This window comes from Lotus japonicus, chromosome 6 (assembly GCF_012489685.1).
Source record: "Lotus japonicus ecotype B-129 chromosome 6, LjGifu_v1.2".
Lineage (NCBI taxonomy): Eukaryota > Viridiplantae > Streptophyta > Magnoliopsida > Fabales > Fabaceae > Lotus > Lotus japonicus.
The window spans coordinates 27,356,976-27,429,064 of record NC_080046.1 but is presented as its reverse complement, the minus strand read 5'-3'; the positions used below and the strand labels follow the sequence as shown (position 1 = coordinate 27,429,064).

At 37.7% G+C, this 72,089-nt stretch overlaps 2 protein-coding genes across 2 annotated transcripts; one reads left to right on the top strand and one right to left on the bottom strand.

The window, feature by feature from the left end:
- The first annotated feature begins 24,735 nt into the window (after nt 1-24,735).
- On the top strand, nt 24,736-34,067 carry LOC130723648 (ABC transporter G family member 31-like). The gene is made up of 21 exons (XM_057574756.1): nt 24,736-25,423; nt 25,527-25,647; nt 25,778-25,866; nt 25,962-26,046; nt 26,249-26,405; nt 26,484-26,560; nt 26,655-26,799; nt 26,955-27,256; nt 27,435-27,716; nt 27,816-28,132; nt 28,220-28,380; nt 28,501-28,604; nt 28,706-28,862; nt 30,993-31,519; nt 31,596-31,886; nt 31,965-32,048; nt 32,154-32,515; nt 32,614-32,785; nt 32,876-32,963; nt 33,127-33,293; nt 33,389-34,067. Exons 1-21 carry the CDS (start codon nt 25,095-25,097, stop codon nt 33,668-33,670), a joined length of 4,299 nt encoding a protein of 1,432 aa, XP_057430739.1. The 5' UTR covers nt 24,736-25,094; the 3' UTR covers nt 33,671-34,067.
- Nucleotides 34,068-54,619: 20,552 nt separating this feature from the next.
- LOC130726739 (3-oxo-Delta(4,5)-steroid 5-beta-reductase) lies at nt 54,620-56,079 on the bottom strand. The gene has a single exon (XM_057578041.1). The coding sequence runs from the start codon at nt 56,030-56,032 to the stop codon at nt 54,914-54,916; it is 1,119 nt and encodes a 372-aa protein (XP_057434024.1). The 5' UTR covers nt 56,033-56,079; the 3' UTR covers nt 54,620-54,913.
- Nucleotides 56,080-72,089: the final 16,010 nt, after the last annotated feature.

The window sequence follows — 72,089 nt, the reverse complement described above, 5'->3', positions numbered from 1 at the left end:
CTGCTAAACCTTCTCTTAAGAAAGGAACTTTCTCTATGTCAAAATATCATGCTCAAATTCCTTTCCATTATCCTGCTGAAAGACCCAAAGTTGTCAGAACTTCTAGGCTAACTAACAAGAAAGGACCCAGAAAGTGGGTACCTAGGGATAAGATTATATATGTTGCAGATATCTTCAATAGGTCCATCGAAACTCCAACCATGGAACCTGGACAGTGGATGCAGGCAACACATGACGAGAGAAAGGCATATGTCCCAAGATCCAAAACTTGAACCTGAAGGTGAAGTTAATCTTGGAGGCATCAGTAGAGTAAGATTTGGTCAAGTCAAAGCCAGCTGAAAAAGCTTGCAGAGATGAGCATGACCGTTTCAGAAAGAAACAAAGACTCAGAACTTGTCAAACCAGAAGCAACAACATCAGAAGATGCTACTACAACTTCTGACTTGCGTCATCAGAAGAAGAGTAGTTTCATAGCTTGTCATTCTGAAGCATCTGAAGATGGAATTTTTTCAGAATGGAGATGTCACCAGAACCTCTGGACTTTGACACTTCTGCTCTCATAAGAAGATATACTAATCAGCAGCCAAGTATCCCTTGGTATTCCTTCTGAGGGGGAGTATTTCGTCTTATGCTCTTACTATTTTTTCCCACCTTCATTCTTTTTGCTTATGACAAAAAGGGGGAGAACTTATAGTATCTTGACAACTTCTATATTATTTAGCTCAGAATCTAGATATTACTAACATTGATATTAAGTATTAGATTCAGGGGGAGCTTAGCTCAGAATCAAGCACGAGTCTTGGATTCAGAAGGAGCAAGATAAACTATACACATCAGGATAAGTTTTAACTCTGATACCTTATACTCTGAGTGTATTCAGTTTATTTGTTTAGAGTTGTTCATCAAAATACATGGTTTTGTCATCATCAAAAAGGGGGAGATTGTAAGATCAAGATTTGGTCATGTGGTACAACTCTATGTTTTGATGATAACAAGTATTTATTTGTGGATGAACAACTATGATACTCTAATGTTTGTCTTGAGTGTTTTGACAAACAGGTTCTGATTCTGACACCAGAAGATATATTCGTCAGAAGTTCTGAAGATCAGAGGATCTGAAGATCAGAGGATCAGAAGATCAGAAGATCAGAGGATCAGAGGATCTGAGGATCAGAGGATCAGAGGATCTGAAGATCAGAGGATCTGAAGACCAGAAGCTCTGAGGGACCAGAGGCTCTGAAGGTCCAGAAGCTCTGAAGGTCCAGAAGCAGAAGTTACGAAGGTCAGAGGATCCAAGCATCCCTCTGACTCTGATCACCAAGCTTCACAAGTTCCAACACGAAGCATAACTCTGATCATAAGTCATTGGTTAAAGGCAAATGTCTCTATCAAGAAGTACAAGAGCAGTGTACTATTCTGAAAAGCCTACCTACCAAGGTTCAGCCACAGCAGGTTCTGGAAGTTCCAGAAATGCCCTCCAACGGTCATATTCTCTCAACAGAAATATCCTTTGCACCTTGGACTATAAAAGGCTGAAGAAAAGAAGAAAGCTAAGAGTGACAGAAATCAAGAGCTGCAATACAAGAAAAGATTCAAGCCTCTACTTTCTTCATCTATTCTTATTTGGTTTACACTCAGCTTATTTAGAAGCAAACCTTTGTAAACACCAACCTCAAACAGTTGTTTGATTTTCCTTAAGGGACCGGGTAGGTCAGTATCCTTAAGAAGACTAAGAGAGTGAATCTTAGTGGTGATTCCTTTAGGAGATCAAGGTTGATCGGATCCTAGAGAAGACTAAGAGAGTGAATCTTAGTGATAGCTAAGTCAGTGTATTGTTAGTCACTTGTAGGTTTCAAGTGCAGTTGTAACAATTATCTGATTAGTGGATTGCCTTCATTCTAAGAAGGAAGAAATCACCTTAACGGGTGGACTGGATTAGCTTGAGGGATTTATCAAGTGAACCAGGATAAAATACTTGTGTGCTTCTCTCTTCTCTCTATCTTTATCCGCTGCACCATCTATCTTAGAGAAACCGAAAAGATTTACTTTAAATCTTAAGGGGAAAGTTTTTATATTAAAAACGCTATTCAACCCCCCCTTCTAGTCGTTTTTCACACCTTCAGCAATCCTGCCATGGCTTGCAAATCACCTCATAAGAACATTCATCCTTGAAATCAAACATTGGGAAGAAGCTATTCCCCTCAATGAGATCTTTCTTCATCACTCCAGCCTCCACTAGGTTCTGGACTTGCTTTTCCTTCTCTACCATTGCTTTCTCAAGTACTTTCTCCTTGAACGTTGGCCGCCGGGTTGCCTCCGGCGGTGTGCCGGGGGGCTGGCCGCCGCTCCCAGTTTGAACTCCAGTATCGCTTTCAACCTCCATTCTCTAAACCCTAGCAGATAAACCTCTTGTTTATTTAAATCTTATTAGTTATTAATCATAAGTTTAGAAATTAAAAAAAATTAAAAAATAAAACTTATTACTATTTATTACTTATAAAAAAAAATTATTAATAATTAATATCGAAAAAATAGTTGAAAATTAAAAAGCAAATGTATCTATAAGATATTATTATTACTATATTGAATGTGTATATTATTTGAAAAAAAAATTTAATATGATTTTTGATCTATTATATAGATTATATAGAAGTAAAAATGACTTGAGGAAGCATAACAGAGAAAAATAATTATAACAAAAGTTGAATAAATTTAAATTTACTAAATAATATTTTACGATACTAAAATTATAACTTATTATAATTTTTAAGTTAAAATTATTTCAAGTTCAAAAAAAAGTTAAAATTATTTTATTTTATTATTTTTTTTTTTGAAAATAGAAAATTTTATTGAAGAAACAAAGAAATCCAAGAGAACAACCCTCTCAAGGTAAGGCTATATGTCCATCCTACTCCAACCAAGACCTCCTTGGAAAGCCTAGCCTAACCTACCTAAGAGAATGAGCCTCATTAAAACCTTACTAAGAAAAACTCATTGAGAAAAAACCTAGTAAGGAAAAAGAGTACTCAACCTCAAAGCAAGCTAATAACAAATTAACTTTAGTCCCAATACATGTCACATAAACCTCATACACACTCTACAGCGTCTACACCTCAATCAAGATTATCAAACAACCTCCCTGCATCTTTACCATGCATTGACTACAAATTTTGCAAAACAAAGCAAAAAGTTCTAGAGCTGCAAACTCCCTGCATGTGACATGAAATTAATACGCGCCCAAAGTAACCAGCAAACTTCAACCACCACCTGTACACACATCAAACAAATAATTAAGTATCAAAATATTCTGCAATCCCCTCAATACCAAAGCTCCATAATTAAGTATTACAGCTCCATGGCAATTGCTTCACAAATACTAAGTACCGCCCCTCCATTTATCAGGACAAAACAATCCTTCATCCTTCAAAATAACACTACAGGATTTTATTCACTGCATTCCAAAACCAACCTTCAAATTAACTTTACCAAGAATAACCATCACAAGCCCTCCACCTTCAAAACATGACGAAACCAGAACAAAATTGTCACCTCCTAGCCCACCAACCAATCACGTGCCCAGAAGAAAACCTACTAGAACAAACAGAACCATCAAAACCAGCACTCTGCACCAGATAACGCTCAATTTTCCAACACCTATTCACACCTAGCCATTAAACTAAATTCCTGCACTCTGCAATATGTCGTGCTATCCCTTGAATTGCCACCTCTTCTGGGCAATCAAAAAGCATCCCCGCTTGAAGGCTCCTGACATAAGCTCTTCTTGCACGCGTTTGCACTCCCTTGAAGGCTCCTATTTTTTTAAGTCTTCTTTACATATGTATATAGTTAAAATTATTTTATTGTTGATAAAAAAGTATAAAAAAATATGTTATTATAACTTATATTAAAACCTTATTACTTGATTTAAAATATTTTAAATTCACTTAAGGATTTTTCAAATTATTAAATTGGTTTTTAAAGATTAGTTATGATTGAAAAATAGAATAACATATGGGAACAATAATTGAGTATCAATGTTTACAACCGGATATATGATAAATCAGCACCTCTGCAATTGAAACCACAATAATAAACCTAAAAACAGAGAACCCAAATCAATAAAATATATTACAACCAAAGTTTTTAAAATTAATTTAATACTAATACAAAAGAAATTTAATTATACTGTAATAATTTTTATACTATATTAAAAAACATAGTGTAAATAAACCCGTACAACACACGGGTATTATTTCTAGTATATATATGTAAAGGAGACTTTAGTGTTTGCATGTATTAAATTCATTAAACCATAAAAGTTCACATACATTTATATTAAATACATTAAAAACTAACAAATAAATATTAAATAAATCAAAAACTGAAAAAATTTGTATTATAAAAAACTATTCAACTACTTATATTAAATAACAACAACCATAAACTTTTTTTTTGAAAAGAACAACATTCATAAACTTAAAATTGACTTTAGCTTTGCATTTGACAAATATTAAAAAATTAAATTAATAATAAAAAAAATTATTCATAAATAATTAAGATAAAATACTCTTAAAATAAAAAAATTTATCTATCTATCTATATACATATGTAAAGAAGACTTAAAAAAATAGCATTAAACACATAAATAAATAATAAATTTATTTTGTATTAAAATCATTAAATAAAAAAAATGAAAACTAAAATAAAAAACTATATCCACTTTATTATTCATTAAATATTAATTTTTAATTATAATTTTTTTTCAATTTCTCATATTGAAAATCAAATATTAAAATTTAAAAATTTTCAATTTCTCTTATTTAAAATTAAATAAAAAGATTATTTAAATTTTAATTATTCATCACAACTTGAGGTGAATTTTTAAAAAATAATAATAATTGAAATTGACTACCTTTACATGACAATAATAGATTGTTAATAATAATTTGTTTATATTATTTACTAATTATTAATCATAATTACAATTATGATTAAAAATTATTTTAATTTTAGTTATTAATCATAAGTTGAGATATTAAAAAAAAATAACAAATAGAACTTATTAATATTTTTTACTTATAAATTATTTTTTTTGAAATTGAAATAATTTATTAAATAATAATCTAAAAAGCAATACAAGAAGTCTCATGTGACAGTGCCAGACAAACAAACTCACCAAACCTGGCTAATAAACTAGCACAAAATTGGAAGACAAACGCTTAAGAGAGTGCCCCATTAAAACCCTGCAAGGCAAAATCCTGTTGGAAAACAACCAAGCAAGGAAAAAGAGTACATCTCTCTTAAGAACCAATTTTGTGCACCTAATACAATGCCTCAGCAACAAGCTTATATACAATCCCATATACAAATAAAGAAACACAATCAGCTCTGGCATTTCTAAACTTAATACACAAGTGATGGAGAGTAGCCACAACAATCTATCCAAACAGAACCATCGGCCAAAGGAGTACTTCACTTATAAAAAAACATTTATTAATAAATAATGTCGAAAAAATAGCTGAAAATTAACAAAAATGTCTTTGTAAGATATTTATTATTACTATATTGAATATGTATTATTTGAAAAATATACTTTAAATATGATTTTTGATCTATTATATAGAAGAAAAAATAATTTGAGGAAGCATAACAGAGAAAAATAATTATAACAAAAGTTGAATAAATTTAAATTTACTAAATAATATTTTATGATATTAAAATTATATTTAAAACTTATTATAATTTTTAAATTTAAAATTATTTCATTGTTGATAAAATAGTATAAAAAATATGTTATTATAACTTATATTAAACCTTATTACTTGATTTAAAATATTTCAAATTCACTTAAGGTTTTTTCAAATTATTTAAATAAATAAATTATTAAATTGGTTTTTAAGGATAAGTTATGATTAAAATGTAGAATAACGTCTGAGGGAATATTTCCCTTAACTGAGTATCAATGTTTACAACCGTATATATGATAAATCAGTCCCTCTGCAATTGAAACCTCACTAATAAACCCAAAAACAGAGAACCAAATCAATTGAATATTTCAAAACCGAAGTTTTTAAAATTAATTCAATGCTAATTATTAAATATCAATTACTAATTTTGAGTGATATTAATTATTTATACAAAGAGAACATTAGTACGAGTAAGTTAATACACCAAAACTATTATTTTGATGTTAACCCAGTTTTTATAATAAAAAACTATTTTTGATATTTGATCATTTAATTATACTATAATAAAAAAATAGTGTAAATAAACTCGTGCAACGCACGGGTATTATTTCTAGTACATATGTAAAGGAGATTTGAGTTTAGTTGCACTCCTTTACATTGAATGCATTAAATGATAAAACATTTCTTTTATATTAATAACATAAATATTAAAATTAAAAATTAAATAAAATTTCCTAAGTCATAATCTATTCAACTACCTATTAAAATGTAAAAGTCACTTTGAACATTTATATTAACATTTTCCTTTGTATTAAATAAATTAAATTAAAATATTAAAATTGAATAAAATTGTCTAAGTCATTAGCTATTCAACTATCTACTAAAATGTAAAAATTAATTTAAAATTTGTTATAAATACATCAAAAAATAGAAAAATAAATCTTTGTATTATATGCATTAAACTAAAAACTAATCAATAAGTTATTCAACTATCAACTTATTTTCATGTTTGTTGTATAAGCTAGAAGAGAATATGACAAAAGGCTCTAGGACATGATACTTAGTTCTATAAAAAAGAGTGAAACAAGACACTCTAATTAAAAAAAAAAAATTAGACTGATATTTATCAACTGATATTTATCAACCAAAAGTTACACTGATAAATAAAAGTACCCATAATTTACATGTGAGCAATTTTAGTTATATAATAATAAAAAATATTATAAATAGTTTATGTAAATAAACATCTTAATATAAAAGAATTATGGAAAATATATTTGTGGATGTTTTATTTCCCTTAAGCGATGTCTTGGGTTCGAATCATGTACATATATGTAAAGAAGATTTGATCCATAGCATTAAATACAATAGTAGAAATGAAGACCCACTTCTCATTTTTCATAGTATACTTACTAACTATCCTTCATGATAAAAAACCAAATTTTGCATACATAAACAAATTAAAATCAAGAACAAAAATTAAATAATAGGAAAATATGAATTATTAATAAATAATTTAGACAAAATAGTTTTAAAATTAAAATTTTCGCAATAAGGTATTTGTCTATTATTTAAAAAAAAAATATATATTTTCTATCTATTATATATTAGTGAAAATGAATTGAGAAAGCATAACAGAGGAAACTAATTACAAAAGAAACTAACTAAATTTAAATTTAGTGAATAATGTTTTACGCTTTTAAGTTTTTTTTGAACGAGCTATTAAATTTATAATTTATTATAATTTTAAATTTTAAAATTACTTTTTTTATATAAAAAATACACAAATTATTTTATTATTATAAATTATTTGATGATATTAAAATTTTAATATTTAATATAAAATATTTCAAACTTGCATAATTTTGTTTCATATAAATAAATAATTGAATTATTAAAAACAATTTAATGCTAATTATTAAACAAATCAAAAAAATTGAGTATGTACTTTTTTACACAAAGAAAACTCTAAGTTGTCTCAAGATAATTTTCCGATATATCAAAAAACAAATATTAGAAATAAAACCGTGCAACGCACGGGTGTTATATCTAGTGTTAAAGTATTATATGATGTAGTATATTATTAAAGTAGTTGGTAATATTAAATTTGTTTCAAATATATTAACTTTCTAAAATTACACATGTCTACTTTTCTTAATTTTTAATCATCATTAATGAGTTGCATAACGGAAAGAGAAAAAAGTCCAATTAAATGAAAGTATTATTGTCCAAAAATAATTAATGTACAATAAAGTTTAAGTTGGTTCCTAGCAAGCTTCACTTTTCATTTGGGTCTTATAAAAAAGAGTTGAGGGAGTACCAATTATTAAAAAATTTAAAAATAAATAATTAAATCATATTATTTAATTTATGTGTAAATTTTATTTGTCCTATCATTTTATAGTTATTGAAGCAAAGGAGGTTGGTTTGTGTCGGCTTTCAGGTTGGATGGACCTGGATTCTCTCTAGCCAACCCTCTCTCCAACACCCATCCTACATAATATTAGCCATGGATCTTGCAATCAAGGGATAAGATTGAAAAATCATTTGGTCATTTAAAAATTAAAATTTGTCAATGTGAGAGGCTGCACCGCTCTGGAGGAATGGAGAGGATCCCAATTGGGGTTGAATTGGGATGTCAGGAGAGTGGCTATATGTCATTTGTTATCATATATGGCGTGCCAAACTGGACTGGGCGAGCCCCTAGAGGGGCGACGCCCAGGGTTCGGCCCGCCTAAGGGCGAGAGCCTGGCCTTAAGTTGGGCCTCAACTTCAGAGGCCCAATTGGCCCAATAGGTAGTACCCAAGCTCTATAAATAGGAGGTGGATACCAATTGTAAAGAACTTTTGGCTCATTTGATAAAATAGCATATGAAATTCAGCACTCTCTCTCTCACTCTCTTTCTCTCTCTAGCACATTCTTCCACTCTCTAGGTACTATCCCTTCCCTTAATGTTCATTCCCAGAACATTTGGCGCCGTCTGTGGGGATCGAACCCACGACCATGTGGTAACCTCTGCAAAAATAGTCAACTTTTACTGGAAGCGTATTGTTTGCAGGTTCGGGATCCCAAGGGCGATCGTATCCGACAACGGGACCCAGTTTTCAAGCAACCAAACAAGGGAATTTTGCAAGGAAATGGGCATACAGATGAGGTTCGCATCTGTGGAGCATCCGCAAACGAACGGTCAAGTGGAATCTGCAAACAGGGTGATTCTGCGCGGATTAAGGTGACGGCTTGAGGAAGCTAAGGGAGCCTGGCTGGATGAACTCCCTATGGTACTCTGGTCGTACAACACCACTGAGTAATCTACTACAAGAGAAACTCCCTTTAGAATGACCTATGGGGTAGATGCTATGTTGCCGGTGGAAATTGACAATTTCACATGGCGGACTAAACCGGATTTTGAAAGGGAGAATAAAGCCAATATGGTGATGGAGCTGGATCTTTTGTCTGAAACGCGTGACGAGGCGCACATTCGAGAGACGGCGATGAAGCAGCGCGTGGCCGCCAAGTACAATAGCAGGGTTTGCCCCCGGGATATGCAAGTTGGCGATCTGGTCCTCAAGTGGAGATCAGGAACCTCAAGAAACAAGCTGACTCCGAACTGGGAAGGTCCCTACCGCATCGTCAAAGTTTTTTGTACAGGGGCCTATCACTTGGAAGAGCTTGATGGAAGGCGACTACCCAGGTCATTCAACGGGTTGAGCCTGCGCTATTATTACAGTTGATCGTGGACGAGAAAGCTGGAAAGGCCCTCCAAGGAAGAACTTCTGACGAACAAAGTGAATTCGCCAAAGTTAGATATCTTCAATTTTTCTAAAAATATCCCCAAACTCTCCAATGTATCGCCATGACAAAAGCGTGCTCTTTTTCTCCGAGAGGAGTTTTTTAACGAGGCGCTCCATCAATAAAACGAAAATTCATGAAATTCATGTCCAAAGATTCCAGGGATTCCCTGACGATCGGAATTGCCGATCGATATAAAGAATTACGGCGATCACTAGGTGGGACAAGCTTGATCCCCAAAGGGGCTTGCTGGAACCCTGAAAGTGGCGGCGATTCCACAAATGGCCTTTGACGCCTGGGAATCTCCCCCCGGAAAGTCTGATGTGATCGCCGGTCCCGTAAACGATGTGCTGGGTAAGTCTCGCCAGAATACGACGAGCGCCATTAACTAGGCAAAAGTCTTGGGACCCCCAAATGGCCATTGGGACCCAAGCATTGTAAGCCCCGAGCGGGCAAAGCCCCGGGCGAAGCCCTCAAGAATGGAGGCCATTTATCCCTTTGCGGAAAATGTTTAAAGTCTTGACGGAGAAATGCCAAGCAACAAGCCCTAGTTAAAATTAATGCACGAAATCGTTAGGCGTAATTCAATCACATGACGCGTGAAAAATAGCGTAAGATATAAGGTCGGCGAATGAATAAGGTGGAAGGCGAGTGCTTAGGCACTCAGGATGTTAAGTATTTTATTACTCCGGTGCGTCGGGGCGTTTAACTATGAAATTAATTCTTAAATTTTTTAACAATAAGAATGCGGTGATACGCGAAGTGGCGACCAAAAAGATTTACGGCGAGAGCAATCATTCAACAATCGCCTAAACCTAACAATCATTCAATGAGATTCACAAAGTATACGTAGGCGATGTGAAAACAATGGCGGTAAAGGTTAGGTAAAAATTAAAATTACATTATTCATTATTTCTTTCTTCTTCTCCTGTTTCTTCTTCTTCTTCAGTTGCGGTCCAGAGGTGTTGGTCAATCAAAGGAGGATCATCAGGACCAACCAGTCCTTCAGCAGTGATTTCTCTCATTATTCCCATGGCGCTAAAGTCAAAATTAGGGAACAAGTGTTGAGCCTGGTCCTTGGCGAGGTAAAAGCCACGCTCACGATTGTCATAGGCAATGTTAGCGGCTTGCTCCCTCGCTTCAACGGCTTTGGCTCTCTCCACCGCCAGCTCGCCCTCTAGCTCTTTGATCTTCGCAAGGTGGGAAGTAATTTCGACATCTTTCGCGGCGAGGGCCGCCCCATGAACCTCGTCCGCCTTCTTGATCTCTTCAGAAGTATTTCGCATCACCGCCTCCAGATCCGCCTTCGCCGAAGCCAAAGACTCAGCAGACTTTTCCTCCTGCTCCGCCAACGCCTTTTTCGCTGACTCTAGTTCAGCGCGCAACACTTCGAGCTTTGACTCCTTAGCAGCCAGCGCCTCGCCTATGGCGACCAAGTCCTTCTCAGCTTGGTCTTTTTCCTTTTTGCAAGCTTGGAGACTTGCATCGAGGCCATCCGCTTCTTCCCTCATCAGCTTCAGATGATCCTCCAGTTCGCCGATTTTAATCCCCGCCGTACCAATCAACTTGTCGGCCTGGACTTTCTCTTTGCCCGCTTGGTCCAATAGTTTATCGAAGCGCTTCTTCCAAGCTGCGGCGTCCTCTTGGTGCTTGGCATTCTCAGCCCTCAACCGTTCAGTTTCAGTAGCGGCGGTGTTGAAATTCTCAAACGCGTGGGCGAAGATGCACCCAGCGCGTAGAAGACAAGCAAGGGTCTCCTCCTTGGTCTCATTAATACCCCGGCTCAAAACTTCTTTTTCTATGGCGTCACGGTTGAGGCCGGTAAGTAAGAACTCTGAAGGTTCAATGGCGTTGGGAAGCATATTGTAGTAGCTGGAAGAGCCGCCCTCGTTGCCAAGAGCTTGCTCGATCCGGGCTGCTTCAAAGGTAGTGGCGGCATCCGGAGAAGGTCTTTCTTCTTGATGAGGCGGGGGAGACATAGAACGCCCATCGTTCGTTGGAGGCGGGCTAGGAGGTGCGACTTGGCGAGGGGGAGACTTGGGGGTTTCTTTTTCTTTTTCTCTTTCTTTCTCCCCGGCGGGAGCGTTGGAAGACGCGGCAGCGGTTGTGGCGTTGATGGCGGCAAGCTTCTCAACAGCTGAGGGTTGAGAAGTGTTGGTGGTTGTGCCGACAGTTGATGACTGGTCAGCAGTTGTGGTTGTGGCGCCTACAGTAGTGGACTTGGCGGCGGCAACGGTGGCTGTATCGCCGGTAGCGGAATTGGGAGCTGTGACAGTGGCAGACTCGGTGGCCGTGGCGGCGGAAGCTTTGGCGGAGGCTTTGGCAACATTCTTGCCTTTGGACACAGCGCCAGTGGTAGGTTGAGCGCCGGGGTTGGATGAGCCAGCGATTGCAGATCCCGCGGCGACACAGGAGACTTTAACTAATTTCCTTCTCTTGGGGGCTTGGGCGCCCTCGGTTTGGTTCTCAGCACCGCCCCGTTTTTTCCCATCGCCCTCAGTGTTGAACTTTGGAGAGAAACGGGCCATTTTCCTCTCGCGGGCTTTCAGGAGCTCGGCATTGGTGAAGTTCATATCTTCTGCAACAATAAATGAAAAAAAAAAGGTCAGTAGCAACATAAGGGGTAAGAAAGAAAATGATGATGATGAAAAAACGAGAGAGAAATGGCGATGATAAAAAAAAATTTGACCTAAGTATTTGGGTGTCCTTGAGAGGCGAGCGCCCTCAAGGACTGTTGAGCAGTCAAGGATAGGAAGCGGGGCGAGGAGATTCAAAAAGGCTTTGTCGTTGACGGACAAAGATTCTTCTGAAGGGTCGGTAATCCCATTGGGCTTCTCCGTCCAGTAGAGGGGAAACATTAACGAACGACGCAATCATGAGGGCGTCGAGATTGGACAGTGCCGTTGAATCTCAAGAACGAGGTGGAGGAGGAGAATTTTTCAGTGAGGTTTGAAGAGGGTGATGGGAGGAAAAGGAAGAAATTTAAGGGTTCCTAAAGAAGGAGAAGGATGATAAAGAAGAGAAAGAGGTTTAAATTTCATTAAAATACCGAATCACATATATTTTTTTGTTTAAATCTTGATCTCGTACAACTGCCTATAGTATGTAAGACAAGAGCTAGAGATTTTCTAATTTTAATTATGTGTCATTTTTTAGTTGTTGTACACTTGTACTCAAGAGTAAGGGCCCGTTTGGTGGTCAGGATAGGATACGATAGGATATGATATGTGAACAGGATATCAACAGGATAGGATAAGAGCAGGATAGACTCTTATCATATCCTGTGTTTGAGGTGCACATGATAAGGACAGGATATGATAAGGAAAAATGTATCAGATTTATATTTGAATAAAAAATACATTTAAAATTGATCATTCTATTAAATTTAATTTATTTACATTTTCATGAATGAGTCTATATTTTAAAATAAATAAAATTAATTTAAATTTTATTAATTAGCCTATTTTATTGTTTTGAAGATGCCCTATATTTTAAATAAAACTATGCAGTTAACCGATTGGTTTTCACTTAGTTGTGACACGTGATAATTAACAATAAAAGTTAATTAAATTAAGAATATTATTATTTCAAAAGTACTTTATATTTGAATTATAAATTATTATATAAGTAGATAAGTAGTTTTAAATAATAGGAGATGAAAATAAAAAATTAATCTATTACTATTAAAAAAATCAATATTTGTAATCAATGTTTTTCACTTAGTTGTGACACGTGATAAACAATAAAAATTAACTAAATTAAAAATATTGTTATTTCAAAAATACTTTATATTTAAATTATTATATAAGTAGATAAATAATTTTTAAATAATAGGAGATGAAAATATTTTTTTTTTGAAAGATAGGAGATGAAAATATTGAATTAGTCTATTATTATTAATAAATCAATATTTGTAAGTGAGTAGTCTACTTTACTATTTATGAATAATAATTTTATTTATTTTTTATTTTAGTTAAATTAATATTTTTATATTTATTAATTAATATTATTATAAATTATAAATTACAAATTATATAATATTAAAATAAATTAATTTGGAGTTAGGATACTGAAAGAAAATATATAACTGGTATCATATCCTGCTCTATCCTAGCTCCCCCCTCAGGATAACTTTTACACATGATTGACAGGATAAGATAGGAGACAGGATAGTGTTATCATATCCTGCTGGCGCAACAAACAACAGATAACAACAGAATATGATTATTATCCTGTCCTATCATATCCTGTCCTGGTCACCAAACGGGCCCTAAGAGTTATGTGTTGGGGGGTGTGCATATGCAATTCTCCACTTGTAGTTTTGTCTATTCCAGCTAGCGGCGCCCTAAGTTTAGCGAGTTTGCCCAAAACTGGCAGCTTGTGTAAAGACCGAAAGACAATAATAACCAAACAACTACACCCTACCCCCTCCGTTCCTAAATAACTGACACTTTAAAGTTGTTGCACAAATATTAAAAAATAACAATTAATGTTCTTACTTTATTAAAATTACAATCTAACTTCCTACTATACCCTTTATCTCTCATATTAATTTTAACTTTTCAATTTGGACTGGGCGGGACATAAGGGATGCTTATGCCCGCCCAAAATGAGCAACCAGGAACGAAAGTCAGTCTTGGCGGGATTCACAGAATAACACTGAATCCCGCCCGCCCTTTAGATAGGCCCACACGCCAGCTGGAAGATTCCTTTAGATTTGTCTTATATGTATAAAGGTTTGGGCCCCGGTTGTCAGGCCCAAGTACAACAAAAGTCCACATCATGACCATTCCCTCTATAAAAGGAGAGGTCAACACCTTGTAAAAAGTACCTTTTGAACATTTAATGAGAATATTCCTTTTATGATATTTTTAGTACTCTGCTAGGGTTTACTTTCTGTCAGTCTTCTACGTCAGATCTCCCTAGTACAGAACATTGGCGCCGTCTGTGGGGACAATTGTTCCCATGTATGAAAAAGTAATGAAAAGATTATTTCAACAAGAGTTACTTTTCAATTTTTTAATTTATATTACGAGTTTATGCAAGGTAAATCGTATCAAGGTATATAATACCGCGAATAAACCTTTCGGAATAAGAAAGTATCGCCATCAAATATTACAAGCCTTGGCAATTCTAGTGGCCACTAGAAACCAAGCCTCGTCGAAAATCGGCAAAGGTATTTAAAACTTAAGTAACAACAAAAGTTGGTAACAACTCGGTAACAACGAATGAACTTAAAACGGTCTTCATTAAAAGTAAGAAAAGGGGGCGACGCCCGTACATGATTGAGAATGATGAAAAACAAAAGGGCAATGCCCAGAGCACAATGTTGACTTCATAAAATAAAAACAAATTCAAGGCAGATTCTCGTTGTTGGCGCTGTCTCCCTGGCTTGCAACAACTTGAGGGTCTTCCTTTCCTTGATCCTCACCCTTGTTCTGATCATTTCTATCTCCGCCATCATCTTCTTCTTCTTCAGACTCACTTTCATCATTGAATTGAGGAAGGAGGTCGAGGCTAATGTCGTCATCGCCAACCACTTGACCATCCTTGATCTCCTTCAGCCACCCAATGCGGGAAACATCAAAGCCCGGCTCAACCACACTAATCTGCTCTTTGGCCGCCAGAAAGCCTTGAGCAAACTGGAGAGAAGCACGCCCTAAGATGGAAGCATTCAGGCGTTCGTACTTCTTTTCCAGTTTTTGGCACTTGGCTTGAACAGCAGTGTGTTTATCATTGATGACGTCTTTTAGAGACTTGGTCTTCTGAAGAAGCAGGTCAGAAGCCGCCAAGTCAGCAGTTAACTTAGTGCACTTTTCCTCAGCAGATTTCAGCTTCTTGTTGGCGGTCTCAGCATCAGCCTTAGCTCGCTCATAGGCAGCCTTATAATCGGCTGCCTTCTTTTCGAAACGATTCTTGGCTGAAATCACTTCTTTCACACACTGGGCCATTCCCGCCACAGTGCTGGCCGCGGAAAGTGCATGAAATATGGCCAAGGAAGCAATGTTGGGGGGGCCTTGACCGGAAACATCTTTGTGTACCCGGTTGTCAAAGGTGCGGGTCATGAAGTCCAGCCCATTGAAGTGAGGATCATTTAAACTCAGCAAAGGGGGAGGAGCCTCGCCACCAATGACTGAGCTGGTGCCAGCTTGGCCAAATGGAGTTGGCGGGCGGTTAATCAGCAAGCTTGAATCCTGGTTAGGTGGCGGGATAGTGTCATGTCCCTTCTTTTTCTCCGCAGGCTGACTTTGGGAAGCTGCACCAGCTGATTGATGAGAAGGTTTACCACCAGCAGCGCCTGAAGTTCTTTGGCGCTTAGGGTCCCTGACATTATCAGAGCCTGAAGCACCTTCATTCTTCTTCTTTTGCTCATTTTCGGCGGTCCTTTTCTTCGCCGCCGCGGCAGACTGGGCGAGGTATTCCTTCAACTTCAACGGGTTCGAATCAACCTTGCCTTTTCCCATCATAGCTGCATGAAAAGTATTAGTTAGACAAAACACATGAACAAAAAGAAAAAAACAAGTCATGTGAAAAGATCATAAACTTACTAAAAAACTTATTTAAAGTGCCGGCTTTCGACGCCTCAATCAGGTCATGGCCAGAGAGTACTGGTAGTGTGCGAAGATAATCGGCGATACCTTGCTCAGACTCATCTAAGGCGTCATATGAAACGGATATTTTGCGGCGATGATTTTTTGTCCAGTAAAAGGGGAAGAGTGGATTATTATCGGAATCTCGGAACAAGTTATTTATTTCGGGCGACTCCATAACTTTGAAATATTTTTTCTGCCACACTTTGTAATGGCTTTTAAGGGCGGTGAATCGGCTCATGTTCTTACGGGCTAGAAGAGGAGCCCACTTGACAGAGGTAGGTTTCGTGGTGACTGTTTTATAGAAAAGGAAAAACAAGGGGTAGGTGGGAGTGAAACTCAAATGTTCACAAAGAATTTCAAAACAGCGAATAAAACCCCAGGCGTTGGGTTGGAGTTGACAAGGCGCCACGTTCAGAAAGGAAAGAACGTGACATATAAAGGGCGAGAATGGAAGTTTGATATTCAAGTCCAGGAAAAAATAACCATAAACAAAAAAGAAATCGGGCGATTCATCGGACAAGTCTTTGCGTAAAAGAACACAATCACCCTCGCCACAGGGAAGAACATTCAACAGGTGATCTACGTTATTAGAAGTGGCGGGGTTTATTTTGGTAAACCCTTGGGACGATATTCGAAGCGAGCTGATGCTTCCAACACTGCCCCAGATGGAACGCAAAAGACATTTATCTTCAACCAAATGTGCGTTTGAACGCCACTCGGGTGAAGACAATTCTCCATTCGAAGAGAGAATAGAATCTACAGAGCCGGCGGGACCGGAATCCTCATGAGTAGAGGGCGAGGAATGAATTTCAATAATGGTGGGGGCAGAAACTTCCCCCTCCGAAGATGGTGAAGAAAGTTCTAAAGAAGAAATGCTTATATTGTGCATTGACATGCTGGGTAATTTCATAAAAATAAAAAGAAGATGAACAGTTGCAGCAAGAAAAAAGAAGAAGATGACCAGTGTCAAGAAAGAAGAAAGAGGAAAGACTCACCGGAAGAAGAAGTGGAGGATGGAGTAGAAAGCAAGTCGGCTATGGGAAGGCACCGCGCAATGACGACGGCCGGAGTGACGGAGGTTCGCCGGAGTTCAAAAGAGGAAAAAGTGAGAATCGCAGAGAATTTGAGGAAAAGGGTTTTCAGAGAGTGAAAAGTGAAAAAGTAAAAAGGGTTTTTATAGAGGAAAAGGGAGGAGAGAGAATGAATGGGCAGATCGTGAAGAATCGTGGGATCGTGGGATTTGAAATTCGAAAAGGTATGAAGCGAAAAGACATTACTCCTCGAGACTCACAACTGAAAATTGCATTTATGACCAATGATGACGAAATCCCGGAAAACAAGGATACGTGCGTCAGTTGAAAAGACGTGAACATTACGGTTATGATGAGGGTGATGTATAAACAAAAATAAAATGGCGACATGCCACGGAACATGAGAATGGCGCCATATTGACGAAACAACAAAATGGCGATGAAGGCATAAGCATGAATACGGCAACACGCCTACGATCACAAGGAATGACGGTATGCACATCAAAGGGCTATAAAGCAGGCACACTAAAGACATTTCAACTCAAGGAACTTGAGCCTCATGTCTTGGGGGCATGTGGACTGGGCGGGACATAAGGGATGCTTATGCCCGCCCAAAATGAGCAACCAGGAACGAAAGTCAGTCTTGGCGGGATTCACAGAATAACACTGAATCCCGCCCGCCCTTTAGATAGGCCCACACGCCAGCTGGAAGATTCATTTAGATTTGTCTTATATGTATAAAGGCTTGGGCCCCGGTTGTCAGGCCTAAGTACAACAAAAGTCCACATCATGACCATTCCCTCTATAAAAGGAGAGGTCAACACCTTGTAAAAAGTACCTTTTGAACATTTAATGAGAATATTCCTTTTATGATATTTTTAGTACTCTGCTAGGGTTTACTTTCTGTCAGTCTTCTACGTCAGATCTCCCTAGTACAGAACACAATTTTTCTACCACCAATTAATGAATGGTACAATTGGTAAAGTATAATTAATACTCTCTTGAACTTTGTAAAGTGACAGATAATTAGGAACAAATTTAGTTAGAAATAATGTCAGTTATTTAGGAACGGAGGGAGTATTACACACTCCAAAGTACAAACTGGATGATTAAATTCATATTTAATATTTGGTAAAGTTAACGAGAACATTTTGTCTTTAGAAAAAATTCTTTTGGGGCAGACTCACCTGAGGTTTTATAAAGACATACCCATGAATATTAAATATGATTCACTTACACCTCTATTTTATTTTTACTTAGTTTTTTTTTTATATCAGAAATGATTTTTTACTTAATTTTTTAGCTAATTTTCTTTCTTTCTGTCATATTACATATTCTATCTTTTTTTATTCATATTTTTCACTTATCTTCACTACATTTTTACATTTTAAGGAGAGTGAGAAACATTTAATCCCGCAGAGGAGTAACTGAACATATTTTGAACTTTCAAAAAAAAAAAAAACATATTTTGAAACATGCTTATTTAATTTATATTAAATGGTGGTTGGCATCGATCAATAATTTGCAATTGAAGTTTAAAGGCAAAAAAAAAACACTTTTGGCCTCTAATGTTTTAAGTTTGTGCAAATTCTGCTCTTACTTTATTTTTGTCGATGTTTTTACCCCTCATGTTTTCAAATAGTGCACTGTCTACCCCTCCGTCAGTCAGACATTAAAAACTAACAGAATGAGCTGATTTGACTTTTTTTTTATATTTTTTTGGACCTGCCACGTAGAAATTACAAGTGAAATTGGAAAAAGTGGGCATGAGAGATTCAAACTCAAGACCTGTAAGTAGCAAAACATACATTTAACCAGTTCAGTTACATACATAATATACATCAAGCAAATTTAATTTATATCATTTCCTTGATCATCATCAACTTCATATACTCCTCTTCATCTCTCCAATCCACTCAGGAACCTCTCCTGAGAAAGTCTGACTGACGGAGGGGTAGACGGTGCACAGTTTGAAAACATGAAGGGTAGAAACATTGACAAAAATAGAGTAGGGGCAAAATTTGCACAAACTTGAAACATCAAGGGCCAAAAATGCTTTTTAGCCGAGTTTAAAATCAAAAAAATCAAAGCTTTATGAAACTTACCATGATGAGAATCTCTAATATTCACATCAAGTCTATATTCTTTGAAAGATGCTCCCAAGTAATCGAGAGTATATATATATGACCAAATCAAAATCATTTAGGGTGTGGCCAAGTAAAATGTGTCCGTTAGCATCGAAGTGTTATTGAACGCCAGTGTTGGATCATTTAATTTGTTGAGAGAACAGTTACTTCGGGATCATATTCGCTGGAAAATTAATAGGGGAATTGTTATTCAGACCCCCATAGCTATTCAGACCCCAAAAAATCTGGGAAATGTCAAAAATACCCTTAATGAAAAGAGAAAATTTGAATAAATACCCCTCCCTCCATCCTCACCTTCTTCCTAATGCTTTGTTCAACCCCCCCCCCCCCTCTCACCCCCTCTCACCACATTCTCTTTCTTCTTCAACTTTCAAACTCACTCTCAACTTCCATACCCACTCTCAACTTCCACACCCACATTGTTGCCGACCACCGCCTCCACCACCCACGCCACCGCCGCCGTCGTCCTCACCCAACACCATCACTAACGCCCAATAATGATAGATTATAATGTAACATTTATATTTCTGTTGAAGTTTCTGTTGTGTTAAAGTTTCTGTTTCTGTTGGAGTTTCTGTTTCTGTTTGTTTCTGTCAAGTTTCTGCAAAATCTCGCCCTTTAAAATTGCGTGACCAACGCACTTTCAGTGTGCAATGGTAACACCTTTATAAAGAGCGACACATATTACGCACTTTGTAACGGCGCGACTAACGCAGTTCACTAAGTGCGTATATGTGTCTTTCCTATATATAGTCAAACACTATGATATCAACTCTGACACTACTTAATCGCACCTTGAACGTGCGCTCGCAACGCAGGTTCAAGGTGCGTCTACGTCGCTCCATGAGTATGTGCGATAGACACGCACTACAAGGGTGCGTTCGAAAGGGGCATTTTCAGATTTTCGGTTTTTCATTGGGTCTGAATGGCTGTGGGGGGGGTCTGAATAACAATTCTCAATTAATAGATGGAAAATTCAAAATTGAAGGGTTGAGTACAGAAGAAAAAATAGTATCTTCACCACTGGGTGAAAACTGGGTAGAGGCATGAGAACAGGTAAATGACAAAAATTTCAATCCCAATCAGATAATCAAATTTTGAGCATGTGTGTGTCACAACAACTAATTAAATTAAATAAAAAAAATATTTTCTCACATCCTTAAAATCTGATTGATTGACTATGTAATAAAATTATAGAGTCGGTGCATGAAAATTATTCTCTTAAATTTTTTATAATAAGAATTCGTAGGAATGAAGGAGTAATATTTAATTTGTATGTAATGATAGTGTAAACTTTACGCATACATTCAATCACATCTCTTCATTTTCTATTTTAAATATTTTTAAATTTAAATTTAATTACAATATGACAATTTAATAATTCTTGGATGATCGTGTAAAATATTTTACACTGTTGGACCATATTTGTGACACCCCGATTTCGGTTGCGTCACTTTAGTAACCAAAATAAACTTAATGCGGAAAACGTAAATATATTTTTTTTTCGATAATAACTAAGACTGAAATAAATAAAACCCAAATGCGAAAGGCAACAGAACTAATACACAATACATATAACATCCCCCGCTGTAAGTAGCGACCTCGTCACGAGTAACCTCCAGTGACGGAAAGTAGAAAAGTGTAACGCCCGTAGGCAAAATGTACAATCCCCAAAATGATAGGTCAAGTGTCAGCAACACAAGCCCTCCAAAAATAAGAATGAGTCAGAGCTAGGACACTAACACCCAACCTTAGTAGACTCTAAACACCCATCCCCCATACTTCCATCATCGACTCTCATCTGGTCATGCATGAAGTCTGGGTCCACGTCGAAGGCTCAGTAGTAGTCATTTCGCTCCGAGTCTTCCCCGAACGACGAAGAATCACGAAAGAATCCATTGACGACATCTGACAAAAAGGGCATACATAGCCCCCCAAACACAGGTAGCACGTGCAAGGGTCAACTTACGGAATACAGTATGGAGAATACAAGACATCAGGTAAAGTATAAGGGGTATATATATATATATATATGTTGTATATGTACATATAAGTTCTGCATTGTCTACCCTAAGGTTTAAACATAGCATGTTATCAAATCTCTAGTACAATTCAATCATCAAAGCACATACGATATTTATCAACATCTACTCATCAAAACACATAACGATGTTTATCCACATCAACTCCTATAAACACGTAACGATGTTCATCAACATCAACTCATCCAAATCCCCAACGAATATAATAAGAGTGCATGATATGTAAATGCAACGTCACTCTCGACGGTTCCAGAAAGAGTAGGCTGGGCACGATCGAGTCGGTCCTAACACTGGCATTGTGTCGACCATAATCCCTCGGGTGTCACTTACAACCTTGACATAGCCGGATCAGTCCTAACCCTGCGGGTCGACTTTTCCCTCCGCTATGCCCGACAATCAACAGGTCGATCCTAACCTCACGGTCGATCATATCCCCCGTCGATGTCCGAATTACCCGAAGGTATAAACTGTACCCGAAGGCATAAACTGTACCCGAAGACATAAACTGTACCCGAAGGCATAACTGTACCCGAAGGCATAACTGTACCCGAAGACATAAACTGTACCCGAAGGCATAACTGTACCCGAAGGCATAAACTGTATCCGAAGGCATAAACTGTACCCGAAGGCATAAACTGTACCCGAAGGCATAAACTGTACCCGAAGGCATAAACTGTACCCGAAGGCATAAACTGTATCTCATGATGATCTCCAAATCATCCGACTCATCTCTATCCGATGGTCAACACTGCTCAACGAGCAAAGAGCATCAACATGCTCGGAAACTACCCGTTTCCCGGCTTATCTCTCAGATAGCCCAACAACACAACTGCTCCCAGAGCACAAGAGTATCAACATACTCAAAACCTCTCAATATCTCAACACTTGGATCCGACGACACTTCTCGTTTTCCAAAACTAAGATTCGACTCCTAAGCTTCCTTCGAGATTATTATCATTACTTAAAGATTTAGAGGTTGTTTAATGTCTTATGAATTTTCTTTACAAAATAATATCCTTTTAATCTTATCGCGAATCTTATAAGTTCCCGGGATCTCCAAATCCCAAATGACTCCAGAGAATGTCTCGATCCATGAAAAACCATAACAAGGCCCGAATCTCATTCGTCCTATCAAACTTTCTCAAAACTCTCAAAATAAAATCGGCATGACCCGCCTGCTATTCTCACTACTCAGAAACTCAGCTTTCATTGCAAACGCATAATTAACTCATCACAATCAACCAACATGTCATATATCAACATATTATGCAATAACCACGTAGCACTTAACATATAAAGCATGCACCACACATCCTAAATTACCCACTTAGCACTTAGCATGAAATTCACTCTCAAAAACATTTCAGTAGATGAATCATCTACATTGTCAGCCGAAGCCTCAGAAAACATTTTACCAGTCAAACACAAACAAGTGCATAAACAATAAATCAAGTCGAATTCATCGACACCTAAAGCATTAACTAGCAAGGTAAGTTGCCCTTACCTCTAGTTATTCCAGCGTTCTCCTCAAACGTTCCTTCACAATGAGCTCCTTGATCTTCAGGAAATTCCTCTAAAGCACCTTTAAAGTAAAACCACAGAATTCTATCAAAATCTATCGGAAACTAAGCTACCAATACTTACTAAGGTTACCCGAAGTAGTACATACTCCGAGGTACGATAATCTAGCGAGAAAGGACAAGTTTCCGGAAAAGGAAATTTTCCTCCTCCTCCCCTATAGGGCTCGGCCACTTTTCACAATTAGGAGGGTCGATTTTTCTTCGATCAAACTTGGCTCCTATGCTATCACTAGCCGTAACTAAGGGTATTATAAACTCGGAAAAATTATCGGATCAAAAACTGTCGCAGGGGTATTTTGGTCATGATTTTTAACTTAGAATTTCAAAACTGAAATCCCAAAAACCAAATTTGACAGGGACGTCACCAACGACGTTTATGACAACTAACCCTACTAGCACTAAGCTAAGGCGATAGTTTTCAGTCTAAAGGTTGAAGCTTTACTCCAAAAACTCCAAAAATGGGTATTTAAGGCTAAAATTGATTCCGGCGGAAATCCGGCGGCATAACGGAAAATCTAATCCGGCAGAAGTGATCTTGGGCACATAAGGAAGAGGTTTAGAATCAGAAATGAAATATTCAGGATAGTTTTGCAAAAACCTCAAAACTATCAGCTCAGAAAAGTCTACAGAAAAGCTATGGAAAAAGCGATCAGAGGTAAGGATTAGCGACTATACCTCGAAGCCTTGAAATAGCAACTGATTGATCGACGATCAAGCAAGAAATGAAGAAAATCTCTCCTCCTCCTCTCCTATGCAAACTCGCGGCCTTGATGAAGAAAATGGGTAAGATATTTGTTTTTTTCTCATTTCTTGGCTATATATATAGGTTGGCAAAACGCGGTAAAATAAAAGTTTCGCGAATCTGATTTTTCCGGCGTCATTCTCCATGAATTCTAAGATAGGTTTTGGCGAAAGAATTCCAAAACTAAAATTAGGTCTCCTTGTATTTTTGGCGACTAATGCATAATCGGTGTAAAACTATTTTACCCGATAAGTTGCTTTTTGCATCGGATGTCAGAATGGAAAACTTCCTTCTGAAGAAAGATTGAAATCATCAAGAGAAATGGGTGTACGCGTGTAGAATCTTCATTTGAAGCTCTGAATAGAAAAAGTCCTCATAGTCGGGTGATTCTAGGGTTTTGAAATACCAGGGTTTCGGTTTCGGCAAACTTCCGATGATTGGAATCGGACGTTCGTAGATCCTAGAGTTTCGCCTCGAAACGATTGTGACATATGGAAAAAGAGAAGTTCTAACGTTTCTCTGAAGATTTTTGGAATTAACTTCCATCGTGCCTAAAAGTGAAAACTAGCTATATACTAGGGTTTCTGACCTAGGTTTAAGCGTATAACGATCGTGCTATAACTTAAATCGACTTCGATACAATCCTTTAACTTTTCCTGAACTTTCTCCTTCATAAATTTATTTCATTTGGTAAACTCTAGTTCAGGTTTCCCTTCACGATACATCAACCCTAATCGTGAATAAGAATTTTATTCACTTGACACAAGCTTAAAAACTTGGGTCTTACAATATTAATTAAACTCATAATAATAAAGCTAAAAATGCTATAAAAATATGAGAGAAAATTAAATTAAATGGAGAAAAATGTAAGATTTATAATAAAAGAAATAGGTACAGAAAAATGTAAACTGTAAAAGCAATTATGAAGCGACATAGCTTTTTTTTTAATGAATGAAGCGACATAGCTTTGATATAATAATAATAGCAATACTTTTTTTGGAGCTATTATAATAATAGCAAAACTAATTATATTAATTCCTTAAAATAAATTATAATAATAGTAGTAGTCCGATGAAGAAAAGAAAATATTTTACAAACAAATAGACATTTCAATAAAAAAAACACAATTAAAAACGTTTCTAGAAGCTAGATAACAACGATAACGAGAGATTTTAAGTTCATAATAGTTGGCAATGTAACTAACTTGGTCATGTCTCGCATCAAATTCCCATTCTCGCGCGCAACAGAATTGCATACTTATACATACAAACGTAAAAGAAAAAAAAAGTCCCTTCATTCTTTGTTTGAATTCAACTACAAAATCAAATAGCTTTAGCAAGGTTTTAAATTGCGGTCGCGGCAACAACGGTGTGGTGCTGGCGGTTTTGGAAAGCTCCAAAACCTTGACATCGCCGCAGAAATCACTCACCGTTGTGGTCCTCAATTTAAAACCTTGTAGTTTGAAATTCTCTCGTTGAGGGAATGGCGACCGGTGGCATTATCGAGTTCGACGTGGTTTCTGAAACGGGCGGGAGAGAACACTCGTTTAGCGCGGCTTCGAATGCAGAATGGGTGGAAGAAGATGAAGAGGAGCTTCAAATGGCAGCACTCTTCAGGCTGCCAACGCAAAAGCGTTCAAATTTTGCATTGGTGAGGAAATCCTCATCCTCATCTGTGACCAAACCCAGAACAATCATGGATGTTAGGAAGCTGAATCGCTTTCACCGCCAACGTATCGTTACAGAAGCTTTGAATACCAATGAACAAGACAATTACAATCTCCTTTTTGCCATCAAGCAACGCCTCAACAGGTACCAAATTTTCTGGAACAAAAAACAATGCATGAAATTAATTTATAGAGTTTTTCATTTTAATTGCTTAATTTGTGTGGTGATTGATTGAATGTTCCAAAAGGGTTGGAATGGAGGTTCCTAATATTGAAGTGAGGTACAAAAACTTGTCAATTGAAGCTAATGTTCAGATTGGTTCAAGAGCTCTTCCAACTCTGTTCAATTACACACGAGACTCTCTTGAGGTAGGTGTAGGTTCATACTCTTAATTAGTACACATTCAATTCAAAGACATGTAGTATACAATTAAGAAAACATGAATTAATTATAGTTTCCTTGCATTAATTGTTTGGTGGTGGTACTGCATTAATTCAGGGTCTTATAACCAGTTTGGGGATTAGTCGACCTAAGAGACATTCTTTAAAAATCTTGAATAATATCAGTGGAGTAATCAAACCTGGAAGGTAATAATTTTATTTCCTTTTTTAAATTAAAAACGTTTCTTTTTCTTATGTGGAATGAAAATGTGCTTATCTGCCTCTGCTCATGTATTGCATAGGATGACATTGTTGTTAGGACCACCAGGATCAGGAAAAACTACTTTACTTTTGGCACTTGCAGGAAAGCTTGATAACAACCTCAAGGTAACATATTTTAGGCATTGCATGATAATGATTTAGGACTCCTTAAGCATTTGATCGAGGGTTCGATCCCTGGGCGGTGTGTATCGAAAAGAATTTGTTTAGAGAGAGACCTACTAACTTAATGTGATCTTAGAGAATGACACAATCTAGCTTTCCAATAACCGCCAATATTAATATTTGTTATTTCTGTATACCTTTGCAGAAAATTGGAAGTATAACATATAATGGACATGAGCAAGATGAGTTTTGTGTTCAAAGAGCTTCTGCATACACTACCCAAAATGATAGCCACATAGCAGAATTGACAGTTAGGGAAACATTTGATTTTGCAAATAGGTGTCAAGGTTTAAATGATACAGGTATATTGGATTTACTATTATTATTATTGCATTTCACAATTCAATTACTTGATTTGGTGGTCTAATTTCATACAACAGGGTATGTGAAAAATCTGGAGGGCTTAGAGAAGGAGAAAAACATAATGCCAAGTCCTGAAATTGATGCATTTATGAAGGTTGTCTCAACTCTCAAATTTTTGAAAATCATACAAATATGAAAGTTTTAGGTTGTGCTAATTTCATGTGTTTGAAATTAATTTTACTCCACAGGCAGCATCTATCGGTGGCAAAAAACACAATGTGATGACAGATTATATTTTAAAAGTGCTTGGTCTTGATGTGTGTTCAGATACGGTTGTTGGCAATGATATGTTAAGAGGCGTTTCCGGTGGCCAGAAAAAGAGAGTTACAACAGGTGACCTCTCCCCCCTGATCTTTCAATTAGTTGCAAACTTGTTTGATATTAATCTAATTGAATCGATCCCTATTTCTCTTTCTATTTTCTAAAAATGAAGCTATATTTTTTTCTATTTGTAACATATCATGCTTTTGTGTTTCATTTTTCTATAGGAGAAATGATTGTTGGACCAAGAAAAGCTCTATTTATGGATGAAATATCAACTGGACTTGATAGCTCTACCACATTCAACGTAGTAAAATGCATAAGAAATTTTGTTCATCAAATGGAAGCTACAGTGTTGATGGCTCTTCTTCAACCTGCTCCAGAGACATTTGAGCTCTTTGATGATCTTTTGCTTCTGTCGGATGGGTATATGGTATATCAAGGCCCTAGAGAAGATGTATTGGAGTTTTTTGAATCAATAGGTTTCAAGCTTCCAGCGCGCAAGGGAGTTGCAGATTTTCTTCAAGAGGTCTTTTTAGATTTTTTTCTTTTTCTTATGGTCAAATTCTTTATAAAGCTATTGCTTATCTTACGAATGAACGAGTGGTTGGTTGAAGTGATACATACTTAATTCTCCTTAAACAAGGTCTCATATTTGGAAGAGTTTATTTCTGATCTTGCTATTTTCGCATGCGTGCCACTGCCAGGTAACGTCTAAAAAAGATCAAGCCCAATATTGGGCCGATTCTTCCAAGGCGTATAAATTTATTTCGGTACAAGAAATTGCAGAGGCCTTCAGAAATTCCAGATTTGGGAAGTCTGTAGAAACCATGTGTACTGCTCCTTATGATAAGTCAAAAAGTCATCCTTCAGCTTTGCCAAGAACGAGATTTGCTGTGTCGAATTGGGATCTCTTTAAGGCTTGTTTATCACGAGAACTTATCTTGCTCAACAGGCATAGATTTCTTTATATTTTTAGAACCTGCCAGGTACACATTCACTTACAAAGAATACTTATCAATTTATCAGTGCAAATTTTTAACAACTATTTGATGACATCTTCTCATAATTTTCTCATGTTGTTGAAGGTTATGTTTGTGGGAGTTGTCACAAGCACAATGTTCCTGAAAATAAAATATCTTCCTAAGGATGAGGCTTCTGGGAATCTCTATCAATCTGCGCTATTTTTCGGGTTGGTGCACATGATGTTTAACGGTTTCTCAGAGTTATCTCTCACGATATCCCGGCTCCCTATCTTCTATAAACAAAGAGACAATTTATTTTATCCCCCATGGGCATGGTCTTTATCCACATGGATTCTTCAGGTTCCCTATTCCATTCTTGAAGCTGTTGTGTGGAGTGTTGTTGTATACTACACTGTTGGATTTGCTCCTGCTAGTGGAAGGTATTATTTTCTTTTTTTACATTCTTTAATTTGTTGTGATTCTTTCAAAAATCATATATACTCTCTGCATTGTGACCAATACTTCAGGTTCTTCCGCTTCATGCTCTTGCTATTTATGTTGCACCAAATGGCTTTAGGACTCTTCCGATTTATGGCTTCTCTTGCACGTGATATGGTCCTTGCTAATACATTTGGATCAGCTGCAATAATGGTTATATTCTTGCTTGGAGGATTCATTATCCCAAAAGGCAAGAACTTTTGCATATATGAAAGGCATATATATATATATATATTTTCATGCAAGAAATTAGCATGCAAGAAATATCATAATCCAATGTTTCTATTACTAATTTGGTTGATTCTTTCAGGTATGATTAAACCCTGGTGGAGTTGGGCTTACTGGTTGTCACCTCTTACCTATGGACAAAGAGCAATTTCAGTCAATGAATTTTCTTCTACAAGATGGATGATGGTATTTCTTGCATGCTAATTAAGTTTCTTCTTAATTTTCTTCCTTTGCAAATGGTTTATTTTCTACTATTCTTATGGAATTATCGAAATTGTCTTTTTTAGGATTCTAGTTTTGGGAACGACACAGTTGGTCACAATGTCCTCAAGGAATTCAATTTGCCAATTGATGATAATTGGTATTGGGTTGGTTTGGGAGTTTTAACACTTTATTCGTTGCTCTTCAACAACTTGGTCATTTTGGCCTTGAGCTATCTAAATCGTAGGTTACACAATTCTTGGTGCTCTTTCTATTCTTGTTTTAATCAATGCATGAAATTTCTTTTAGTATTATTGTTATGAATAAGTCACTTAGTTGGTATTTAGTTTCACATTTTCTGTTAATTAGTTGTTAGTTTGTTAGATAGATTCTAATGATGTACATGTGATCTAGCTTTACTTCTTTTGTACCAGACAGTTTGTATACAAAAAAATTATGTTAGAAGTCTCACATTGGCTAGAGATGTGGCCAAATAAGTGCTTATAAAGGGTAGAGCAACCCTCAACTCTTGAGCTAGCTTTTGGGTTGAGTTAGGCCTCCCTAGGGGGAGGAATTTAGCATACACAAATAGAAGCTTGTGTAAGGTTACACAAGTACCTTTTGACCTATAGTAGCAGGTTTAGCAGGTTTTTAAAAAAAAAAAATTAAAAAACATATATATTAGTAAATTAGTTAATGAAGGATTAGGTTAAAACAATAACTATAATAACATTTAGGTTTATTTAGTGAATGATTAATAAGATTAAAGTTTTTTTTTTTGAAAAGAAATAAAATTAAAGTTAAGTTAATTGGATCTGGGTTGCAGATTGAGCTCTCTCCTTCATCTCTTGAAAACCCTAGGCACCCACCACCTCTCTCACTTAGTCGTCGCCGCCGGCTTCATTCATGGCCGCGCCGCCACCACTACCTTTTCCGTTTTCGGTCCCCTCTCCTCCATTCAAAATCACAGACCTCCATCACCATCCTCAACCAATTCTAGAACCGTTTCTTCAACTCCACCGCACCACCACTTCCTCCTCATTCTTCAACCATGATGGACCACCGTGCTGTTGCCACCCATTGCACGCCGCCGCCGCCACCACTGCAGGCTTGCTACTCTTTACCCATCTCAGATCTGGTTGCAGGGAGATGCATAGCCAAAGTATTAGACTGGTATGAGGGTTTGTTCAGGGGTTTGGATCTAGAGGTTGAAGTATGCTTCTTCTTCTTCTTCTCTGGGTTGTTGTGGGTTTTGGATCGGTGGGGGTGGTTTTCTCAGGGTGGGGGTTGGTTTTTGGTATTTTGGGGGTTCTGGGGGTGGGTTGCGGTGGGCTTCTGCGGGTGGGTTCTGCGGGTGGGTTCCGATTGGGGTGGGATGGTTCAGATTGGGTTCTGGACTTCTAGGTTCTGGGGGTGGGGGTGGTTCCGGTTGGGTTCTGGGGATGAGGTTAGGTTGCTTCTGCAGATCTGGGGATGAGGTCTTGAAACAAAAAATACAAAAAGTAAACTCTTCCCCAGAACTTGATTCTCACCCTCAAAAATTGAAGGGCATTTTGGTGTGATTTCATCCTAGTTTTGTAGTGGGTTCAACCGATTCACATTGGAATGGAAGCTATCGATTGTTGGTCCCAATGGCATAAACAGATGAGGATGATATTGCTTCAGTGTTGTGCAAATTTGGGGAGTTAAAGGTTGATGATCCTTGCATATCCGTTATTCTGGGCTTCACCCAAATTCATAGTTACTAGCAGTTTCAATTAAATTGAGTTCATGCTTTTATGTTCATGGTTATTTAAGAATAACAATTCATTTTTTTGATCTGTTGGAAAAGAAAGCAGCAATTTTTTTTCAAGACATGTCCTGTGTATGTGTTTCATCAATCAGAAAGAACGAAAACAATATTATCTTTGTTATGTTCATTTAGGTTATATGCTACTTATAAGCTGCTATGTGATTTACACATGAATTGGGTTCAGATCTGTCAATGATTTCTTGATCCAACTTATTTTTTTCAAAATCTGGAGAATGAAGAAGATGGATGATGAAGATGGGCTTGTAATGGGTTGAAACCCAACCCCCAAATCTGAAGTTGAAGTTGTGGATTAATTAAGAATAAATATTTTTTTTGAAATTAATTAAAAATAAATGCTTAATTAAGAAAATATGTTTTTTGATTTTTTTTTTAAACCTGCTATAGTGGGTCAAAAGGCCAATGTGCAACCATACACAAGTTTTCACTTGTGTATATTAAAATTTTCCGAATTAATTCTATTATATTCATCTTTAATAATAAAGTTACTTCACTTTTCATTCATGTCAAAGATAAATATTGTCATACATGTTTGATGCTCTATTTTTCTTTTAATGTCACAGCACTCCGAAAACCACGATCAGTTATTCTTACTGAGGATGGGAACACACAAAAGATTTCCAATAAAGTTGGCAATGAATCAACAAAAAGTTCAAAATCTAATGGCGGAGACCACAAAAACAAGGGAATGATTCTTCCGTTTCAACAATTTACGGTGACATTCCACAATGTCAATTACTATGTTGATATGCCACAAGAGATAAGGAAACAAGGCATAATAGAAACGAAGTTGAAACTCTTGTCAAATGTTAGTGGGGTTTTTGCACCAGGTGTACTAACAGCATTAATGGGGTCAAGTGGAGCTGGAAAGACAACTTTAATGGATGTTCTTGCTGGAAGAAAAACTGGAGGATATATTGAGGGTGATATTAAAATATCTGGTTATCCAAAAGTACAACACACATTTGCCAGAGTAGCAGGATATGTTGAACAAAATGACATACATTCTCCTCAAGTCACAGTTGAGGAGTCCCTGTTGTTTTCTGCATTATTAAGGCTTCCAAAGGAAGTCAGCAAAGAAAAAAAGAAAGTAAGAATCTAAGAATTGTTTCTCTTGTGATGAATTATTGCCAAAAGCAATTCACTGACGTAATTCTGTTATGCAGGAATTTGTTGAACAAGTAATGAAATTAGTAGAGCTTGATGATTTAAGGCATGCTTTAGTTGGAATGCCTGGCGCATCCGGCTTATCAACGGAGCAAAGAAAGCGATTGACAATTGCGGTGGAGCTTGTAGCAAATCCTTCCATAATTTTCATGGATGAACCAACATCTGGACTCGATGCGCGCGCAGCAGCCATTGTAATGAGAACTATTCGCAATACAGTTGACTCTGGAAGAACAGTGGTTTGCACCATACACCAACCGAGTATTGATATATTTGAAGCATTTGATGAGGTTAGTTAATTTTTCAATTACTACTTGAATTTATTAGATTAAAATTGGTGGCTTATCTAACTATGATTCTTCACTCAGTTACTCCTTATGAAGCATGGAGGACGTGTTATATACGGGGGCAAGATTGGCACGCATTCAGATGTATTGATAAATTATTTTCAGGTGACTTTATTGGAAATCTACCGAAATCCTGAGTTGTGAAAAAAATCAGAATGTTATGGAAAAAGTGACCGATGTTGATGGAAGTTTTTCCATTTTTTTTTGCAGAGTATTAGTGGAATTTCTCCAATTCCTGTTGGGTACAATCCAGCTACTTGGATGCTTGAGGTTACCACACCTGCTATTGAAGAGAAAATTGGCAAAGACTTTGCTGATATTTACGAATGTTCTGACCAATTTAGGCAGGTGGAAGCTTCTATTAAACAATATGAACAACCTCCTGCTGGATCACAACCACTTAAGTTTGACACGTTATATTCCCAAAACACATGGTCGCAATTTCAAAGGTGTTTATGGAAGCAAAATCTTGTGTACTGGAGAAGTCCATCATACAATGTAATGAGGCTATTATTTACCATAATAAGTGCTTTGATATTTGGTTCTGTGTTTTGGGATATGGGTACAAAAAGGTATATATGTTGCATCCTCCTCTATGATCGATCTCATTTGTCTTTCTATAAAGTATATTGTCAATTAAAACAAAGGTAACCGATCGAATATTCTACAGGGAATCAACCCAACAAGTGTTTGTGATAATGGGTGCACTTTTTTCTTCATGCTTGTTCCTTGGAGTGAATAATGCATCTTCTGTTCAACCTATTGTTTCGGTGGAAAGGACAGTTTTTTATAGAGAGAAAGCAGCTGGAATGTATTCTCCAATTGCATATGCAGCAGCCCAAGTAGGTGTTTTCAATGTATTGGAAACATGGTTTTCAACGTTAAGTGTAGATTACATGTATATCATGATTACTAACTAATCTAATTCACAGGGGCTGGTAGAGATCCCATACATTGCAGTTCAGACAATATTATTTGGTGTAATAACATATTTCATGGTCAATTTTGAAAAAAATATAGGTAAGATCGATCTCAACTTTACATATTACAATTAAAACTGAATGTAATTGTTCCTTCTACATAGCATAGTATGGGATGTCAGTGTAAAACAATTTTACACTGACGATGCATCACAGTTAAACTCATTACTAATACAATTTCATGTTTTTTTTTCTCTATGCAGGAAAGTTTGTGCTATATCTTTTGTTCATGTTCCTCACATTTACCTACTTCACCTTTTATGGTATGATGGCTGTCGGTGTCACACCCACCCAACATTTAGCAGCTGTTACTTCTTCTGCATTTTACTCTCTATGGAATCTTGTATCAGGATTTCTTATTCCAAAATTTGTGAGTGAACATACTATATCTCTATCTATGCACTTAAATGGATTCATATTTTTATTTGTCCCTAACGCGAATGAGCATTGCAATGAATGTTTCAGTATATTCCTTCATGGTGGATTTGGTTCCATTATCTCTGCCCAGTTGCTTGGACACTACGTGGTATTGTAACATCTCAACTTGGTGATGTGCAAGACATAATAGTGGGACCGGGATTTAGGGGCACTGTGCAAGAGTACATATCTGTTACTCTTGGATATGATCCTACAATTAATGGAGTTTCAGCAGTGTTGCTATCAGTAATTGTGCTTGCCTGCTTCAACATCTTCTTCTTTGGCTCTTTTGCGATATCAGTTCAAGTTTTGAATTTCCAAAGAAGATGATTGAATGTTTAAATAGTTGAGTTGAAGACTAGATAAGCCATTGCTGATCATCATGATGGTGATAGTATGATACTTGCTTCAGATTAAACAATCTTCACTATCTTCACTGCTGAGTAGTCTTGAACTGAAAATGGACTAAGAAAGCATCACATGGAGTGCAAGTTTGGTGGTCGAAGATATACGTTGACATGGTTCTTTAACTGTGTCACTTGAGGTGAAACTTTGTTGCACTTTGTTTTCATTTCACATCAATAATTGTAGAGGATCCAACTTATGTAGTCAATTAGGAACAGAGATTAGCAGGGTTACAAGGATATTGAATATTGTATTTAAAAAAAATCAAAGGTAAATAGATTGAAATACACTTTATAATGAGTCTAGTTTTAATGTTATGTTATCTATATACTTATTAAAAGAAAATCCTTATCCACAAAAAATTAACAAATGGCATTGCCAGAAAGATTTTCCTCTCACCCCTCTTTCTGTCTGACAAGTGTCACAGTCAGAGACTTTCACAAATTAATTATACAAATCGATTTCCCTATAAATTTGATTCTTTGTTCCCTATTAAATGAAAACATTATAAAGGAGCCATGAGTCTCTCCAAAATAGAATTCATGCACAGCCCATTATAAAGGAGCTATGGATCAACCAAAAGCCCACACGATGAAACAATTAAAAGGGCCATAATTGCAAAAGAAACAGAAAAATTGTTCAGAGTGGGAATTGGTCAAGACATTTACAACATATGCTTTCAATTTCGCAAACGGACATATTGGGAAAACTAATCACATTTTTCTGAAAAGTATTGGAAGATAAGTAATTAAATGCAGAGACTTATTTTGGGGTGTGATCCACGTTTTTTGGCCTCAATATCCTCCACCTTTTTAAGCCTAATGTAAATCTTGGCAATATTAATTTCAGTATATCAATTTTGATATGAACATACATACTTAAATAAAAAGAACAAAATTTGCGGTGCAATGCACGGGTAAGAAACGCTCACAAAAATTAATTGAGTTTCTTTTATTGTTAAATAAATAAATATAATTTATAGAATCACCTCATAGATTAAGGAGTTAATATTCAATTTAAGTTAATGCATTTCCTTCTTTAAAAAATTGTAAAAAAATTGAGTTTGAAATTTAAAATGAGTACGAAATAATAGTAATTGGGGCCAAATTTTCGGTCAGATTTTAAAACATTTTTCTTAAATGAGTACTATATATTTATGTTTAAATCACATGGTAAAAAACTTTCACGGGGAAAAACATTTTACATTAAGAATAATTCAGGTAAAAACTAATAATTTTTCCTAACTCTTCATTCCCCTCCAACCCTTATGTCTCATAGCTTTTACCACTTTTACTAACTCTCGGGAACAATTTTTCAACTAATTTAAGTATATTTTTCATAATTTTAAAAATATTTAGGATTAATATATAAATTTTTTTTATCAAATTTTGCAAGTTGTGTGATACCATTGTGATTGATTTTGTTTGGTTGAATGCTTATTTTTTTATTATATCTTAATTTTTTAATACGTGCCTAAATAATGAGATCAATATTCGCCGTGCAACGCATGGGGTAAAAACTACTAAAAAAGGAAATTAGTGACGGAAATCTTCCGTCACAGATTATTGAAAAATCCGCCACAAAACTTGTTAGTGAATTTTGATGGAATTTATTATAGAAAATGGATGATAATAAAAAGTCTCGTCACTAATTAATTGAGGCGAAACATACTGTTTGTAATAATCAAGTGACTAATAATGTTCGTCACTGATAATAGAATTCCAGTATTCCACCACTAAGCACTTCCGTCACTAACATTTCGTTAATAAAACAGTGATTGCATATTCCATCACAATTTAATTATATTATTATTTTATGAATCTTGTATAATACTGTTGGTTTTTTTTTTTGGTTCAATATATGATAATACAGTTGGAATTAATATGATATAAAAAGTGTCTTCATCTAAATAATTCAAATAATGGAAACAAATACATGTAATGTTTAATTGATTTATTAAGAGCTAAAAATAAAATCTCAATAGAAAAATTGATCATCCTATTTTATTTGTTTGCAATTTCTTTTGAACCCTTTTAAAAGTAAAAGGTTGAATACCTTTAGTACTTGTATAGTAAAAAAATAATTAAAGGGTACTATACCCTCATATTTTCTATGAGTATTGGACCAACGCCCTTTATATGTTTTTGACATGAAAATTTCTTAACTAGAAAAGGATTTATAAAATAATATAATAACAAGTAAACTTGTTGCATGAGTTCCCGAATGATAGCTCAAGTGGTAAGAGCTAGATGACATGTGGGTTGGGTGGGAGAGGTCCAAGGACCAATCCCTGAAGGGTGCAATTTATCTTTCCGATGTGCCAAGAAAAACTTGTTACATGCACATGCACATTTCAAATATTTATAATAATTTTTTTTTGAAAGTAATATTTACAGTAAATTAATTCTAAGAAAATTGTGAGATTTATAATAACTATTTTTTTTTTCAAACCATATAATAACTAAGATAATATACCTTCCTCTCCCTTGGTCGTCTTTCCTTTTCCTTCTCCTATTATCTTTGCCATACCCGCCCCTGTTTCTTTCCTCTTCATGTTCGCGGGTTAACTTCTCTATTCGACTGGGTGGCCGTCGGGTCGCCGTTCAGCGCAGCGGCAACCCCCTTCCTTTCGGTCCTTCCTCTCCTTTCCAGCATGTAGCTTGCATCTGAGGGCTCTCTAGTGTTTCCACCGAACCACGACCTCTGGTTCCTTGCCTTGTCACTGCACCGTTGCAGGTAAGCCTTGCCCTTGGCTTGCCCAGATCTGTGCTAGCCTGTTGAGGCTGGATCTGCTCCAGTGCTCGTGGTTTTTTTTTGGTTGGCGAGGAGGTAGGTTATAGTGTCTTAGAAAGATGAAGCCTTTCTTCTTCTCCTATGATCTCTTCCGGTTCAGGTGTGGCGGCTTCTTCCCTTCGGCTTCGCAACTCGTCGTGTCATCATCGTGCTCTTTCCCTTCCCTTTGGCAGTGACTCCTCTCAGTGACCTTTCGCTTACCCAATAGATCCGGATTCTGATATATGTGTTTGGGTGAGCCTCTTGGCGCGCTGCCACGGTGTTTTGTCCCGTGGTTTTTGCTAGAGGGTTGTTGTTGGTGGTTCCCATCGTTTTCGACAGTGGAAATGGTGTTCGTTGGCTGAGGTGTCATTCTGGGTGGTTGCAAAAGTGGTATGCGCTTCGGCTGTGCTTGTTGCTCCCCTTTCCTCTCAAATATAAATGAGGTGACGGTTCCCTTCCGGCCAAGGCGTTTGGCTTCTTGCAGGTTTTGGTTGTCCTTGTATGCGGCGGCTGCTGCTTGGGCTTTGAGGCTTTGGAGGTCATGTTGGAGTTTTACTGTGTTGTTAAAGCTTCTTCAAAACACCATTAGCTGATGTTCCTTTGGCTGGTAAAGCACGTTTGTTGACAAGCATTTGGCTAGAGAATTTTCAGAGATCCAAAGATAGTTGTCACTGTGGAAATTAAAACTCTCTGGCGAAACTAGCCAAAGCCCCAACTGAAGGAATTGTATTCCGTGTATATTATTGATGAGCAAACACTCTATTTATACAATTACATAGTTGACTAATAATAAAAGCTAAACAAATCTAAACCTGATTACATGCGTAATTACATTAGTAAATAAATAAAGAATATTCTAATCTAATATTCTATTATATTCTAACACCAACTTCCCTTTGCTTGATATTGAATACTGGTGTTTTTTACCCGTGCGTTGCACAGGGAATATGTCTTTTGTATTTGATACATCAATTAATACTTTGATTATTAAAAGTATAATAAACAACAAATGAAATAGAAGAGTCTGAAATGATGAGCAAAGTGGACAAAAAGTCTTAAATTGAAACCTTTGTTGCATAGATTGAAATTTGTGTCCTCGTAGGATAACTCAAGTGGTAGGAGTTGTGGGGCATATGGGTTGGGTACGGTCCAGGGATCGATTCCTAACTGGTGCAATTTATCTTTTTGATGTATAAAAAAAAATAGATTGAAATTCGTACAATTGAATAACTAATAAAAAGATTGCTTAACTAAATCTCAAATTCTGCAAAACTTATCAGGGGATGGTTTAATCATAGTTAATAAACAATAGCTGATTTACTCTACAATGAAAAAAAGTGAAAAAAATTATTTATGAACATGATTATGCGAGTTCGTTTTCACACAGTAAAATAAACTAAGCTTGATCGAGATCAATAGAAAACTGTTTCACGTTCTTCATGAACATGAAGTCAATAGCACAAAACATAGATATAAGAAATCACCAATTAAACATTCAGAACACATATTAATCTTAGAAAAAAGGATGTGATAGTAGCACAAATCAGGATTGTGAAAGATAAATTATAAAGTATGACATCATTTTGTGTTTATAGCAAGTCATCCAAGTTTGAGCCAATATTGCAGGGTACCTACAAAATTTATGAAATATATTAGACTTTTTTATTAGTAGTTTGTTAGAAGTACTTTAGTTGCATATAATAATAAAATGTGTAAGAGATGTATATTGATTAGTCTACTTGAAGTTTGCCTTCTAAGGGAGAAGGTTCGAAATATATAGGGAGTTTATTATCTTTTATATTATATCAAGTAACAATTTTGTGTCTAAGGGTGGCGACTGTCCCTATTACCACAACGTATTTCCACCCTTTAATACATTCATAAATAAATTATTCTTTTTTTGAAAATGGATGACAAACTTTGAATAAAAATGTATTCTACCTCTTGTTCCTTTGAAGTCATGTACAGAAGTAGCAAACTTTAAATAAACACATTATACACCTTAAAAAAAATTATACACAGATAATTTAGATCAGTAAATATTAATCTCCACATAAAAAATTAAAACCATCATAAAAAAGTAGAGTTACATGATACAAATGAAAAGAGATTAAATTAAATGTTAAAGTATCATTATATTGTTCTCCTTAACACCGTCGTCTACACAAAATTGTGTGCATCCCCAAACCAAATATTTCTATTGTCTTTGAGATCTTTGGAGTAGGTACACGATAGAAAATCTTATTCTCATAAGGGAAAACACAATTGCCTAGTGGACCCTTTAGAAGGATAAGCAGTAGAAAATTGTGTGCATCTCCAGAACAAATCTTTCTAGTGTTTTTACGCTGAAACTTGCTCTTGTGTTTGAGGCATGGATCAATACCTTGGTTTATACAAATTTGACATGCTAAAAACACTATTTGTTAAGATTCTTACCTGATGGAATTAAGAAACTAATAAAGATAACCATTTAATAAAACAACTCCACAAAACAAATGAAATACCACAAACCTCGTGAAATCTCACATAATTTTTATGTATATTTACTCCTAAAATCATTAGAAAAACTATGAACAATTTACTTAAATCATATATGAAATGTTATTTTCTTATTATGTTTGACATTAAAGCATTTCCATGCTAAAATATTCTTTCCCGTAGGAGCTTTTTGCCTTGTAGTTTGAACAAAATAAAATAAAAATAGACTATATTTTTATGTAGAACATGTTTAATATGAAGTTACATTGTAAAATAGTGACATCTTATTAAAATTTATTTTTCTGTTAATTTTACATGAATTTTCATGTAAAATGTTCCTACCCGTGGGAACTCTTAACCCTATAGTTTAACTTAAACAAAAATACACTATATATGTATTAATGTTTTATAATCTCAGCACGACACATTGTAATCATCAAATTATCATGCCTTTATATTTATTTCCTTTTAAAACTTTCAAAAAGTTATGAAAAAAGTAATGACATTATATTGATTTTTTATTTACAACTCATAGGAATTAGATTTTCTACCCATGATGTAAGGCCCAAGTTTTAACGCTTTGGATAAGTGAATAAAATAAAAGAGTTATTTGATTAAGATAAATTTGGGAAGGAAAAAGGTTCAGGAAAAGTCCAAGAATTTATCGAAAAACCGAAAGAGTTATAGCACGACTAACATACGCTTAATCCTAGGTCAAAGGTATTAGTGAATAGTTAATTTACGCTTTAGGACACGATGGAAACTAATTCCAAAAAATCCTCAGAGAAATGTTAGAACTTCTCTTTTCCGTCCTTAAACAACCATTTCGATGCGAAATCCTGGAAAGTACGAACGTCAAATTCCAATTCTCGGAAGTTTGCCGAAACGGAATCCCTGATAGTTCGAGAAAACCTAAGATCGACAGACGATGAAGACTTTTCTATTCGGAGCTGCAAAAGAAGATTCCACCCGCGTTCTCCTATTTCTCTCGTCAATTCTGATCTTTCTTCAGAAGGAAGTTTTCTCATCCGACGATCACTGCAAAAAGTAGTTTTTCGGGATAAACCGACTTACACCGACTTATGCCGATCTTGGATCTTCTGGTTTAATTCCAAGAATCCTATTTTGAGTTCTGGAATTCTGTCGCCAGAACCTATCTTAGAATGCGCAGAGGAACGCGCAGGAAAAATCGGAATCGCAAAAAAATCATTTTTCCGTTTTTTCCAAAACCTATAAATAGCTTGAAAATTAGATTTTTTGCAAAAAAACCCATTTCCCCACCCCCAAAACCGCGAGTTCCTAGAGAGAGAGAGAGATCCGGATCTTCGTCGATTCTTGCCCGTTTGCTTCACCGATCGTCACTAATCGAAGACCTCGAGGTAGGTAATCTATACTCTCCTTCGAATCGTCGTTTCTGTCCATTTCTCCTGCGACTTTCTGAGTTCAAAATTTTGAGGTTTTTGAAAAACTGTTCAAATCAGCTGATTTCAGCGTCTAAACTTCTTCCCTGCATGCTCCTGAGCGTGTTCTGCGGATTAGATTTTGTCAAATGTCGACGAAATGCCGCCGGGATCAATTTCTACCCTAAATACCCATTTTTCGGCAAAGTCGCAACCTTTACGCTCTAATCTATCGACTTGGCTTAGTGCTAGTAGGATTTGTCGTCATAAACGTCGTTGTGGACGTCCCCATCCAATTTGTTTTTCAAAAATCCAATTTTGAAATTCTGAGCTAAAAATAATGACCAAACTGCCCCTATATCAGTTTTCGATCCGAAAATTTTTCCGAGCCTAGAACCGTCTTAGTTACGGCTTATGTTAACCTAGGAACCAAGTTTGATCGAAGAAAAATCGACCCTCCCAATTAAGGAAAGTGGCCGAGAGCTATACCAAGGGGGGAGGAAATCCGACTTTTTCGAAAACTTGTCTTAACGCGTTAGATTGTCGTACCACAGAGTTTGTAATGTACCGTGTAACCCTAGGACTTATTGCTTGCTGAGTTTCTGACTCAATGTGTTGATTTCTGTGATTTTGGCTTAAGGTTCTTTTGAGGAGTTTCCTGGAGATCAAGGCGAGGAACGTGAAGGAGGTTGTGAGGAAAACGCTGGAGGAGTTACAGGTGAGGGCTACTCTCTGAATTACTAGATAATGCTTTAGGTGTCGATGAAATTCGACTTGATTTATGTGTTATGCACCTAATTGCTAAATGTCTGAAATGATTTCTGAGGCTTCGGCCGAACTTGTTGAGTACTTGATGCCATGATATTGTGTGCTAAATGATTCACATGCTATGTGCTACATGGTTAACTTAGGATGTGTTGGAATATGCTGTTTATGCCTATTGGTTGAGCTGTTTCATTGATGCTATTCCACTCGTGCCTATGTTTCTGGAAAGTGAGGATTACGGGCAAGTCATGCCGAATTTTTATGAGATTTTGAGAGAGTTTTAAAGGACGAACGGAGTTCGGACCTTGTTATGTTTTAATGGATCGAGACCTTCTCAGGGAATTATTTGAGATTATGGGATCTCTAAAAACTCTTAGGAAGTATTATAAGATTAAAATGAAAACTATTTTATCACGGAAAACTCATAAGACATTAATCAATTTCTAAATCCTTTGAACAATAATGATACCCTTAGATAAGAGCTTAGAGCCTGAATATTAGTTTGGGAAATATGAGAAGTGTCGTCGAGTCCAAGTCTTGAGGAAACTTACAAGTTTCCGAGTATGCTTATACTTTTTCGCTCGATGAGCAGTTTAATGTTTGGCTATCTAAAGTTTAGCCGGAGACTATAAGTTTCCAAGTACTTCGGTACCTTTTCGCTCGATGAGCAGTTTATTGATTGGCTATCTAAAGTTTAGCCGGGAACCATGAGTTCCAAAGTATCTTCTTCTTCTTTTGATTAATTCATTTTGTCGCAGAATCGACGTTTGCCTTAGGGTAGGTTTTTTTAGAGACAATAAGTTAGCTAGAACACGTGACGACGTGTCGAGTGAGGTCGGAGACGTTGTTTGGCTAATCACTTGCATTCATGCACTCATTTTGAGGTTAATACACGGCGGATTACCGGACCTCGGTGGATTCCAAAATGGTCATAAGACCCGGATTTCCATATTTAGGACACTACGGTGGTCCTCAGTAGCAGACGGAATGGCAGACCTACGGGTTCACTGCTGATCTGACTACTTTTGTGTGGTGTAAGAGACGCCCGAGCGGAATGGTCCCACTTTGGCCGGTGTTAGGGCTGACTCGATGGTGTCCATCCTTCTTCCGGAATGCATTTTGTTACCCAGCATTGCATTTCATGCAACATACATGCTAACTTAGTTGCTGAGTGTGATTGGTAACTGTTTATCCTACTTGAGGCATGCTAATTGTTGTTATTATCTTTATATTCATTGTGATATATGCAACCCTAGGATGTTATCCCTAAACGTATAAGCCTGAGAGGCTAAATAATTATTACCCTATATATCTGGTTTTATTATTTATATAATTCTTTGGAGTTGACCCTCGCGTCTTCTGTGTGTGTTTGGGCGGACTACGCCATTGTCAGTTGAGTATGGCGGACCGGTTCACGATGGTTCACCCTTCAGGGGAAACTAGGTTGAAGAAGCTTGATCAGGAGGACTACGGTTCAGGGGTGGTCGACCCCGCTGGCCACCGAGCGACTTACTCGAGATGGGATTAGTGTAGGAGTAGTGTCGATGCTCTGACCGTCATGCTTCAGTTTTGGGGACAGGGTAGTTTCCTACCGGTAGCTTTTTGTGTGGTTTCCTATGGAGATCACAGAGAGCTGGTTGGATTTAGGGGGTCTTTTCTTAGGCCGCTGGGCCAACTTGTTCTCAGATTTTGAGGTTTAGTGTTGCGGACACAGTATTTTTACCTTGGTTTGTACTTTTGCCTACGGGCGTTACTCTCTTTTACTTTCCGTCACTGGAGGTTTACTCGTGACGTGGTTTACAACTTACAGTGGGGGCTGTAATCATATTGTATATTAGTTCTGTTATCTTCGTTTTAGAGTTTCATCTCTTTCTGTCTTTACTTACATTATCGAAAAAAAAATAATTCACGTTTTTCCGCTTAAGTTATTTCTTTGGTTACTAAAGTGACGCCACCGAAATCGGGGTGTTCAATTGTGGTATCAGAGCTTAGTCGAGTCTTTCGGGAGTCTTTGGGGACTAGGTCTTCTGTGCTAGGTTGTGTGACTCTGCAAAGAGTAAAAATTGATTGTCTGCCAAGCGATTTCTCGCTTAGAATTGATTGAAGTTATTGCTTGATCATATTGTATAGTATGTTAGATGCTATCCGATGATGAGTACTAACTGTTTGTTTGACTAAGCATAGGATGGTAAGCCCTGACAGGATGGCAAAGGCAATAGCTACCATGATTGAGGCAATGATGAATCAGGCTGCTGAGGACGCTTACAGACGCGCTGAGGAGGCTGCACGTGAACGACCTCAACCGCTAATCGAGGCGTCCAAGTACCAGCATAGTGGATTGGATCGAGCTGGAGCTGGAGGACCAGTGAGGTCAGATCCACAGGAGTACCGGCAGTGGAAGCCATACCAGCATCCCGAGGGAAGAGACCCTACCCAAGGATCACGCAAGTTAACGACCGCAACTAATTTCCAGGAGGCTGTGACATGCTACCGTTGTGGGAGACTTGGACACTACGCCTTTCAGTGTTCAGTGACTGGACCACAATGCTTCAAGTGCAAACAACGTGGACATTTGGCCGTGAACTGTAGGACGTTCCAAGCGGGACCGTCTGACAACAAGATGAAGGGTAAACTTCCTGCCATATCTAAAGGGGCGAGGAAGCAAGTAACGTGTTACAGGTGCAAGAAGGTGGGGCACCACTCTAACAAGTGTCCAGACGGGAGACCTCTATGTTTTAACTGCAATCGCCCGGGGCATCAAGCCAAGGATTGCAATGTAACCAGGGTTGAGCCATCTGTGCCTACGGTAAGAGGAAGACATCCTGCTGCACGGGGAGGAGTCTATGTCTCGTGCGGCGAGGGAGCTGACGGACTAGTCAGAGGAGAGCGCACAAACGATGGTAACCTTCTAACTATTCCTTCTCATTCTAGTATAATACGCTCCATTACTCTCGTAGCACATGCGACGCACCAATTTTACTTAAATTGTTTAAGCATTGACTTTATAGTTATTACGCCTAATAATACTTTATTTGACCATTGCTCGTGTTTAAACTATAGAAGTTACACGAGGTTCAGAATAACACGTTAAGCCTAGAAAGTAGTCTTGCACCGATGCGTTTAACAAGAAGCTAGAAGCTGAAGGATGAATCTCAGAGAGATTCCGTATGGATAGTATATGTATGGTGTCGAGAGTGTGTAGTTCCGTAGCGGCATCATTGAGGATTTAATATCAAGATCTCTGTGACTACTGGATGTTAGGAACTCATCGACTGTTCCAGTGGGTTTTTCTAAATCTTCACCTTCGATGTATTAGGCCTGATCAACTTAATATTGAGGGGGTGATATTCGGAATCAGAACTGGCAATGGACTTTGATAGATGGATTGGTAAGATTAATTTGATTGGATCGAGGATTAGTTGAGTTGGGAAGTAAAGTTCTTGTTAAGTAGTTGATCTCCTTTGGGGAGGAGTTATAGTTTAAGAAATGGATATTCATTTAAGAAGTATTGAAGAATTAAAGGACATTTGAGGTCCAAACGTGGTGAAAGTTTAGGTTTTAAGTCTATGAATTCTTGTCTTAAGTGCGTAGGACTCAAGGTTTGTTGGGTTTTGATCGAGAGACTAAGTATCGGATTGATGGGAGGACGATCTAGTTACGGAAATAAAGAGTTAGTATTAAGATAAATACTTGAGGTTGTTATAGGTGGACAAATTTCTTAGAGTCTAAGAGTGAATGGAACTTTGTTATGGATTCCGATATTGCATGCTGGGGTTAGCAAGTGAATTTCACTAAGTTAAGTGAGGATTTAAGGGTTAAGATTGACCTTGGGAGGTGAAAATCATGTTCGAATCAGAGATTTAGTGGTGTTGGCATTAATGATTGTAGTTAAACCTCCGAATGTTGAGGGATCGGATGATAAAATGACTAGTTAAGTTTCCTGAGGTACAGCTATGGTTTGATCTTCTAGGGAATAAGTTCGGATTTGGGGGAAGTGTTAAGGATTTTAGGTAATTGTAAAGTGGGTTGTGAATAAGTGAAGGTTGGTTTTATGGTTCAAGTAAGGGAAGTCTCGAAAAAGGGGAGATGACAATAATGGATTGTAAGATATTAAGATGGTGATTAGCTTATAAGTCGCTGATGAATGGATGTTAAAAGGGATTGGGTCTAGCGATGCACAAGGTATTAAGACTCACGTCGAGTTTTACTTGAGTGATGACTAAGTAGAAGATTGATCTCATGGTGCGAATGAGGATAGTTACGAAGTTGGAATCGACGTTAATGGACTAGTAGATTCCAAGGGAATAGTTCGTCTATGAGTTATAGAGCGATCGAGTTAAGTTTTGAATCATGAGTGGAGATCACGAGGACAGGTTGAACATTCACTTTGGAATGCCAGAGGTGTACTGATTTTAAGCAGAATTTTTGGACGAACAAAAGTAAAGGATCAAGTGGTTAAGGTTGTGCAATTGCACGTAGCGTCAACCAATGTTATTTCCAACATAGAACCGACACGAGTGGTCGAGCAGGACGACATAGAGCTTAAAGTACTTGTTTGACCAGAAGGAGTTGAACATGAGACAACGACGCTGGATGGAATTTCTCAAGGATTACGATTTTACCTTACAATACCATCCTGGAAAGGCTAATGTCGTTACTGATGCATTGAGCAGGAAGATGCATATCTCATCAATGATGGTTAAGGAGCTGCAACTGCTGGAACAATTTTGAGATTTGAGCTTAGATGTGAGAGCATCTGAGGGAGAACTGAAGTTTGGGACGATCAAGATCACCAATGGATTGATGGAAGAAATCCGAGACCAACAGTTACAAGATGAATTTTTACTCGGAAAATAAGAATTTAGTAATTCAGGGTAAGGACCCGGAATTCAAGGTAGGGAGTGACAATATCCTGCGATGCAAGGATAGAGTGTGCGTACCTAACAACCCTGACTTAAGGAGGTTGATTATGGACGAAGGTCACAAAAGCAAGTTGAGCATTCACCCTGGAATGAAAAAGATGTATCAGGACTTGAAGGTGAATTTTGGTGGCCAGGGATGAAGAGACAAGTGGCAGAATATGTAGCTGCATGTTTAATCTGTCAAAAGGCGAAGGTGGAACATCAGAAATCTTCGGGTATGCTACAAAGTTTGGATGTACCTCAATGGAAATGGGATAGCATATCGATGGATTTTGTCGTGGCATTACCAAGAACTCAAAGAGGATACGATTCGATTTGGGTAGTCGTGGATCGATTGACTAAGTCGGCTCATTTCATACCTGTGAGAACTACGTACAACGTGGATAAACTATCAGAGATTTATATAGCTGAGATTGTGCGACTTCATGGAGTGCCAACAAGTATCGTTTCCGATAGAGACCCGAAGTTTACTTCACATTTGTGTGGAGCTCTTCATGAGGCTTTGGGAACGAGGCTGAGATTAAGTTCTGCTTATCATCCACAGACTGATGGGCAAACTGAGAGAACTATCCAATCATTGGAGGATTTGCTACGAGCTTGCGTGTTAGACAACAAGGGCAGTTGGGATACCCTATTGCCACTGATTGAGTTCACATACAACAACAGTTTTCATACGACCATAGGCATGGCACCGTATGAGGCTTTGTATGGCCGCAAGTGTAGAACACCTTTATGTTGGTATCAAGATGGAGAGAATTTGTTAGTAGGACCGGAACTTCTGCAACAGACAACTGAGAAGATTAAACAGATCAGAGAGAAGATGAAGGCTTCTCAGAGTAGACAGAAGAGCTATGCAGATCAAAGGCGCAGAACCCTGGAATTCGAAGAAGGAGATCATGTGTTTCTGCGAGTTACCCAGACTACAGGAGTTGGTCGAGCAATCAAGTCAAGAAAGCTGACGCCAAAGTTCATTGGACCTTATCAGATTACTCGTCGTGTAGGACCGGTAGTTTATCAGATCGCACTACCGCCTTTTCTATCAAACATTCACGATGTATTCCATGTGTCACAACTGCGGAAGTATATTTCTGATCCGACGCACGTCATCGAGCTGGATGACATTGAGTTGAAGGATAACTTGTCTTTCGAGACACCGCCAATCAGCATTGGTGACACAAGGATAAAGCAGTTGAGGGGAAAAGAGATCGAGTTAGTGAAGGTTATTTGGAACAAGGACACCGGCGATGCGACGTGGGAGCTGAAGGAAAAGATCAAGGAACAGTACCCAGAACTTTTTACTGACCCTTAAGTTTCGAGGTCGAAACTTTCTTTTTGGAGGGTAGTAATGTAAGGCCCAAGTTTTAACGCTTTGGATAAGTGAATAAAATAAAAGAGTTATTTGATTAAGATAAATTTGGGAAGGAAAAAGGTTCAGGAAAAGTCCAAGAATTTATCGAAAAACCGAAAGAGTTATAGCACGACTAACATACGCTTAATCCTAGGTCAAAGGTATTAGTGAATAGTTAATTTACGCTTTAGGACACGATGGAAACTAATTCCAAAAAATCCTCAGAGAAATGTTAGAACTTCTCTTTTCCGTCCTTAAACAACCATTTCGATGCGAAATCCTGGAAAGTACGAACGTCAAATTCCAATTCTCGGAAGTTTGCCGAAACGGAATCCCTGATAGTTCGAGAAAACCTAAGATCGACAGACGATGAAGACTTTTCTATTCGGAGCTGCAAAAGAAGATTCCACCCGCGTTCTCCTATTTCTCTCGTCAATTCTGATCTTTCTTCAGAAGGAAGTTTTCTCATCCGACGATCACTGCAAAAAGTAGTTTTTCGGGATAAACCGACTTACACCGACTTATGCCGATCTTGGATCTTCTGGTTTAATTCCAAGAATCCTATTTTGAGTTCTGGAATTCTGTCGCCAGAACCTATCTTAGAATGCGCAGAGGAACGCGCAGGAAAAATCGGAATCGCAAAAAAATCATTTTTCCGTTTTTTCCAAAACCTATAAATAGCTTGAAAATTAGATTTTTTGCAAAAAAACCCATTTCCCCACCCCCAAAACCGCGAGTTCCTAGAGAGAGAGAGAGATCCGGATCTTCGTCGATTCTTGCCCGTTTGCTTCACCGATCGTCACTAATCGAAGACCTCGAGGTAGGTAATCTATACTCTCCTTCGAATCGTCGTTTCTGTCCATTTCTCCTGCGACTTTCTGAGTTCAAAATTTTGAGGTTTTTGAAAAACTGTTCAAATCAGCTGATTTCAGCGTCTAAACTTCTTCCCTGCATGCTCCTGAGCGTGTTCTGCGGATTAGATTTTGTCAAATGTCGACGAAATGCCGCCGGGATCAATTTCTACCCTAAATACCCATTTTTCGGCAAAGTCGCAACCTTTACGCTCTAATCTATCGACTTGGCTTAGTGCTAGTAGGATTTGTCGTCATAAACGTCGTTGTGGACGTCCCCATCCAATTTGTTTTTCAAAAATCCAATTTTGAAATTCTGAGCTAAAAATAATGACCAAACTGCCCCTATATCAGTTTTCGATCCGAAAATTTTTCCGAGCCTAGAACCGTCTTAGTTACGGCTTATGTTAACCTAGGAACCAAGTTTGATCGAAGAAAAATCGACCCTCCCAATTAAGGAAAGTGGCCGAGAGCTATACCAAGGGGGGAGGAAATCCGACTTTTTCGAAAACTTGTCTTAACGCGTTAGATTGTCGTACCACAGAGTTTGTAATGTACCGTGTAACCCTAGGACTTATTGCTTGCTGAGTTTCTGACTCAATGTGTTGATTTCTGTGATTTTGGCTTAAGGTTCTTTTGAGGAGTTTCCTGGAGATCAAGGCGAGGAACGTGAAGGAGGTTGTGAGGAAAACGCTGGAGGAGTTACAGGTGAGGGCTACTCTCTGAATTACTAGATAATGCTTTAGGTGTCGATGAAATTCGACTTGATTTATGTGTTATGCACCTAATTGCTAAATGTCTGAAATGATTTCTGAGGCTTCGGCCGAACTTGTTGAGTACTTGATGCCATGATATTGTGTGCTAAATGATTCACATGCTATGTGCTACATGGTTAACTTAGGATGTGTTGGAATATGCTGTTTATGCCTATTGGTTGAGCTGTTTCATTGATGCTATTCCACTCGTGCCTATGTTTCTGGAAAGTGAGGATTACGGGCAAGTCATGCCGAATTTTTATGAGATTTTGAGAGAGTTTTAAAGGACGAACGGAGTTCGGACCTTGTTATGTTTTAATGGATCGAGACCTTCTCAGGGAATTATTTGAGATTATGGGATCTCTAAAAACTCTTAGGAAGTATTATAAGATTAAAATGAAAACTATTTTATCACGGAAAACTCATAAGACATTAATCAATTTCTAAATCCTTTGAACAATAATGATACCCTTAGATAAGAGCTTAGAGCCTGAATATTAGTTTGGGAAATATGAGAAGTGTCGTCGAGTCCAAGTCTTGAGGAAACTTACAAGTTTCCGAGTATGCTTATACTTTTTCGCTCGATGAGCAGTTTAATGTTTGGCTATCTAAAGTTTAGCCGGAGACTATAAGTTTCCAAGTACTTCGGTACCTTTTCGCTCGATGAGCAGTTTATTGATTGGCTATCTAAAGTTTAGCCGGGAACCATGAGTTCCAAAGTATCTTCTTCTTCTTTTGATTAATTCATTTTGTCGCAGAATCGACGTTTGCCTTAGGGTAGGTTTTTTTAGAGACAATAAGTTAGCTAGAACACGTGACGACGTGTCGAGTGAGGTCGGAGACGTTGTTTGGCTAATCACTTGCATTCATGCACTCATTTTGAGGTTAATACACGGCGGATTACCGGACCTCGGTGGATTCCAAAATGGTCATAAGACCCGGATTTCCATATTTAGGACACTACGGTGGTCCTCAGTAGCAGACGGAATGGCAGACCTACGGGTTCACTGCTGATCTGACTACTTTTGTGTGGTGTAAGAGACGCCCGAGCGGAATGGTCCCACTTTGGCCGGTGTTAGGGCTGACTCGATGGTGTCCATCCTTCTTCCGGAATGCATTTTGTTACCCAGCATTGCATTTCATGCAACATACATGCTAACTTAGTTGCTGAGTGTGATTGGTAACTGTTTATCCTACTTGAGGCATGCTAATTGTTGTTATTATCTTTATATTCATTGTGATATATGCAACCCTAGGATGTTATCCCTAAACGTATAAGCCTGAGAGGCTAAATAATTATTACCCTATATATCTGGTTTTATTATTTATATAATTCTTTGGAGTTGACCCTCGCGTCTTCTGTGTGTGTTTGGGCGGACTACGCCATTGTCAGTTGAGTATGGCGGACCGGTTCACGATGGTTCACCCTTCAGGGGAAACTAGGTTGAAGAAGCTTGATCAGGAGGACTACGGTTCAGGGGTGGTCGACCCCGCTGGCCACCGAGCGACTTACTCGAGATGGGATTAGTGTAGGAGTAGTGTCGATGCTCTGACCGTCATGCTTCAGTTTTGGGGACAGGGTAGTTTCCTACCGGTAGCTTTTTGTGTGGTTTCCTATGGAGATCACAGAGAGCTGGTTGGATTTAGGGGGTCTTTTCTTAGGCCGCTGGGCCAACTTGTTCTCAGATTTTGAGGTTTAGTGTTGCGGACACAGTATTTTTACCTTGGTTTGTACTTTTGCCTACGGGCGTTACTCTCTTTTACTTTCCGTCACTGGAGGTTTACTCGTGACGTGGTTTACAACTTACAGTGGGGGCTGTAATCATATTGTATATTAGTTCTGTTATCTTCGTTTTAGAGTTTCATCTCTTTCTGTCTTTACTTACATTATCGAAAAAAAAATAATTCACGTTTTTCCGCTTAAGTTATTTCTTTGGTTACTAAAGTGACGCCACCGAAATCGGGGTGTTACACATGAGTTCAAACAATCACTTTTTATCCGTGCGTTGCACGAAGAACTTTCTCTTGTGCTTAAGACATGTTCAATACCATATTTTTGTAGTATTTTCAAATACTAAAGAACATACTTAATGAGAGATATATAATGCTACATAATGTGTTCCTCTAATTTGATTTCCCTCTATTTATAGCTCATCTCGTCCTAGTACTAAGTAACTACTATAATAACATCTAACTAACCTAGCAGTCCCTGATTTCCCCTTCTCTTACATCTTTACATGAGTTTGAAAATTTAAGTAAACACACTTCTCTTAGGTGATAAATGGAAACAGTATAGAAACAACCGCAGTCCGCAGCTAATGAGAAACTCTGCCAAATTCACCTAGCAACCATCAAATCTCTGCGTGTCCATGATCTGTGGACCCAGATCAACGTACTCCGTTTTCCTGGAATTAACATTAAATAAAAATAAGTAAATTCACAAAAAATCAAGAAATAAACAACCTAAATCCTTATCAAATCTAAAATTTAAAAAGGTACTAATTAAAGATAGATAAAAACTACTAAAATCTAGCAAATCAGAATAAAAACTTATAAAATCATGAATTAAATAAAAATCCGAAAATTCAATAAAAATACCATAAAAATTAATTAATACTCTCAAAATAAATCAAAAATAAAATAAAAGACCAAGATAAAATCAAGAAATAAATAACCTAAATCCTAATCAAATCTTAAATTTAAAAAGGTACTAATTAAAGATAGATAAAAACTACCAAAATCTAGTAAATCACAATAAAAACTCATAAAATCATGAAGGCTTAATTATAACTTTGGTCCCCGACGTTTACCAATGCCACGATTTTGGTCCCCCACCTAATTTAATTACATGGATGGTCCCCGACGTTGTAGGTCGTGTGCAACGTTAGTCCTACCGTTTATTTCTTAATGGAGGAGGCTTACGTGGACGTCTAGTTGGAGAGAAAAAGGAGATCTGAGGAGAGAGGGAAGCACGTGAGTATCACGTGAACTCACGTGAACCTTATATGAACTCATTATACCCAAATCTGAAACCCTAGGGATCTAAATCGCGTTACCTTCTTCGTTCCAGGGAGGTCAGGGGTTTGGGTATAATGGGTTCAGATAAGGGTCACGTGATACTCACGTGCTTCCCTCTCTCCTCATACCTCCTTTCTCTCTCCAACTGGACGTCCACGTAAACCTCCTCCATTAAGAAATAAACGGTAGGAGTAACGTTGCACACGGCCTACAACGTTGGGGACCATCCATGTAATTAAATTAGGTTGGGGACCAAAATCGTGGCATTAGTAAACGTCGGGGACCAAAGTTGCAATTAAGCCAATCATGAATTAAATAAAAATCTGAAAATTCAAAAAAAAAATACCATAAAAATTAATTAATACTCTAAAAATAAATCTAAAATAAAATAAAAGACCCACAGATAAAATCAAGAAATAAACAACCTAAATGCTAATCAAATATAACATTTAAAAATGTGCTAATTAAAGATAGATAAAAACTACCAAAATCTAGCAAATCACAATAAAAACTCATAAAATCCTGAATTAAATAAAAATTTGAAAATTCAATAAAAATAACATAAAAATTAATTAATACTCTAAAAATAAATCAAAAATAAAATAAAAGACTCACAACAGAAGATAAGCTATCTAATCGACACATGGAACTGTACAAGACCCGACCCTACCCGCCAACCCGTCCAGGCCCAAGCCTTTAGGGCCGGGTTGAACCCGGCCCGATCATTAAAAGAGACCGAGTTCAGGTTGATCGTTAAGTTACCCGACTTCGGGTAGGGTCGGGTTCGGGTTGACACTCGGTCACCCGGCCCGTCCCACATATATATTTTATAAAATTTAATTTGTTATAATGATTAAAATGTTATATATGATGCTCAAATTTATCTTACCATGTGGATGAGATTAAAATGTTTAACATCTACCTTATGAATTAAATAAACGTTGGTCAAACTATGGACATTTTCATGCTCTAACAAGAGAAAATCATGTGTGTGCGTTATGCACATGTGAGACAAGTGAAGAATGATCAAACAAAATGAGTGACACGTGTATATAGATCAAATAAAATGTAAACTTCTCAAGTTGGACTGGGCGAGACCCCAGGGTCCCTCGCCCAGGAGACCCGATCTTGGGCAGGGGACGTGCCATGACCTTGGGCCTCCCTTTCCGAAGCCCAACTGGCCCATTTGGGTAGGATAGAGGCGCCAAAGCCCAGCTCCACCTCTATAAATAGGAAGGGAATACAAATTGTAAGGGAATCTTAGCTCATTTGAAGAATAATAGCATTGAAATTCAGTTATATTTTTTCTCTCTAAGCATTCACATCACTTTCCTCACACTTTGGGTACTACCTTCCCTCTCTATGTTCTAGCACGGAACACAAGTGCAATAGATTATGAAAGAATTGGATCCTTTCAAGTTCTTTCTTCTAAAACATAGTTCCAACTTATAACTCTTTTAGTATGTTATTATCTTTAAATTTTACAATTAGTATCAAATAATTTGCAAGCATGTCTTTTCCGGGTAGCGATGAAGATGCCATTCGAGGGTTGGCAGCGGATCTTAAAGAAATTTTTTCTTATTTGAGTAAGGTTTTTGCGCTGTCTCTTTTGGGTGTGTGTTTTTGTTCTTAGGGTGGTTTTGTGTTTTCTTTTGCTTTTCCATTCCCGCCGAGCTGTACTTCTTTTGATTATTATTGATTAATATTATCCATTTTGCTCTCGAAAAAACAATTAGTATCAAATAGTCTTTAGACTTATGTCCCTCGGGCCAATCCGGTCCCGTTCTACATAGACCCGTCCTAAATTGGACTCGCATAATGTCGGGTTGCTTCGGGTCTAGGGACGGGTTAGGGTCGATGAATTGGCCCGGTCAATATTTAGGGCCGGGTTAGGATTAACCAAAACTCGTCCCAACCCGTCCCTTGTACACCCCTACGTGGAACATAAGACATTAGGAGTTGACAAGTGGAGCAGAATACATTAGGAGTTGACACATCACCAATTTGTTCTTCTAACCCTTGTTCTTTTCTAATATATATTGATATTGATTCTTTGATGACCAATAGTCAGAGAAAAGAGAGCAGCATAACAAATTTGAAACAATTAACCATCTAAACTGCATGGATAGAAGGATGTTCTTGCTGCCCGATTTAAAGTGAGAAACTGTAATTATTAATTAATTAATCTTTATGTGATATATTCACTTAAAACATAATGGGAACATCATAATGGATTCAATTATCACTAAAATAGGAGTTTCATGTCAAATGCAGGTAGTGAAATCAAATGTTGAGCTTTGAAAGGTAAAAGTGTATCCTCATAAGTTTGTTCCTTCACATGAAACTCAAGTATTAGGACTCGTCAAATTGAAAAAATAACAATTAGTAGACTCATAAACTCTATCACCCTGCAAATTTGTCATTTGACTCGGAGGAAAACGAAATTTAAATATCATAGTTGCCTAGTGGAAAAGACAAAAACCAACTACCTGCATCTTTGATCAATAAAGTGTGATTTGAGACCATGTACTAAAAAAAATTCTTTTAATTAAGCCAATGATAGAGCCACCAAAACAATATGTTATTGTTAGTGCATGGAGAAGACAAAGCCACGCCACAACTTGTGGCTGAAAACAAGTAATACCAGGGGACAGTGATGTGCAAAAGAAGCTATATATATTATTAAGTTGGATGACTCCATATGCAGATAAACTAGTAAACTATGCCGCAATAAAGGGTTTATGTCAACAAGCACATGCAAACAAGACCCTGCCAATAATTTTCTTAAGGTTTATGGTGCTCCATAAATTCTTCACCAAACAACTCCAAATTGAAGTCAAAGCTAGCAAGAACTCTCTAGGGAATGACCTTCTCATCTCTCATGCAATCAATCCAATACAACATTGAATTCAATGTCTTGTACCTTGCAGCAAAGCCAAACTCATCAACTTTATCTCTGCTCCCCAAGAGCTTGAAAGGGAATCTAAACAATGCATCAAGAAATTCCCAATTAGCCAAATCTCCCACACTTGTGTGCACCAACCCATTTTCTTCCACAATCTCTTCCCAAACTTGCTGCTGCTCAAGCATGGCTTTAGAAAACCAGAAATTCTCAACAAACATGTCTTGTGGGACTTGCACCCCTAATTTCTTCCCAATAATTGGCCAAGTCTCCTTCCAAGTGAAAGCTGGGCCATTAATGGAATTGAAAGCTTGGTCATTTGTGGCAATTGTGCCACTTTTTGTTGCTGCCCAAATGTGCTGGTCAGCTACAAGCCTAGCATCTGACCCATCAATGTAATGCTCCTCCCAACACTTCCTAGTTCCCCCAAACACAAAAGGGAGCTCCAGGTGTTTGCAAATAGTCCCATAAACACACAAGCTACCCATGAAGTTATAGAATGATCTAACAGAACTTCCAAACAATAAACCAGGCCTGTGCACAGACCAAGAAATTTTACCATTGAGCTTCTCCATGAGCAAATCCTCAAGAGCATAGTAGAAATTATGGACTTTGCCCATTCTAGGGGACTCTTCATGGTAGTAGAGGAGCTTCTTCTCCTCATCAAAAGGGGCCTGAAGGGATACATAGTGTTTGGTCCCTGTCTGAAGGGAAACATGCTTCAGATTCTTGGCTGTTGAGAGCATGGAACTCAAAGCATTGGACATCATGGCCTTGTTCTGGTCACAACTCTCTTGGGTGTCTAAGGGGAACTGTCTTGCCCATGTGACCCAAAATACATGGGTCACATCATGCAAGCCAGAGAGCTTCTTCTGAGCCTCGAGAGGGCTCAGCAAGTTACAAGAGATGAAATGGTAACAAGGGCTTGTGGAAATGGGTAGCTTCTCTGGATTTCTAGCTATGCCATAAACCTTCCAAGAAGATTGTGAAAGAAGCCTCTTAGCCAGTTCTCTCCCAACAAGTCCAGTGACCCCAAAGATGATAGCAACATTTTTTGTCTCCTCCATTGCCATATGGGGTGGGTGTGATGGATGTTGAGTACTCTCCCTCCCCTTCCAAATTTAACCATTTTATAGGAATGAATGAATGGTGGTGAATTGATAAATGGAGCCTCATTATTATTTGTATTTGGAACTTGGGGTTACAATAATGCTTGGACTTACTATATTGCTCTTCTTTTGAGGAGTGTTTCTGGGTTGGCATAGTTGGAACCTGCAAGCTTGCTGTTTAAGTTGAAAATTCCAAGTAGGATAGATGCTGGTTGTTAGCTAGATAAGAGACATTAGGGTGTTATTTTATTGAGTCCTTCTAATATGGTTACAAATATGTACTTTATGGTTGAATAAATTTAACCAAACTCACTTTTTTTATTGCCGACGACAGGTTGATTCAAGTGGTCCAAGTTTGATTTTCTTTAAGCAAGGGTTCATGTTCACGTTTTATGTAAGAAAATCCCCACCCAAAGAACTATATACATGAAAATGTAGATGTTCAGAGCTCAAACATGATTAATTTCTGCCGAGGATATAAAACCCCTCACTTTGTTATTGAAAGTAGTTGGAGGGTCCAAGGAGCGTTGAGTTCCAAACTCAACCAGGGTGTGCCCCTGGCCGTTGCAATGCTGGCATTGCGGTTACAAGAAAGTTCTATATGTTATTATTATATATATATAAGGTCCATACATGAAGGCAGGTTCAGAATTGAAAAAATATGTATATGTAGTTGCCAGGCAGGGAAGTCTGGCTTATGAGAAGAGTGGAGAAAGCTGAATAAAGTATGCATTTTTTTGTGGGAATTTTGTGATTAGGAGAAATAAGATCATTAACAGAGATATAAGTTAAGTTACACTGGGTGGATTCAGAGTACCTTGTCGTGTTAAAGATAAATGTGAATACATTGGATTTATGATTCCAAGAGTTGAATTGTTATCATTTCCTCATTTTGTGGGAACACTAATGTGAAAAAGCCATAAGTCAATCCAATCCTTACGTACAATTGAAACACCCCACCCAATTTATCAGGCACTTAAAAAGTTTGAAACAACAAAAATAGATTTAGAAAAAGAGATGAAAGAGTATAATACTTTAGCTTTATAAAATGTTTAAAACAAAAAATTGATTTTTCTACAGAAGCCGGGAAAGAGTATTGGGCATCATCAATAGTGTATTATCATCATATAGTTGGTCAGTTGATGATTAGTTTAGGCAGTGATTAGTTTGGAGTAAAGAAATAAAGATTCATTCACACTTCAGTTTCTCTTACACCTCATTTTTAGAGTTCAAAAAAAAAATACACCTCATTTTCACTCTATTTTCTTCTTATCTCTTTTTGCATTTTTTATCACATTACATATTTTATTACTTATTTATCTTTCTTATCTTCAAATATCATTAAAGTGGAAGTGAATTTAAATTGTGAACAAACAATTATTCATTAGTTTGTGCTTTAGTGGTGAGCAACAGACATGTGTGACTTGTTATTCTCCTATTTCGAAGGCTTTGTAATTGATTTGTATAATACTACTACACTACATCCTTCATTATTATAAGAACTAAATTAGAGGTACAAGTTTACTTTTTAATAAGAATTAACTTAAGTTTTCTTTCTTTCAATTAGAGGTACACATTTATTCTTTTTTATAAGAATTAACAAAAATGCCTATATATTTATTTGAATTTCCTCTCTCCTCCACTCTCCAAAGCCTTAATGATGCACATAAATAAATAAAAAGTTAGGGTTTGATGAATTTATTTAAAAAAGTTGAAATAAATTGAAAACAAATTTAATGTTCATAGCTATATTAACTACATTTCTAAGGATGTGAAGTAGTTATTTAGTTCTTATACTCCTTCCGCTCCAAAAAGATTGTTGTTTAAGGTTATCCCACAAAGAGTAAGATAAGAATTATTGATAATACAATGTTACTAAAACACGCCTATTTAATTTTACAAGTAACATGTGCAACTAGTAAATTCTACTTTTGATAGAGAAGAATGTAGTTGATAGAGAAGAGTTGTGGTTGGTTAATATGTAGTTGATAGAGAAGATTTGTGGTTGGTATAAATTTATTAAGGTGAAGAGTTGCGATTGGTTAATATGAAAGGTGATAACAATTATTAATAGTGCAATTTACAATAATTTTTTAGAAAAATTGGAGAGTGACTAAAATAACAATCTTCCTAGAACGGAGAGAGTAATAAGGAATGGAGAGTGTACTTCTTAACATTCTATCAGTGCTTTTTGGTACGCAATTGGTAGCAAGTAAGGTTTTAATGATGCACATTCTTAAGGGATGATCATCTAAGGGGAGTGTTGTAAATAGATGACCACATGGGCCAATGGGCTAAGCCCATATGTCTTTGTCTCCCTAATGCTATAAATAAGATGATGATGCACCAAGCATCACACACCTCATTCCACAGCTCATTCCTGCTTCCCTCTTCTCCTCTCTACCTTCACACACTTGTATTATCTTTAGTTTATAACAGTATGTGATATGTTATCTTATATCATTTTCATATGATTCGTTCTTAATTAATATGAGAATCCACACTCACAGTGAAATTAATAATAGATTTTTCATTTAATAACTACTCAAATCTTTTAACACAACTTTGATTTACTTTTCAGAGTTTCTAACCTCTTAAATCCATTTAAAGTTCTTTGTTAAGGGTTAACCCTTCTCAAGGAAATCTTTTGATGCTCAAAACCTTTTTGAGTTTTCTTTTTAAAGAGGACCACTTACAATCCTATTATCGTAAGTTTAGCCATTATCTATATTTTGAATCGCAGTCATATGCCAATGATGATTTACCCAATAGTATTACCTATCAAAAGTATATCCCCTTTTTTTATCGGCCATTTTTTTTTTTAGGGAATGAAGGTTTTTATCCGTTGCAGAGATTGATCTTTGCACCTGCATGTCTCTCAGCTCGTACCACTTAAGCTATTCTTTGGGGTAGATATACATCCCCTTGCTACCAATTGCGTACCAAAAAGCACTGATAGAATGTTAAGAAGTACACTGCATAGGGAAAACTCTGTGGGATAAAAAACTAGTGAAGGAAAAAGATTACAACATTCTATAGTTCGTCTTGATACATTGCATCATTAAAAACCCTACCAGGAAAAACTCAAAATGGGAAAAAAAACATGGTTAAGGAAAAAAGAGTACAATGCATATTAGTTTAGATCCTTTAGCCGACGAACTCCGATATTTCGCACAAGCTTTTCAAATGTCGTTGTTGGAAGAGCCTTCGTGAATAAGTCTGCCAAATTTTCACTTGAACGAATTTGTTGGATGTCTATGTCACCATTCTTTTGTAGATCATGAGTGAAGAAGAGTTTGGTGATATGTGCTTTGTTCTATCTCCCTTGATGTATCCTTCCTTTGTTTGAGCAATGCATGCAGTGTTATCTTCATATATGGTTGTTGGCTGCATCTTTCCAGACGACAAACCACAAGTATCAAGTATGCATTGAATCACAGATCTCAGCCAAACGCATTCTCGACTTGCCTCGTGTAATGCTAACATTTCTGCATGGTTAGCTGAGGTGGCGGTTATAGTTTGTTTCGTAGATCTCCATGAAATGGCTGTTCCACCACAATTAAACAAATAGCCTGTTTGAGATCTCCCATTATGTGAGTCTGACAAATATCCATCATCTGCATAACCAATCAGATCAAGTTTGGACATATAAGGAAAAAATAAACCCATATCCATTGTGCCTTTAAGATAACGAAAGACTTGTTTTATTCCATTCCAATGTCTTCGTGTAGGTGAAGAACTATATCTTGATAATAAGTTAACGGAAAATGATATATCACGTCAAGTATGACTAGCACTCAGGTATGGTACTTCGGGACTAAGTCAATTTTCATCATTTTCACCAAAGAAGAAAAAAACAATTTATCCTTGAGTATCGTGTGCGTGGTTGCACAATCAGCGAGACAAACATCTTCGCCATTAAAATCAAAATCCATAGCTCAACAAAATATCAACAAAATATTATATTTTGAGCATCAAAATTTCTAGTGCATTTTCAATGTTTGCACTGTTTCTTTTGGATTTATGAATGAATCTTCAGGATTCAAAATCACTACAGTCTACAGTTCTTCTGGACTCGTAGACTATGAATCTTCAGGATTCAAAATAAAAATTTCACTTCAATTATTCTGAAGGATCTAAATCTTCAAGATTCTTGATAAAAAAAATTACTACAGTTCTTTTGGACTATGAATCTTCAGGATTCATAATAAAAATTCCACTACGGTTCTTCTGGACTCATAGGATAAAAATATATAAGAAGATCAATAGTTATAACTCAATTAATCTCATTGCAAATGAGATATGTTATCGATCATTGTGTATCATGTTACCCATCATTGTATTATTGTATTCAGATTTGCTCACCAAATAGCCTAAAAATATGGGTATGTAACGTTTTTGCAAAATTAAATGAAAAAAAAACGCAAAAGAGCAATTAAACGAAAACTTGAAACTGTTACAGAACCTCTGGAACTTGCGGCTGCTATCACAATGGTAGTAAAAAAAAAAAACTTGAATTGCCCTTTTAATATTATTAATTGTGTTAAATGCTCCTTTATGGCTTTGTGTTTACGTTGGAATAGTCAAAACCTGTAGGTACGTAATCCTGCAAAATATGATAAGCAAAGATTGATTAAACCAATCTCTAAAAGAACCAAATCAGAATTAATTGGAATAGTTTTTGGCAAGAAAACAAATCACGAGTCTGAAAGAACAATTGATATGTCTATTGATTATAAAAGAAAGGATGATCAAATTCAATATGTCTAAGGATCAAGTGTAGCAGAGATTGCCGATCCAGTAAAGAAAACAGATTAATTAGATTGAGATCAAATGTAAACAAATAGAGATGAGTAAGTAAAGAAAAAAAATGGATCAAAGCCGATGGCAGTGATAGCACAAAATAAAGAGCTTCATGCTGATAACGTATTATAAACTAAAGATAATACAAGTGTGAAGGTAGAGAGGAGAAGAGGGAAGCAGGAATGAGCTGTGGAATGAGGTGTGTGATGCTTGGTGCATCATTCTCTTATTTATAGCATTAGGGAGACAAAGACATATGGACTTGGCTCATTGGCCCATGTGGTCATCTATTAACAACACATACCTAATTCTTAAAATTTTAGGTGAAAATGTGATGTCATTTTAGTACAAGACTATGCACGAGAATCGTCTTTAAAAGAAGAGTCAAAGCTTCAAAATAACTCATGCAAGATCAATCAAAACAATCAAATCGTCCGAGAAGACTACACTCAACGTCTACGTTCATCATCTATCTCAAAGACTGATAAATGGAAGCAATGTCTAGAGAATGAGCGCCAACTAAATTTGAATTATATCTTTGACAAGCTAGAGGAGAAAGTCAAGTGCAAAGGAATCACATGATACTCCACAAAGCACACTGATCAAGGAAACACGTACAACGTTGTCACTATCAAAGTTTCCTTCGTCTCTCACTCATACAAGAAATGGAGAAATGGAATAAAACTTATTGAGTATGCCTACTAGCATCTATCTTATTCAGGAAACATACTATCAAGATAGTCCATCTCCTAAGAAGAAACTACAAGTGAATGGTCAAAGGTTATCGTCGAAGTTCTAAATGACCAATAGAAAGAAGAAATGAAGAATGAGTGAAGCAGAAAGATCGTCTAAAGGATAGAAGGACGATTGAAGCATGAACATCCTCTGAAGACTGGAAAGACGACTGAAGCAGAAAAACAATGAAAGCAGATTGTCTGAATGAAACAGAGTCTATCATAAGATGAAAGCTGCAGTATCTGAAGAATGAACATTATGCTCAAAGTTGGAAAAGAGGTTAGAATAGCTTCTTGAAGAAGTCTCGCAAGTCAAGATCACATGTTCTGAAAAAAAGACAATGCAAAAGTGAAAAGTACAATGATGTCACTATCAAATTACCATATCTATACACCAACAGATAGAAGTTCAGACCTATGCTACCTACTAGCTGAAAGAATACATCCTTTTGGCAAAAGGTATAAATCAAACAGTACTATACAATTAATACATCTGATTCAAGTACACAATCTACCGTTTGATCCGACGACTAGAAGTTCTGTGAAGAACACACTCCAACGGATATCCTTCTCTCACAGAAGATTTGGGAGTATAAAGAGAAGATATAAAGACTTGCAAAGAGCAAATGAGCTCAAAAAGAAAATAGCTTTTGCTCACAAGCATAAGCAGCTGATGACACACACTACAGAGTAGATCATCATCATCACTTTTGAAGGTATGAAAAACGGTAGAAAGGGGGGGGGTTTGAATAACGTTTTCAGTATAAAACTTCCACCTTAAAGATTTTGACAAATCTTTTGAGAACTTAAGTGCTAAAGATAAGAGATAGAAAAGCACACAAGGATTTTATCCTGGTTCACTTGATAAATCACTCAAGCTACTCCAGTCCACCCGTTAAGGTGATTTCTTCCTTCTTAGAATGAAGGCAATCCACTAATCAGGTAAGAGTTACAACTGCACTTGAAACCTACAAGTGACTAACAATTACACTGACTTAGCTCACACTAAGATTCACTCTCTTAGTCTTCTCTAGGATCCGATCAACCTTGATCTCCTAAAGGAACTAAACAAACTGTTTATCAAAGAATTGTTTACAAGAGATTTGCTTCTAAAAAGCTAATAGTAAACTCAATGAATTTCAGATGAAAGAAAACTTAGAAGATTTATCCTGATGTGAATAGTTTATCTTGCTCATTCTGAATTCAAGTCACTGCTTGATTCTGAGCTTAGCTCCCCCTGAATCTAATACTTGATGAAAACGTTAGTAAAGTCTAGATTCTGAGCTAAATGATATAAGAGTTCAGAGTGAAAAACTTATGACATAGATGAAAATCGAATAATCAGAGCGCATAAGTAATCAGAGTCACGGACAAGGTATCAGAGTCTTGGGTATCAGAGTCAACTTAGAATCACTTCAGAAGAAGTGAAATGTATTCCTTGTATTTGCCCAGTGACACATCTATGGTCATGAAGGTGGAACTCTTAAATTCTCCAAAAGAAAAAATAAATCACACTAACACATCTTACACATCAAAAACTGGGTTTACTCCCCCTTTTTGTCATAAGAAAAAAGCTTGGGGTGTGAAAAACTTAGCTTGAAGTACAAGGTACTCCCCCTTAGAGAAGGTCTAAGTTTAAAGAAAAAGAAAATTATGCAAGAATCAGAGTTAGGCGAAATAAATAGAAGAGTTAATGCAAGAGAAGAACGTTTATCACCGGTCAAGGGAGTAAAGAGAAGGGTCAGTTACCAAGAACTTAACCTCGAGAAATTGTAGGAGCATTAACTTTCAGAGAGAAGGTGAAGCCTATATAAAGTGTTGGAGAGAAAGGTAAGCTTCACACTTCGAACAATTGTCAGTAAAGAAAATGGCATCATACATCGTAGCACTAGAAGAGCTGAGGAAGAAGGCCTTCGAGGAGGACTTGTTCCTGAACATCAGGCATCCAGAGGGTACGACGACCATCTCGGAGCTAACACGGACACTGCTGGAGGAGGACCTGCGTCCAGAGGTGAAGAGAGACCTGAGGGAATTTCTTGCCTTCGTGGAGGAGGTGCAAGAACTCAGCCGGCTTGAACTCAAGCTGCTGGAAGAAAAAGAGAGTTTGGAAGAGAAGCTCAAGACCGCAGAAGAGATTCTGGAGAGGGATGAGCTAAAGGACAGGCTCAGCAACATCCAGCATGCACTGGAGCGTCTGGAGAAGGATAGGTCAGAGCAGCGCCAGGAGTGCAGAAGAATGAGGAGAGATCCTCCATTCTAGACTTTAGGGAAAGAATGTATGATGTAAACATAAAGATATTATGAATAAAAAGATTTTGGCAAACATATGTGACACAAGTATATATAGATATGCATAGATAATCACAAACGAACAAAGTAGAATAAGTAAGTAAAAAGAAACAGAGTTTAACAAAAATAAAACAACGTTAAAGAAAAAGAAAAACGAAGAGATCCTAAAAACTAAGGTTTATCAGTTCGTCGCAGAAGTTCCATCATCATGTGCTTCATCTCAATCAGCATGGATTCATGAATGTCAAGACGCTGTTCCATGATGTCGAGTCTGGATGAGCTTGACTGAGTAGAACAGGAAGGAACATTCTGAGCAGCTTGAGGATCTGGAATGGAAGCAGAAGCAGCAGGAGTAAACACTACTGGTGCAAGTGCTTGGCATCTAAGAGCTTCAGCCTCAGCTTCAAGTCGTTCTGCCTCTAGTCTGGCTTGTTCAGCTTGAGCTGCTGCTTGACGTGCAGCTTCTTCTGCTTGAGCTTTCTTTCTCTTGGCTTCTTCAATAGCTTCAAGAAGCTTATTTCTCTGTTCTTGTTCATGAAGAGCCACCCTTCGAGCAAACCTTTGCTTTGCAGCCTCAATGCTCTGACTTCCCTCTGCATGCAGGAGCTGCATCATAATTGGAACTTGAGCCACTAGCCAAGTGCCCAGAGTGTTCCACTCATCAGCCACACGTTCAGCATTCTCACTGAGGTCAGTCTGACCGTGCACATTGCGTAGCCTCAAGGAGGCTTCATGATAGAAAATATTGATGCACTCAGAGAGAGATGTGGGTTGGAGGTGAGTATAGGGAATTATGGAGAGGTTGGTTTCAGGAGAGGCTGGGTGATTGCTGCTGTGGGCTTCAGAGGCACCTTGTGGAGAGCCAATGTTAAACATTTGAGCATTGGGTTCAGAGGTTCCAAGGTGAGGTTCTGAAGTTTCAACCAGAGGATGAGGGGATCTAACCGAGGATTGGTTAGACACAGATTGTTCTGGTTCAGGTTCTGGTTGAATAGGCTCTTGTTGGTCAGGGGCAGGGTGAGCTTGTTGAGCCAAAGGGTTTGCCTCTTGTAAGGGATTGGCCAAGATAGGTTCATCTGGGTCAACTAGACGTTCAGGTCTAGGGCCAGGATATCTCCTAGGGCTTGGACAAGTGAGGTAATACTCTTCTAAGGTAGACACCTTTTCTTTTCTGACCTCCATGAATTTTCTAATGGATTCAGAGTTATTGGAGGGAGAAGAATCAGCAACATGGGTTGGGAAGGATACAGGTGTATAGGCTGTGGAAGAGTCTGTATCAGTAGTTCTGGGAGCCAGACGTTCTGATGCTCTTGGGACAGAGTGATCAGAGGTTCTGGGTCCAGGTTGTGTGTGGGTAGGCTCTGGTTGTTCAAGTGGGTTGTATGGAATGGTAATGAGAGAGGTAGGTTCTTCTGACCTAGAGGGTTGGTTCTGAAGCAAATTCCAGAGAGGTGCTTCAGTAGGGGAAGGTTGAAAGAATGAAGATCTTGGGGAATGTGGTGGAGAGGTGGTTTGTGCAGCTGGTTGGGATTCAGGAATAGGAGTGAGGGGATTTGAAGAGTGTTTGAGCATGGCAGAAATGGGGAGTGCATCAAATAAATTCAAATCATCATCAGAAGCAAGTGCAAACTTACTTGAATGTGCTGATGATCTAGTCACTCTGGCAGGAGGTTCAGTCCTTCTGATCACTTCAGCAGCTGGTTCCACCCGAGTAGGCTTCACCACGATTCTGACGTGCTTCTTCTTCTTCTTGGGAGGACCATCCTCATTATCACTATCATCACCATCATCAGGCTTTCTCTTCTTCTTTTTGACCAGAGGGACATCTGATTCCTCAGAGGATTCTTCTAGGACCATCTTCCTCTGAACTTTCTTCTTGGGAGGAGAAGGAAACTCTGGAGCTGGCGGCAGTCTGCTGAAGAAGTCGTCAAGATCAATTTCGAATCCTTGAGCCCTTAGGTCTTCAACAAAGCACCTAATGGCGTCAGGATTGTCTGCCTGAGTCCACAGAGGGTAGTCATTCAGAGGCATCCTTCTGCTTCTGATCTCAGAGGATGTGTCTTCATGGGCAGGAGCAATCTTCTTCTTGATGAGGCCCATCTTCTTTAGAGAGTTTGCCGTGAAGACATCACTGACAATAGTGCTCAGATCCTCTGTGCATCCAGCATTTATCAGATCTTGAACGAGGCCACTCTCAATGAAGAGATCAGACAAGAGTCTCCCGAAGGGAATATATTTGATCGCTGACTTGATGGAGGCAGTGGTACGAGACTTCCGGATACATTCCTTCAAGTAGGAGAACAGGAAGTAGGGAAGACAGATCTTCTTCTGGTCTTGGATGAAGAACAACATCACCTTCTGGTTGAAGTTGATGTAGTCTGGAGAACTGCCCTTTGGTCTCTGGTTTATGCAGTGGAGCAGGATTTTGTGCCAGATCCTGAGCTTGGGATGAAGGTCCATCACCTTGTAATTTGTCTTGCCCGGTTTGTAATTTGTGTACAGGGCCTGGTTGATTGTATCTTTGGTGCTGGGTTTCAGCTTCGATTCCGTGAGTTGGAAACGATACCCGTAAGCAGTGTCTGCACCCAGCAAGTTCACGAAGGACTTCTCCGTGATGATGATCTTTCTTCCAAGAATATGAGATACCACCTGAGTATCATCGCAGTCGGCGTGCTTCCAGAATTCCTTTACCAGTTTCTCATACACCGGTCCTCGAAGTCTGTTGAAGTAATTTCCCCAACCTTGAACTTGGACTTCAGGACGAAGATCATACCCATTTGTAGCCAGGTTGTCGAGGTCGAATCTCCATTCTGCCAGGACTTGAAGTTCCTCAGGAGCAAATACGCAGTGAACGGCACAGCCCCGTTCTGCAATTGGAAGAATCTGCTCTTGAGCTTGACCTTGATCTGGTGTCGGATTCTCAGGGCCCCTTTGACCCGTTGCTAGACCAACTACCATGTGAGGGAACTGGGTTACATCTGCAGTAGTTCTTCTGGTTTGACTCACCATTTTTGAAGCGGTTGAAGGTTTGAGGTAGAAGATGAAGGTTGAAAGATGAAGAGAGATCGAGAGAGAAATCGAGAATAAGCGGTTTTGAAATTACAGAGAGAGAGAGAGTAAAAACCGGAAGTGAACGAGATCGTGTGTGTATAGTGGGTTTTAACAAATAACCGTTGTTGATTCAAAAAGCACTTTAAGATCAACGGTTGAAAATTAAAGATAGATAGTAACAGTAAATACACAAATCACACACAGGAGAGAAGCACATCTACACGCAATCATAACAGACTGTCACACGGGCACAAGGAACTATGCATCAGAAATACTGACACACGTGTTGTTGTCTCAGCTTCAGAGTCAGTACCAGTGGGTACATACACTCTGATTGAGTTACCTTCTGGACTAGACATCTTCTGATCAAGAAGTATCGTAGTCAGAGGTTCTGATCCATCTTCACTCTGGACAAAAGTCCATGTTTAGATTTTTCAGAATAAAATTAAATCTATCCTCTGCTAAGGGCTTTGTAAAGATATCTGCCCATTGATGGTCAGTATCAACAAACTTCAGAAGAAGTACGCCCTTCTGTACATAATCTCTAATAAAGTGATACTTTACCTCAATGTGCTTTGCCCTTGAATGCAAGATAGGATTCTTACTCAATGAGATTGCAGCAGTGTTATCACAATAGATTGGGATATTGCTCTCAAGGATCTGATAATCCTCTAGCTGATGTTTCATCCAGAGCATCTGAGTGCTGCATATTGCTGCTGAGATATATTCTGCCTCTGCAGTTGATAGTGCAATGGTTGATTGCCTCTTGCTTGCCCATGAGACTAGATTGCTTCCCAGAAATTGACAATTTCCATAAGTACTTTTTCTCTCTGTTCTATCTCCAACATAATCAGCATCACAATAACCTGAAAGCTTATACTCTGATGTTTTCTTATACATCAAGCCAAGGTTAGTGGTGCCTTTCAGATACCTTAGGATCCTCTTAACAGCAGTTAAGTGGGTTTCCCTTGGATCTGATTGGAAACGAGCACATAAATGAACACTAAATAGTATGTCTGGCCTAGATGCAGTTAAGTATAGAAGTGAACCTATCATGCCACGATAGAGCTTCTGACATACTTTACCACTTTTATCTTCTTTCTCCAGAATGCATGTAGGATGCATTGGAGTCTTGGCCACTGTAGATTCCAGCATATTGAACTTCTTCAGAAGTTCTTTAGTGTACTTGCTCTGATGGATATATGTTCCTTCTGGTGTTTGATCAACTTGGATTCCCAGAAAGTACTTTAATTCTCCCATCATACTCATCTCAAATTCAGCCTGCATCATCTCAGAAAATTCTTTGCATAGAGATTGATTAGCAGAACCAAATATAATATCATCAACATAAATTTGCACAATTAAGATATCATCTTTATAAGTCTTGCAAAAAAGAGTTGTATCTACTTTACCCCTTACAAACTCATTCTCCAGAAGGAATGAGCTAAGTCTCTCATACCATGCTCTGGGAGCTTGCTTCAGACCGTAGAGTGATTTCTTCAATTTGAACACATGGTCTGGTTTCTTCTCATCTTCAAAACCTGGGGGTTGATGAACATAGACTTCCTCTGAGATATAACCATTTAGGAAGGCACTCTTTACGTCCATCTGATGTAGAACTATGTTGTGATTTACTGAGAAAGAGATCAACAGTCTGATTGCCTCCAGTCTTGCTACTGGAGCAAATGTTTCAGTGTAGTCTATTCCTTCCTGCTGGCTGTAGCCTTGAGCAACTAGCCTTGCCTTGTTTCTGACTACATCTCCTTTCTCATTCAGCTTGTTTCTGAATACCCATTTCGTTCCAATAACATGGACACTCTCAGGCTTCTTCACTAAGCTCCAAACATCGTTCTTGGAGAATTGATTCAATTCTTCTTCCATGGCCAGAATCCAATCCTTGTCCTGAAGAGCTTCATCTATGGACTTGGGTTCAATTAAGGACACCAATCCTTTCAGACTGAGCAAGGTCTCTTCAGAGGGTCTGAAGGCAGATCTGGTTCTGACTGGTTCGTCTTTGTTGCCCAGAATCAATTCCTTAGGGTGAGCTGCAGTGATTCTGCTCTTCTTCAGAGTTTGTGAGTTAGAGGGACCAGCTTCTTCCTCTGGTTCATCTTCCTCTGGCTCAACTTCCTCTGGAGCTTTGCCTTTGTCAGAAACATTAATGCTTAAATCTGCAAACTTTTCAACTAGCTTTGACTGGTCAGAGTCAAGCTTATCGTCAAATCTAACATGAATAGATTCTTCAATAGTCTTAGCATCAGTATTATAAAATCTAAAACCTTTAGATCTCTCAGAGTAACCGAGTAATAGACACTTAGAAGACTTAGCATCAAATTTATGCAATCTATCCTTAGTATTGAGAACATAACAAACACCGCCAAAAGGATGAAAATAAGAAATGTTGGGCTTTATGTTCTTCCACAATTCATAAGGAGTCTTATTCAGAATTGGTCTCACAGAGATTCTGTTCTGAATGTAACATGCTGTATTTACTGCCTCTGCCCAAAAGTGCTTAGCCATGCCAGTTTCTTGGAGCATGGTTCTAGCCATCTCCTGAAGAGTTCTGTTCTTCCTCTCAACAACACCATTTTGTTGAGGAGTTCTGGGACAAGAGAAATCATGTGCAATTCCATAGGAATCAAACAGACTCTCAAACTTGTCATTCTCAAACTCTCCACCATGGTCACTTCTGACACGCACAATCCTACAAGTCTTCTCGTTTTGCACTTGAGCAATGAAGGTAGAGAACACAACATGAGACTCATCCTTGCGGGTTAGAAACTTTACCCATGTCCAGCGGCTATAGTTATCAACGATAACCATCCCATATCTCTTGCCACCTATAGACTCAGTTTTCACTGGTCCAAAAAGGTCGATATGCAGAAGTTCCAACGGCCTTGAGGTTGAGACAACATTCTTTGCCTTGAAAGGGACTTTTGTGAATTTGCCTTTCTGACATGCTTCACAAAGAGCGTCTGAAGCGAACTTCAGATTGGGTAAGCCCCTGACAAGGTTTAGCTTGCTCAGCTGAGAAATCTTTCTCATACTGGCATGCCCTAACCGTCTATGCCATACCCACTGCTCTTCATTAACAGACAGAAGGCACTTCACATTCTGAGCCTCCAACTCAGATAATCTGATCTTATAAATGTTGTTCTTCCTCTTGCTGTTAAACAGAACAGAGCCATCGATTTGACTTACAGCCCGGCAGGACTTTTGATTGAATATAACATCATAACCCTTGTCAGCTAATTGACTTATAGACAATAAGTTATGTGTTAAGCCGTCTACCAATAACACATTGTCAATGCATGGACTACTATCTACACAAATAGTACCAGTACCAACAATTTTACCCTTTTCATTTCCTCCAAAGCCAACTTCGCCTCCAGGCTTAAGTTTCAGCTCTCGGAACATACGCCTTTCTCCCGTCATGTGACGCGAGCATCCACTGTCCAGATACCATGATTGGTGTTTCAGTGGAGCTATCAAGGATATCTGCAACATAGATAATCTTGTCCTTAGGTACCCACTTTCTGGGTCCTCTCTTGTTAGTTACCCCAGAGGTTCTGATCACCTTGGGTGTCTCAACATGATATTTTAAAGGAATATTTGCATGATATTTAGTCATAGAGAAGGATCCCTTTTTAAGAGGGTTTTTATCAACTTTAGCAGGTACAGGATCAGGCAATATGGTACCAGAGGGAACAAAGCATTCATACAAGGATTTAGCTTTAGACACAGAGGGCTCATTTCTAATTGGTTTAGAATAGCCAATGCCATGCATTCCATTTCTGCTTACGCCATAGATCATTGAAGCCATTAAGCTTCTATCCACGCTTTTAGCTAGGAATCTTTGAAAAGACTTTTCATACTTAGATTCATTTCTACAATCAGAGGCATCACAGGCAACAATTTCTTCTAACTTAGCAATCTGGTTCTTAAGCACAGAGTTAGAATTTATCAAGGCATGATTATCATTTTTCAAATCAGAAATAATTTTCTCATGTTCAGAAGGAGTCTTGGAAACAGCAGATAAGTTCTTTTTAAGCTTCTTATGCTTAGACAATAAGGAGTTATACTTATCCATAATATCAGACAATGCATGTTTCAGTTCAGAGGTAGAGAAAGAAGCGAATACCTCATTTTCATCGTCTGAGTTAGGATTTCCTTCTGATTCTGAGTCAGAGTCAACAGCTCCCTTTGACTCTGCTTCCTTGTCCTTGACAATAGCCATGAGTCCTTGGACTTCACCATCAGAGTCAACATCCTCTGACTCTGATTCATCAAATGTCACCATCAGACTCTTCTTTGTCTTGAAGTGCTTCTTTGGCTTCTTGTCCTTCTTCAGTTTTGGACAGTCACTTTTGTAGTGCCCTGATTCTTTGCACTCAAAGCATGTGACTTCCTTAAGTGAGGACTTCTTCTGACCTGAGGATTCAGACTTTCCTCTTGCCTTTCCAGAGCCTTTGTATTTGCTCTGCCTGTGCTTCCAGATGCGATTGAGTCTCTTGGAGATCAGAGTCAGCTCATCTTCATCATAATCTTCTGATGCTTCTTCAGATTCCTCTTCTTCAGCTTGAAGAGCTTTTGACTTCTCAACCTTAGCCTTTTCAGATTTAGATTTCAAGGCTATGGACTTTTTCCTCAGATCTTGCATCTCTGAGCGCTTCAGCTCATGGCATTTCAAAATGCTGATGAGTTCTTCTAAACTCATATTCTCAACATCTCTCGTGAGCTCTATTGAAGTCACCAAAGGCATCCAACTTTCAGGAAGACACCTGATGACCCTTATGACATGATCTTTTGTTGTGTAGCTCTTGTTGAGAGGTCGTATGCCAGCTACAAGCAACTGAAATCTGGAGAACATTTCTTCAATGGACTCATTTGGCTCCATGATGAAGGATTCATACTTTTGGATCAAAGACAATGCCTTTGATTCTTTGACTTTCTTGTTTCCTTCATGAGACATCTTCAGAGATTCGAAAATGCCTTTTGCAAACTCACGATCTGTAATCTTCTGGTACTCTTCATAGGAAATAGCACTTAGAAGAATTGCTCTTGCTTTGTGATGTTGTGATTACAGCTTCTTTTGATCTGCAGTCATCTCTGACCTTGGGATCTTCTTGCCATCTGCATCAACT

Excerpts from the sequence above, each read along its gene's own strand:
- LOC130726739 (XM_057578041.1), bottom strand. The coding sequence starts at position 56,032 with ATGGCAATGGAGGAGACAAAAAATGTTGCTATCATCTTTGGGGTCACT.
- LOC130723648 (XM_057574756.1), top strand. The coding sequence starts at position 25,095 with ATGGCGACCGGTGGCATTATCGAGTTCGACGTGGTTTCTGAAACGGGC. Across the intron at positions 26,561-26,654 it reads AAATTGATGCATTTATGAAG|GCAGCATCTATCGGTGGCAA; the intron begins GTTGTCTCAACT and ends TTTACTCCACAG. Across the intron at positions 28,381-28,500 it reads AGGATTCATTATCCCAAAAG|GTATGATTAAACCCTGGTGG; the intron begins GCAAGAACTTTT and ends TGATTCTTTCAG.